This window comes from Musa acuminata, chromosome BXJ2-8, assembly GCF_036884655.1.
Source record: "Musa acuminata AAA Group cultivar baxijiao chromosome BXJ2-8, Cavendish_Baxijiao_AAA, whole genome shotgun sequence".
NCBI classification, from domain to species: Eukaryota; Viridiplantae; Streptophyta; class Magnoliopsida; order Zingiberales; family Musaceae; genus Musa; species Musa acuminata.
The window spans coordinates 7,995,204-8,056,151 of record NC_088345.1 but is presented as its reverse complement, the minus strand read 5'-3'; the positions used below and the strand labels follow the sequence as shown (position 1 = coordinate 8,056,151).

Genomic DNA, 60,948 nt, shown 5'->3' with positions numbered 1-60,948 from the left:
CAAGCTGCATTAGTAGCGGTATAGATGAAGACGGAAATCTCCAAGAACTAAAACAACAAGATATCCCGATAACCATGTTAGTCAACCCAATCGCTACCTCTTCGACAAGAAACGACTCCTCAAAAGCAATTTAATGAAGATTAGGTATGTAATGCAACGATCGCATCAGGACAAGAATATAAGAGAATGATTGCGTCGAACCTGGGTGAGAAAATAGGAAGGTCGGCGAGGCTACACTTTCTCCGAAACTCGACGCCATCCGGCAGGGGTTGCAAGGTCCGCTGCATAGGACCTCTCGCTCCTCTTCGTTGCTCTCTGGACATCGGAGAGCGATAGGGCTTTTATAGTGTGAGCCGACCTTAACGGGTTTGAGCCAAACGTGAGTCCAACTCAAACTCGCTCGTTGAGCCCATTCATTGGCGATCGTTAAAGGACGAATCATATTAATCCCATTCCAAGTATATCTCTGAATTGCCCATAACAATTTTCCTGCATGTACACAATATAAATCCGTAGGATATTAAAAACATCAAATTAAATATCTAAACCATAAATATTTACGTGGATCTCTACAACACATTCGTATTATTCTGTATTGGAATACTTTGATTTCGTCACACATCATAATTATAAGATAATTTAAATATCTTTTTTTCATATTTATAATATATTTAACTGTAAAGTAAGATGTATTTAAAATATATTATCATAACCCGAGCATGATAGTTTAACTAGTCTATCAACTTCGTTTGATCTAAATCACTGACCAAAATACTTAAGTTGAAGTTGATAATAATACACTCATCGGACCAAGTCAATCTTAATATTGTTCAATTTCGATATGGGACTAATTAGGGGTATTACACATATCTTGATTGCATATTAATTCCTCATGTTTTATAATTTATGAAAGAAATATTAAAAATCCTAAAACAAAAAATTATTGTGTTACGATAATTAGATTCAATTTATCGATTTACATAAAGATCAAGATCGGATATATTTTCGACATAATGTTTAAGTCAATTATCATGATTTTATGATTGATCTAATTTGAAAGATAATATGAAGATGAACGAAGTATTCTTGGAAGATAAATACTTTCCTCTCAACTTAAGATGAACATACGCTATGAAAAGGGAGAAGTTTGTATAGCGTCTCCAATTCCCGTTGTTGCCATTCACTTCTCCTTCTTAAAAACACTGAAAGTGTTTCAGACAGTCATCCGCGATCCCTCACTTTCTCATAGTTATTTGAAGTTGGAAGTATTCACAAATGCTAAGATCACATCCCCAAAACCCTGGAGATTGATTAACAATTGCTGAATGGAAGGGATATCGAAACTGTTCTGCATGTGAGGAGCTATAGGAGTGTTAGTAATTTAGATCCCAACCTGGAGTTGGAACAGTGATCGAGGACGCTTTTTGGAGTGTAATGGCAATGAAGAATTATCATCAGCAAGCAAGAGAGCAAAAGGAAGCATTTGGCTTCAGCTTGAAACCAGCAAACATAGTGGTCCTTCGTTTCATGATAAATCTATGTATATATATTTTGGTGTCAGGGGGATGAACACACAATGGACAGCAGTGCTTCAATGAATATACATATCTAACGATGTGTGGGAAGGAGAACCCTATTCCCCACTAGCACAGCAGCTTTATTCTTCGACGTTTGCAAGTGCTCCCACCGGAGTGGACATGAGTCATAAAGGTCAACAGTTTCCATAGGATCCACCATGCAGATGAGGGAGGAGGAAAGAGAGGAAAAAGGAGAGGAAGGGAAGAAGAGGCCAAGAGAAGGGAAGACGAGAAGGTGGAAAAGAAGGCACCGTGCACATGGGTGGTTGGTCCAAGCTAAAGGAGGATCGGCAACTTTGTCCCTCCTCTCCTTTCCACGCCCCCCTTCTACTTTCTTGGTGCCTTCTGATCTCCTCCCTCCATATCACGTCTCCAAAGCGAAGCCCCCCTCCCCCCATAAAGCAGATGCATTACATGCTTTCTCTCCTGTAACACTTTCACTTGAACCTTTCAGGAGGCAGAAACACCTTCACCTTGCAATTTGAGTGTTATTTAGCAGCCGATGACAGTGAAACCATCCACATTGTAGTTGGATGAGATCCTTTCTCTACCTTGAGGTTAAGAACCAAGTGGAGGATGACTGGGTTAATCTCATCATGAAGCTCCTTTTCCATCGGTGTTGAATAGCAGTCTGCTGTTTGACACGGCGACGGAGATGAGGCTCGTTGTCTCTTCTTCCTGCTTTTCCATCGCCGGCAGACGAGGCCATGTAAGGTGTGGCTTCTGTGTCTCTCTCGAGACAGCAGCGACACAGAGTCTCGTTCCGATTGGGCGATACTGCGGGCCCCTCACCCGTGGACCCCACAGCCCAGGTTACCTTATTTCCTTCGTCGAGCATCGATAGCGAATCGCGACCGTCCATTGAACCAAAATTGGAAAATCGAACGGCTTATTCTCTTCGCTCGTTGTGCCCAGTTATAGAGGACCTAAAACGTTAAAAAGGTTGTAAGTAGTGGCATATCTGTGGTTTTTGGCTATTTATCGTGCTCTCTCTCTCTCTCTCTCTCTCTCTACGTGCCGCCACTGTGAGGGAGCAAATGGGGTGCACGGCGTCGAGGCTGGAGAACGAGGACTGCGTGCGCCGCTGCAAGGAGCGCCGCCGCCTCATGAAGGAGGCTGTTCACTCCCGCCACCACCTCGCCTCCGCCCACTCCGATTACCTCTGCTCCCTCCGCCTCACCGGCTCCGCCCTCACCCGCTTCGCCCTCGGCGAGCCCCTCGCCGTCTCCGAGCAAACCCCTCCCATCCTCCTCCGCTCCTCTTTCTCTGCCTCCGCCGCCTCCTCCTTCCCCCCGTCCAAGCCCCAGCCCCCTCCCGCTCCATCTCCCCCGGCACCGCGTCCCCGACGCCGCCCCCGCCGCCACCACGACTTCTCCCCTTCCCCTTCTCGATCCGTCGTGTCCTCCTCCACCTCCTTCCGCAAGCCCTCTACCTCCGCCGCGTCCGACGCCGGCCACCCTGGGTTCCCTCCACGGAACTCGACGTACGCCACCACCCCTTCCCAGTCCTCCTCCGCCTGGGACTGGACGAAATGCTGCCCGCCTTCGCCACCCAATTCCGAGTTTTTCGAACGCAGGAAAACCGAGCTCGAGGAGAAGAATCGTCTCCGGCACCATCTCCCCCCGGAAGAAGAAGTGGACGAGTCGGATGAGGAGCATGTAGCGCCAGCGGAAGAAGGACGAGGAGGAAGAGAAGAGGTCTATTGCCGCGAATGGGGCGAGCACTGTACCAGCCCCACCAGCTCTTCCACCCGATCCGATGGCGAGCCGCAGCGGGAGGAGGGACGAGAAGACGAAAGGGACACAGTATCGACATCAGAGAGCACGGCCACCAGATCAGAATACGCCCCAAGTCAGGCAGCGCCGTCCGAGATCGCGTCGTCTGCGGCGGCGGAGCTGAAGACGCGGCTGCGGCCGAGGTCGGAGGCGGGATCATCGTCCGCCAGGTGGAAAGCCGGCGTCCAGGAGACTACCTCGTCTTTCGCCGCCGCTGCCGAGCTGCCGATGGTGGTGCGCCACCACAACCTGGCGGAGATTGCGGCCGCGATCGAGGAGTACTTCGTCAAGGCCGCCGATGCCGGCAGCGCCGTCTCGGATCTCCTCGAGATTGGCCGGGCCCAGTTTGACGGTAGCTTCCGGCAGCTCAAGAGTAAGTGGAGGAACGCCCATGTTTCGTTAGGGCTTATGGCGGCCATTACGATTCGTCCTGCGTTGCAGTCAGGTTAAGGCTTCAAACTGATTATTAGCTTGGTTGTATTCAAATTTCAGAGACGGTGTACCACTCGAACAGTGTGCTGAGCGCTCTGTCGTCGAGCTGGACGTCGAAGCCGCCATTGGCAATTCGGTACCGCTTGGATACAGCAGCTTTAGAGGAGTCAGGCGGAGGGAAGAGCCATTTATCCACTTTGGAGCGGCTCTTGGCTTGGGAGAAGAAGCTCTACGAGGAGGTGAAGGTATATTTAGGGGGAAACCTTTTTAGCTTGCTTTTGCTGTTATTTGTTGTCACCGTAATGTCTTATGGAATCATCGTAGAAATTTATATACACATCTGAATTTCCACTAGAAATTTACATAGAAATGGATGAATACTGGAATGAGTTTGGATGAAAAATTTTCGTTTTGGTGTTATTTGTTGTCACCATAATGTCTTATGGAATCATCGTAGAAATTTATATATACATCTGAATTGCCACTAGAAATTTACATAGAAATGGATGGATGCATACTGGAATGAGTTTGGATGAAAATTTTCGTTTTGGATTGAGATATTAATATCGAGTGCTTAAAAGGAAAATTTTGGAGCCCTTGCTACATGAAACAATTTGTAGTCACTTTACTCTTGATCTTTGTCTGATTCTTAAATGTGGGGGCTTTCATCTTTTTCCCTATGGGGTATACTGACTTGGTGACGATGAACTCTCTACAGAGTGACAGTAAACTCTTTATCGTTGTCTGTTTTCAAGTTATAGTAAAGCAAATTTGTTCCTTGAGATCATTAATCGGATATGTGTAAATTTTAGCACTTTGGTTCGATTGTTTCCCATGTATTTTATTTCATTTTGTTTAAAGATACCACTGACAAGTGTTGTATTTTTCTCTGACTTCCTTAAAAGATGGTTACTATCTCGATGATAGTTATACCTGGAGCAGGCTCATAGCAAGCCGGTCAACTACTGATACATGAGCAACTATGGTGCTGTTTAGAAACTCCTATAGGCTATTGCCACCATTTGGTCGAATGAAACATAGTTGAACAATTAGCACGGTTCAGATTGTAGAAACTCATAGGCCACGGGCACCATTTGGTTGAGGCCTTGGAAGTAACCCTCTGAAGCATTTGAGCTGACAGGCTACCAATTTATTGTCTGACGTTGTGTCACGGACAAACTTCTAAACAAGGTGTTTGATGTAATGCTTATGTATGTCCGTGTCTTTTGGCATGTTCATGCCTTGTACAGAATGTAAAGGGGCGGCCGAAGGCTTAATAGTCCCATTTTAGTTGGGTTGGTGGCCTCTTTAGGCTTGTAAATAAAGGTTGTGTCATGTGGACACGCTCGAGATCTTTTCGGTCTGTAATGGACCATTTTACCCTTTGTTGTGCCACTGTTCAGAGCTTGTAAAGTCTGTTTGTAATTTGCTTTGTCTATGAAGTGTTTTTCGGACATGTTTGCTTGTGGATCCCGTTTGAGGCGTTCTCTTTAACCCGTTCTCTCTTTTGTTGGTCCTAAGGGACAATGGGAGGCTTCGGGGAGGCTGACCTTTGCGGACGGACGCGCAAGGGTGCCGCACGACTTAGGCAAAACCAGCTAAGTCCGTGTCATATGGTATCAGAGCGGGACAAGCACTCATAGAAACACTTGACATGCAAACGTGGGGGACCTAGCGGGGCTGCGTTGAGGGCAGTCAGCACATGCGCGACCGTTTGAGGGAAAACGGGCATGGAGATGTAGGGAAAAGAGTCGCTCAGAGGAGCGGGCATCTGAGATTGGCATTCAGAGGAATGGCCAACCCTTCGCGCAAGAGGCACCACGAGAACAGGCAAGCTTGGAAGAATCTGGAGCGCACAAAGGTTGGGATGGCTGAGTTTGAGCTACGGCTCAACGTTGACAACTTTACTTGATGGTGCTCAAGGCAAGCGAGGCGCTTGGCAAAAGGACGAGACCATGCAAAGTGGAATGAGTTGCTCAGCGACCGAAAGAGTTGTGCAAAGCTCACAGAGGTGAGGGGAATTGCTAACTCGAAAAATTCGGTACTCATGCATGGGCTTGTATGCGGACGATGGATTGTTCGTGGCCATCCCAAGGCGACCGAGACTCGGCGCCATGGAGCATTGAAACTTTCTCTTCGGCATGCGAAGGATACGTCCGGAGGAGGCTGAAGTGTGCAACGAGTTCAGCATGTTGCTAGGCCTTGAGGGGTGCAGTGGTGGCTGTATTGACGTGGAGGCGCAATCTAGCAAGTGCGTTTGCAGGAGGCAGAACAATGCACAGTTTATTCTGCAGATCGGAGTAGTCCAAGGGGATGGTGGTCTCCGAAACGAAGAGAGATGTTGCTCCAATGGGACAGTTATCCAGGAGGGATAAGTCTCGGCTCTCCAGAGGGAGAATCATGTGAGATGGACTTCACATGTTGAGGAGGAGTACCTCACAAACAACAACTCCACGAAGCTCAATGGACCGAGCAAGCAGCGAGGAGTTGTCACATGATCTCGCTCGAGAGAATGCATGGGTGGATGCATTGCGAGATCAAGTGGGGGAGCGACCTGAAGCAACTTAAATGAAGGCACACTTGGAGTCGATGTGGAGATCGGACTCAAGGGAGGGCTGACCTGTGGAATGGTGGGCACGAGGGCCACCATCGACTCAATGCGAAAACGAGGAGCGGAGCAACTTGGGCGTAACTTGGTGAAGTACCCAAGCCGCATGAAGGGAGCCAGCAGAGAAGTTGGAACATGGAGCAGAAGCACAGTGCTTTCCTTAGACAGAGGTCAAAGACATGAACTCTTGCAGAGGCAAGAGTAGGATCATGTTGTTCCATGGGTCCTTCATTCTGTCGGAGCGGACTCATCTTGCATGGTGCCAAAGACGAAGGGAGCTTCTAGGCACATGCACCTTATCTCGGAGGAGCATTTGATGGAGGAACTAAGGCGACTCAATTTGCGGAGGCGAAGTTGGGTTCAGAAGGCCTTAGCACGGGGCAAGAGGACGCAGAGGCAGGTACTCTTGAAGAATATGCCACAGTGTTGCCATTCGAGTTGCTATGAAGGAAGCGGTGTGCAGCGGAGATTGTGCTGGTAGGGGCAGAGGCCCAGGATCCAGGCAATGGTGCATAATTTACAGCGAAGTCGGTGGACTTCGGGAGCTTCTAGGCGACGGACTGTCCTAGAGCGGTGCTTCATCTAGGTGTGACCCAAGAGTGGGTGGATGAAGGTCGATTGCCAAAGGAGCGAACAAAATCGAAGGTGGAGGAGACCCTGCGATGTATTGGCAGAGGCCACACATGGAGGGTTCACAATTCGAGTTTATTCCACAAGGATCAGAATGCAATGGAGATGTCACCAGGAGGCGACATGGTGCAGCGGATCGTGGTGGAACAGTTCGTGGCAATGCGACACACACGACACAGTCCCGGGAGGGACTAGATCATATGGAGGTATGATCGGGAGCTACTGGGAGCTCCGCTTTGGTGAACCACACGACGGCAAGAAGGGCTATGGATTCAAGGAGTGAAGGCCATGGTACCGCAGAGGCGGGTCTTCCGGGCGTGCACCGAATTTTGCATCGGATGAAAACCTTGGTCATCAGCATATGGGGGCTGGGTTCCACCAAGGGAAAAGTTCGAATGCAAGTACCAGTGAGTCCCATGAGAGGGACTTGATCATGCAGAGGTATGATCGAAGCAGCTGGAGAGTTGGACTGCTCCAGAGCTCATATTCGCTTAAGGGAGCCTGACAAGTCAGAGGACAAGGTCGAGTAAGCGAACGTTGCTACCAAGGAAGCTAAGGAGAACAGAATCGGTGCAAACCCTACAATGTGATGGCAGAGGCCATGCATGGGAGTTGCAGTCTGTCTTTCCATCGACCAAACAGACTGCTTGGAGAACACAGAGGTGTTGAAGCAGGAGGTCGAAAGGGGCGAGGAAGCGACGACAAGTCCTGAGGGACTTAGCTACCCAAAATCAAGCAATCAGTGAGAATGGAGGTGGACTCAGAGGAGTGTCACGAAGGCATATCTACTGATTGTGAAGAAAAGGGATGTAGATGCGAGGCGACGGATAGTAGGGCCATGGGCATGGCAGCGCCATGGTACCGCAGAGGCGGGACTTCCGTCAAAGTCATTGATCCCTTGCTCTCACGGAGGGAGAGCGCTTGGTCGTGAAAGGGGCCGAGGAGGTGGAGCATGCAGAGGCAATCTCCAAGTACCGAGACAAGGCTGAAGGGCAGAGGCCAAGAAACTTCGTAAGACCGGTGTCAACAAGTTTCTCATCAAGATAGCCGTAAGTGAAGGACTTCGGGTCATGCAAGAGTGCACGACCAAGGAACGAAGCAGGCAGTACGTGGTGCTGTACCTTTGCTACTCAGTGGAGTAGGCGGCAGGGTTGATGGAGAAGACGGTACAATCTTAGAGGCGACCTCATCTATCAGAGAATTACTCCAAGTTGGGGTGAAAACTTCCTGCATTCCAGAAGTTCAATGGCATTGAGAAGGTGAATCACAGTAGCTAACTCAACGCAAGGAGTGCAAACACTTCAAGTGCTTCAGAAGTGTGAGCAAAGAGCAGGCGAAGGCCAGTAACCAGCTCGATGCATGAAGTACAACCTCGAGGAGGCGGGCGAAGTCAAGTAACCTTTGCCTTCTCAACTCTTAAGAGAATGGGCGAAACCGAGTACCCTAGTTCTCTTATCTATCCAGCAGAGGAGCTCTGCACAAGTTCAAAGACCCTTCGAAGATAATGGAAGACAATAGTTGTCAAATCCTCACCAACGGTGATCAGTGCTACTGAGAGTAGATTGTCCGCTTCATTTCCCAACGAAATGCCAATCGAAAGCGGAAGTGATGCGAACCTACTTGGATGTGACAACTAACTGAAAGAAGAGTCAATGAGCAGATTTTGTGGAGGAAGGACCCAAAACTTCAGAAGTTTGCGAGGCGATGCTCGTTAAAGCTCCAATAAGCATCCACCCAGTTCAAGCAGCATGTGGAAATTTTGAGAAACTGGCGCAGTAAGAATGGTCTTTTCCTTCATTTGGTGGATCCGCAGGAATCAACGAGGATCAACACAACTCAGCCAACCCCACACCAGAGTCAGAGTCATTGGCGAGTTGAAGCAGCATGGCGGATCAAAGGTTCGACTACTCAAAAACAGCAGCGGAGAGCAGCTGGGAGCCAGGAGGCGCATTGCAGCTGGAGCAGAAGATTGAAGACTTAGCAAAGGCGAAGAGTTGCAGTGTTCACAAAGGCTTCGACGAGGACGTCGAAGGGATAAGTGGGGGAGAATGTCACGGACAAACTTCTAAACAAGGTGTTTGATGTAATGCTTATGTATGTCCGTGTCTTTTGGCATGTTCATGCCTTGTACAGAATGTAAAGGGGCGGCCGAAGGCTTAATAGTCCCATTTTAGTTGGGTTGGTGGCCTCTTTAGGCTTGTAAATAAAGGTTGTGTCATGTGGACACGCTCGAGATCTTTTCGGTCTGTAATGGACCATTTTACCCTTTGTTGTGCCACTGTTCAGAGCTTGTAAAGTCTGTTTGTAATTTGCTTTGTCTATGAAGTGTTTTTCGGACATGTTTGCTTGTGGATCCCGTTTGAGGCGTTCTCTTTAACCCGTTCTCTCTTTTGTTGGTCCTAAGGGACAATGGGAGGCTTCGGGGAGGCTGACCTTTGCGGACGGACGCGCAAGGGTGCCGCACGACTTAGGCAAAACCAGCTAAGTCCGTGTCAGTTGGTCAGTCAGTAGGAAGATTGAGTACTACTACAAGTAGATTCTTAAAGATGCTGATAGAGGTGGGAAGAAAGAGAGAAGTGCTTGTCCCATGGTAGTTAACAGGGGACTGTCACTTGCAAAGAACCAAGGTCATGTTAATTGTATCTTATTGTTTATTTCTAGATGGTGTTGGCTTGATTCAAGCTAATGGGATCACTAGATTGGACTTTAGGGAAACTCATGTTTATTTCTCGATCATAGTACCAAGCTCATAATGCACGTGATATCATACGTGGAGGCAGTTGTGCAATTTGTGGTCCTTTAGCATTTTCTTTTGATCATCTAGTACCATGTAACGTGACAAACAACCGTGTTACTGTTCAGTTCTTCAGTTATTCAACACAGTGGTCGGTCAGAAGGAATCTTTCAGATGAATCAATGTACCTTCAGTATTGGTAGCAAACTAGGTCCAAACAGATTCAATTTCCTCCATTTGACCGATCAATCTTTTATCCTTATTGCGCAAGTGATTTAATTAGATATATTTGAGGTAGAAATAAGAAATTGTAAGCAAGTCTGGAAAAAAAAACCTAATGGTGAACGCCTAGGGATCACAAACACATTGCCTTTATTGATCTCTGCAAGTGAACAGAGCATCTGCTTACGGCAAGGGTCCACGTAATGTGGCAAGTGTATCACTTAGATTAAGCCATTCAAAGGTCTCTGAATTAGAAGTACCTTAAGCGTGTGCTATCTATATAATTTTTGTCATCAAGATGGTTACTTTTATTATCATCAATGGTTATCTCTGTTGTTTCACTGTACAGGCTAGAGAGGGTGTAAAGATTGAGCATGAGAAGAAACTGTCGACACTGCAGAGCCAGGAATATAGTGGAAAGGAGGATGCAAAACTCGACAAGACCAAGGCTTCCATTAAGAAATTGCAATCGCTGATCATAGTGACATCTCAAGCTGTCACAACCACATCTTCTGCCATAACCAAAGTCCGTGATGATGAACTTGCACCACAACTTGTTCAGATTTGCTATGCGTGAGTGTTTCTCCTCTGATCAAAATCTTAGTTTTTTTACTTTCAGAGCATCCATGATTTTGTTGAAGGCACTGCTAAGACTTGCTTCTAGCTTCAATTATAAGCTAAACTAAAGCATCTATTTAACTGTCTAAACCATAGTGTAATGTTCAAACATCTTATAGGCTTTTGAACATGTGGAGACAAATGAATTGGTTTCATGATGTCCAAAACCATGTTGTGCAACAAGTCCGGGGCCTTGTGAATCGTGCCTCTTCTGGCGAATCAACCTCTGACTTGCATCGGCTGGCAACCCGTGATCTTGAAGCTGCTGTCTCAGCATGGCATTCAAGCTTCAATCGCCTCATCAAATACTATCGTGACTATGTCCGTTCCCTATACAGCTGGCTTAATCTTACGCTCCTCCAAATCAGCAGCGACACCCCCCAGAAAGACCATTCTTCACACATTGTGATTGAACTCACAGCCTTCTGTGATGAGTGGAAGCACGCTCTAGATCAACTGCCTAACACTGTGGCATCCGAGTCTGTCAAAAGTTTCATGAATGTCATCCATGTCATCTACACAAAGCAGGCAGAGGAACTGAAGATCAAGAAACGGGCTGAGGATTACTCAAAAGAGCTTGAGAAGAAGTCTAGAGCACTAAGAAGAATTGAGAAAAGATACTACCAGTCCTCGATGGTCGGCATGGTGCTTCCAGGAGGTGGACATGACAATGATGGACAAGTATTCGACACACGTGACCCACTGGCAGAGAAGAAATCAGAGATCACAGCTTGTCGGATAAAGGTAGAAGATGAGATGATGAGGCATGCTAAGGCAGTTGAGGTCACCCGATCGATGACCCTTAACAACATACAGACAGGCCTGCCTGGTGTGTTTCAGGCATTGACCGGCTTTTCAGCCATGTTTGTGGAAGCTATGGAAGGTGTTTGCTGTCGAGGTGTGTCTGTTTAATAGAATATCTTTCATACTTTTCGGCTATTTTCTTATTGATATGATCAAGCCATAAGGGGAAATATATAGTTATAAGCAGGAAGAGATAATCTCCCATCCTTTTAGGTGTGTCAGGTTGGATAAGTTGATGTAAATATATCATTTTTGAAACATATCCTTTTCCCTTTCTGGAATGTGGGAGGGGGTGTCTTTGTAAGGCAAAATTTGGTTGGTTGGTTGGTCTGTGCTTTAATAAAGATCAATTCATCTTCTCTGTTGTGTTTTATCTATGGTTTCTCTAATTGCCTACTGAACTGGTTTGAAACAGGAGTATCTGTGTTGATCTTTTTGGCAGAGAAGTGTTATGCTCCATGGAACCATGTGGATTGGCTGTAAACAAGCTTCAATTGCACGATTATTCTGTCTAATTTCTTCCGACAAAATGAGTTGTGGTATTGTGATAATTTGTTCCATGAATCTAAAGATTTCCCACTTCAACCAGCAACATCAATGAGCTTGTATGATACACAAGGTTGATGGTGTTCTACCAGATGATGTTGGGCAGAAGGCTGCTACCAAACGATGCAATGATGGCGACTCGAATCAATTAGGTGTTGCAGAAAACATCAAAAAGCTACGTATCATCGAGAGGGATTCTTAATGGGCAGAGGTGTCGTGAGTTCATGCGGCAGTGTGTGGGGGTGTGACCACCCTCATCACTGCCGCTGCCGTATGAACAATGATGCCTCGTGTTGGTGAGCTTTTTCTTGGGTCCCTTGCTCGACACGTCCAAATCTTTCATGTTGCCTGAGAGAATCTGGAGAAGAAGATGGTCAACTACTAGTCGTCGCTTTTGTCGAGTGGATGGAGGCACCATATCGATTGCTTCCATTGCTCTCTGTTGAGACGTCTGCTCCGTATAAAATAATTCCTTTTCTATTCCGGATAAGAAATGAAAGAGAAAAGAAAACGAACTCAATGGCGGAAGACGAGATATTATATTGTGATGCGACTTCTCCTTTGTAACCTAAGGGATGAGAGTTTAAGTGGGTCCCACAGGTGGGCCACGTTTGGTTTCCCGAGCGCATTAGGTGGGCCCCAGGAGACCTGGAGAAACTTCCGCATGGTAGTGAAGTGGGTCTCGGTATGGCGGTCGGCGAATCATGTGTGCGCAGATGAGGTCGACCGCATATGAGGAAAACGGGTCGGATATTATCAACGAATTGGAATCCGGATTCGTATCAGGATCCGGGTCCGGATCCGATCGATTCGTGTGTGAGTCGGGCAAGCAATAAACGGGTACGAAAATTATTCTTGTGGATATCATTACGCCTCTTGGCGAGCGAGCGAGCGAGCGAGCGTGCACGGCTCGCGTTGGTCGCAATCGGCCGGCGTAATCTGGAGGGAGTGAGGGAGGATGGGGCGGCTGCGGTGGGCGGAGGAGGGATGCGGGCGGTGGGAGCTGGACATGGAAGCGCCGGTGACCATGGAGGGCACCGCCCGCGCGGTACCCGGCGACCCCCTCCCTCTCGGTCTCTCCCGCGGCCGGCGCATCACCCGCCCCAAGCAGCTCGACTTCATGCACCGGTTTATGTCCTCCCCGCTCGTCCCCTCCTTCGCCGGCGATCCCGCCAACGGCGGGCAGGGCCTCCTCCTCCACCACGCCCACACCCTTCATCTCACCGAAAATTGGTATCATTTTTCCTTCCCCTTGTTTCTTCTCCTTTCTCTTCTCCCAATACATGCCGCCTTTAACCCAATCAAGAATTAATCTTTATGGATTATTCGTGTCTTGTTTGTGGTGAAAACTTACCAATTTCCGTCAATTGAGCTGTCCACTATACAAGATTAAGGCAATGTGCATCTGGTTTTTGTGCAATCTGTTCAATCTTTTGATGACCGACACACCCTGAATGCTTGTTATTTGGATGACTAGCAGCAGTACGCCTCTCTGATTATTTTGAAGGGGTTTGGTTTTGTAGCTCTTAATCTATGCAAAACAAGAGATTTTGCAGGTTAGAGTTTGTGATATTTAATTCATCTTAGTATACTGAGGCATACGTGGAATAGCTGAACTCATAAATCTAGATAATATGCTTCCCAAGGATAAGATACTGTTGCAAATCTTCACTATTAGGAGTATGTGAAGGCTGTGAGGCCGATCTTTTAGATTTATAATCTAATCTATGTGGTGGCTTTTGGAAGAGTGTCACTGACATTGAATTTTGAAGTTGGATGTTTCTTTTAATTATCTATTGTAACAACCTGTCATATGTTCTGTATGCCTTTTCCGGAAATCCAATTACGTGTATAATGCAAGTATGTTGGACTTCCTAGTTTTTCATTTCTGTATTTTGTGGTAATAAATATATTTTTATTATTATGTTGTTTTGTGAAACATTCAAGGTTTGAAGTTTTGCTTCTTGTTATAGGCTTTAGCTGCTTTCATAACTTCAGGAAAAGAGAGAGAAAAACTTGTAGCACATGAAAGCACACATCATAAAGAAAGAATATATTTCAATATTAGTTGCTTATCTATCTAAAGAAAAATATCTTTATGCATTGCTTTATAAAACATGCATGCACAAGCTTTTTGAATGAAATTAAGTATGCTAGCATTTGTTTGTATCTTTCAGGATCCATTGGTCTGGACTTGTAGAACTTTTTATAATGTTATCTTGGTTGTAGTAAGATTTTGTCGCTGTCTTCTATAATCTTTTTTTTAACATTTTAAGATAAGTTTTTGATTGGTTGAGAATTTTGATGTGTGTTTGTACGATAAATCTAGTTGCAGATTCGTCAACATATTTATGGTGATTTTCTTCTAATCAGGGAGTATAGCTTTTCAGGTCTACTACCATCCTGGAGCAGTTAGATGTGCAGAAAATTTCACTCCTCTTTAAAGAATTTGCATCAAATCATGGCAAGGAGATCTCATGGCCAAAGATCATCTTCAAGCATTTACTTGACATATTCTCATGGGGCCTTGGTACTGAATTCCTGTTCACACAGAATTCTTCTTTTCTTGTTGAAATGTACAATGTCAAGAAAGGAAATCGAGGGAAAGCAATTTTTCAGCAAAAGGCAAGTCATATGTATTTGCTCATACTTTTAAACTTTGGTTTATCTTTTGCACTTGCAGTTCATTTACTATATTTTTTATTGTTTAATATCACATGTAATAACCTATCCCATTAATCTTGTTACTTCAAGATGCAAACTTAGTAGGATATAACTTCTCATCTACATGTCTCTTATGGATGCAGCTTCCACATCACAACCTAACACTTGAGACAGCTTGGCCTGGACTTTTTGTTGATAATAATGGAACATACTGGGATGTACCATTATCATTAGCAGTTGACCTTGCTTCCATTTCCTCAAGTTCTGGTTTGAGCTATCATTTATGTTTACAGCATAATAGCGGGAAACCAAAACACTTTGGTGGTGATCAAACTACTCAAGTACCTCCTTCTCTGTTGCCTGGTTTATGTGCAAGAGCTGCTGCTTCAATCAAAGAGAATTGGAGCATTTGGAGAAAAAAAGAAGGCAAGTTAAGGATGGTTCAGCCTTATGATGTGTTCCTTTCAGATCCCCATATAACTGCATCAGGGGTTCTTGGTAAGCTTACAATGTTATCAATGCATCTTCTTATTTAAGAAAAGTGGAAGTGCTCGAGCATTTTCAATTAACTTCCATATTGGGTAGAGCATCATGCATTGGGTATATCATTTTTTATGAAATTGAGAGAGAGCACTAATGACAATAGGGTAGTGTCCATTTATCTCTCTTGAGAAATAGTTATGATATGTGGCAAGTTTCTATAATGGAAATAGTTAGGAAACACGCATTGGTCAATTTTTAAAGATTTTTCATATGACTATACAAGTTCCTGTTTTCAGATAGATTTCCCTATTCTCTTGAAGAGAAAATGTTACAAAGCAGATGTGATGTGCTTGTCTAATAGCATTACTACACATTTTTGAAACACATATGGGATTGTTATAGTGAAAGAAAAAATTTGAGAGACATTGAGGAAGCTCTTCCAATGATTTGTGTTTTTGTGCAAAGGCTGCTAACCTGTACTTAAGTCAGCAAGAAGTGATGGTTCATTTGAGGTTACCGCAGGTCAAGAAAGCTCTTTCTTGTATGTTGGAGTTGTGCCATTGGCATATAAGTTATTATTTCCTATTTATGCTTTTACATATGCAGCTTTCCACTCCAGCTTAAGATAATAAGTACTACTTCATATGCTTGTCCTCTAACTAGGCAAGACAACCTATACGTCCTGTGCAGCATCTAGATGCACACTGGTTCCATTAGGGTAGGTTCTCTCCTATTTGAAGTTCCATTATTGTTGGGTTTTGTGCACATGTCTCTCAGGAAATGGCATAGGGTATGATGTGCCCCCGAATGTGGCAAATGGAGCAGCATTAGAGAATGGCTTATAGCCATCATGCTGCAGATATTAGCATTCTTTGATGAACAAAAAAATGCATCTACACAGAGGTATACAGTTTTATGATTTGTTTGTACCGATCATTTTATGGCACATAACGCATGACTTGCAGCTGTACTGATGATGCCTAATTTATGGTTTAGTGTATGTTGGCAAGTTAGTTAATCTAGTAAGACATAAGTTGTCTGTCAAGATTGGCAGCTCATTAGCTAAGAGAAATTTAAACACTGTCACTTAGAACGTAGATAATCACTCTAACTTTTGAGTATTTTTGCATTATTGAATTTTCATGGTTTATATATGTTAATTTTATATCAATAAGTTATGGGCTAATGTTTGCCTTAAACTGTGCATATTACTGCATTAAGTTGATTGGTACTATTTGGAACTGGTAGTGTATAGGTATTAGTCTGATCATGATTTGATTAGGCCTTCCTTTACTGTTCATTTTGAAAAACCTAGTATGATTTCACCTTGGAAGGATCAGGAAGCCATTGAGGCTGTTTTGGGGAACAGAACATATCTGCTTTTCTCAGTTTGTTCTCTCAACTGCCAACCAGATAATCTGCTAAATGCAATATCTTAAGTCAACTGCATATTTTACATTTTGTTATGGCAGGGGCAGTGGCCAGTGCATCATTGGGAGATTGCTCGGCACGGCTCCCTATTGAAGATGGGTTGGAGAGATGCAAGGCCTTCAGGCTGTACGCCCAAAAAAACAATTTGGCAGCCTTCGCAGATCTCTTTGCATCTGTATCTTGTACGGCCCAGCATGGAAATTTTCAAAGGCTTTTTCTTGATCTCACAAGGTTCAATGCCCGACTAGATTTCCCCTCAGGTTCTGCATTTCTAACCGGGGTTGCACATTTATCACGAGATTTATATAATTCTCGACAACTGAATTTAGAGGCAATTCGTGCTGTTTGTCCAGAGCTGACAGTATCTCTGCAACAACAGGTGACTATTTTTTCTTTAAGTTATATAGAGTTATCTCATGCGTATCCATTGTAGATGCGGTCACAGAAACATGCATGTTACATTAACCTTCTGATATTTTGGCCAACCTATGAAGTCACTTGAAAAGTGCATTTCTTGGTACCACTTTAAAATCTTCTTTGCAGATCACCCTAAATGTTCATTTGGATTGACTTCTAGACTTCTACCGAATAAAACTGTGTGAGATTATAAACAAAATGTGATAAGTATTTAATAGGGGGATTGAAACGTGGAAAAATCCAAAACCAGTGTTGTTGCTTTCATTTTCTACTATTTTTAACAAGTGTTATAAATAAATGGTTGTTATTGGTGCATCTCACTAACTCAGCATTGCTTGCAGATAACAGATACAGTGAGGTGAAGCATTTATCTATTGGAGGCTTTAGAATGTATATACATAAAATAACAAATTGATTTCTACCTTATTATGCTTGGTTGGGAAAGTGGGTGGGCAAGGTGTCCAGTCCTTATGACTAATTAGAAAATGCTGATGATCAGAGATGATTTGAAGTCGTCATTGCTGAGAACTGAAGGAAAGATGAGTAGTATAACTGAATAAAGCTTAGGAGATGTTGCAAAGTGAGAAGTGTATTCTTATAGTCGAATACTGCAAATAATATGGGACTCTGAATTAGCAAAGCAAAGGCATTCATTTGTGGAAATCAGTTGTGAATCTTGTTTGACTTTTTTGCGTTCCTAGTGTTCTAGCTCTCTCATTTCAGACTAAGGTTTCAAATAGCAGCCAAACTAATACATACTGATCAGTATGTATTGAGCCAACTGAATAGCATTTCCGGACCATATGGGATCTGTTGATACTCTTTTTTTCTTTCTTATTAATGCCAGATGGTACCGGTTATTATACTAGTATTCTGCTGGTTCAACAAGATATTGAAACCAGTAATGGACAAGGATTTTAAGCCTTGATTCACACTATAATATCTTTCTTTCTTCTAATGCTATTATTAATTAATTTTTCAGGAAAAGACTGTCTTTTTCTAATCCAGCATTCATTCCCACATTCTGGTTGGTGTATGATACATAGGCCTAGCAGATTGGCAGAATATAAACTCTAGTGCTCTTTTTAAGGCATGGTCAACTATCACTCGGAGATGACAAAACTTTTGATTTCTTGGAACAGTTGGTTATCTTAAACATTTTCGAAAGCTTTTCTTTATGGTGAACTTTTAATCCAACATTTGGTTTGGACTCCTTTGCAGATTGCTGGGCCCTTCAGCTTTCGAGTTGATTCCAGAATTTTGTTTGACCCAAAAGACAGATACCACATTGCTCGCCTAGATGAGTCCATATTTGCAATTGACTGGGCTTTGAAGGTTCTTGGTTCAGCCAAGGCAACGGCTTGGTACTCCCCAAAACATCGAGAGGCCATGGTGGAGCTTCGGTTCTTCGAGAGCTAAGGAAAATGCATAGTTCTTCCTCGGTGTTTACCTAATCTGTTCCAGAATAGTAATCTCACTGAAATTACAGACCTCAACATTTTAGCACTTGTCCTCCTTGTTTTCCTTTTCTCCCTGATCTAGCAGTTCCGTTGCTCACTCTTATGTTTACTATCCTTTGTGTATCAATGTATGACCAGTTAAAGAGACTGCAATTTAATCTGAGTGTCAAATTGTTTACCACACTGAATTAGACTTTTGGCTATTTTGTGGACTATTTTATTTCCTTTTTTTGCTTCATGATTTATATCAAGAAGAAGATTGCTTCTTTTGGCTGCCTGAATTTAAATTCTGCTGCTCTCTTGTTTCAAGGTTCTCTTGATGTACATCAAGAGGAAGATTACTTCTTTTAGCTGACTGTTGACTATTTTTTTCTCATTTCTTCATCAAAATGTGAAGATTCATAGGGGGGTTAACAGAAGCTCTTTGTTCTTGTACATCTGAAGCAGAGCCTTTTGAGATCCTTCTATGGATTCCTCTCGCTAGTAAAATTTTAACTATCGAGTCGACTTCTTGATATAGAAGGAAGATCATGGTCTGCAGTACCGAACTATACCGCCCAGTACGGGCGGTACGGACTGGTCCGACAGGTTATCGGTACGCGGACCGTCTGTTACCGGTCCGAGTGCACTATAGTACTGTAGCAGAGCTACAGTATTCGGTACACCTGAGTGTACCGCTCGGTATATCGTATCATACCGGTACCGAGTCTAGGTCGAAACACCGGTACAATACGGTATTGCGAACCTTTGCAAACCTTGAGTAAGATTGTGTATATTAATCAGAAGTTTTAATGCATTGGATTTATTATCATGACCATTTTTACAGAGAATAAAAAAAATACAGTGTCACATCATGTTAATACAAGTATTGCAATTTGTTCTTATCCAAGCTTATCATATTGGCTTTGATTTATTATTTTGTGTATCACATGCACTCCATAGTAGAGTTTATTAGGTTCGGATATACATAGATGTCATGCATCTGCACCAATTCCAGTGAGCGTGATCGCAATTAATATGGTGGCTTTCTCAACCCAAAACCATTCACGATCGTAAAGCTACAGTGCTGAAGGCCCACTGAAAACCGAGTCCCAAACTTACACTTTCATCATCTTCTTTCAGATCAAACAGCAGTGAGAACAGTTCCCATCGCCACACCAACACAGTCAAATCAATACGTAAGAGCTTCAACTGCCCATCTCTTTGAAGTCTCTCTTGCACTTGGTAATGGTTCACCATGGGTTCCTTTCCATGTTTTCCATCACCCGACATATCGCGTCCGTTCAAAGAAGAAGATGACAGCTCGGGAAAGCCATATGCGTACAGCGACAGAATCCATGACGATGGCCCCTGCGAGGGAGACTTGAGGAGGGATTAGGTTTTCGCTGTTGCAATCTCTATGGATCGAGGCCATTTGAATCGTCTCCGGTTTGTCTCCTGTGACAAATCGGAGTGTCATTTTCGCTGTTGCCATCTCTATGGAGTGTCATTATTGATAAATCGGTGCAATAATCTTGTTATAATAATAATAATATATAGATATTTTTAGAGTATGTGATCCTATTTAATTGGGTAGGATATATTATAGACTGATCTTATCTAATTGCATAGGATATAATAAGATTATCAATCAATAAAAAAGAAATTAAATTATAATAAGATTTCTTATGAGATAATTTTGACGAGAGAAATTCTTCTAATTATTTATCTTAGATCCTCTACTTTCGTCTATAATTAGATAAGAGATTATTCTTTTATCTCTTTTTAAGTCACGTGAATCAGTATTTAAAATATTATAAATATTTTCTCATCCCTTTTATTATTAATCCATCGCTTATAGCGATTTTACAAAGGATGAAAAAGAGAGAAGCACAATGACTTTGTAAATCAAATAAAGATTTTCTATATGGTATCGAAATGTATGCATTGTAAATTTTATCTATTGTTATTTGATTTTAATTTTTTTAATATTAATATATATATATATATAATAATAATGATATATTATGATTTTTATGCTTACAATGTCTACTAGTACGAAGATTTTATTATTCTTTTAGACCTAATTATTAGTTTCACTAGTGCCATATTATAAGATATATGCTAAGCAAATTTATATATATAATCTTTACTATGACATAATAAAATCTTTATCGATTAAGCTATATAACATCTTCAAAAAATTTTATAGCACAAAGTTTCAAACTATGATATCTCGAACCCATAACTGAGTTAGGTCAACGATCTAACCAAGTAACTGAGGTTGCTTATTTCAAGATTAAGTCTCCCAATATTTCTAGGTTTTAGCTAATGATTTATATGAACTATAAAAATCAATTCAAGAGAAATATAAAAGAGAACTTTTGTTTGTATGCATAAATTACTGCCAGAAAAAAAAAAAAAAAAAACCAAATTGATTAAGTGCCAATTGTTCTCTTTGTTGTAGAAGATTCTATATAAATTGACTTGAGTATCTATCATTAGAACACTTTTTCTATCTGCATAAAGACTAACAAACATGGAAAAAAAAAATCATAATGAAACCATCCATGATCTTTTTAAGGATTATCAAACTAAATGGTAATTCTGATTGTAAATTCTACATCAAGTTTTGAAGATTAACATTGATGATTGATTTAACATATTAATGAAGCACATCTCAAGGTTGGTAAGAGGGTTCTGTCATCAGACTCTCTTCAATCCCTCTCCCTCTCCTTACTAATAAAAGATTATTTAGTTTGTATTATAAGGACATATATTGTTTGAGTCATGTGGTAATGCACTGTAATCCAACCATGCACATTATGCATGCAATCTCAGAACCTTACACTTGACATGACTGTTAATTCCCTATTGGTAGCTAAGATTTGATGGACAATATCTTCAACAAACATTTTAAATATTTCTTGCATCCATGGTTTGTTTTTTATTTGTCTTTCCTTTCACATTTGTGCATCTAACTAAATATATCACAAAGAAGAGGACAGGGTGTGATCATGTGATGCCTTGAATTATTTGATGATGGTAGGTAGGGATGAAGTAAAATAGATTAATCTCATATTATTAATATCGAGGACTTTGATCATTTGACTTAAGATTCATATGGTATTAAAACTGATGTATAATGTTTATGATTATCAACCGCACAGAAGAACTCAGAATCTAATTAATTTGATCATTTTGATCCGATAGTACGTTTGTTATCGAGGAATCGAGTTATTTAGCATATGATTTATAAAAATAATATCAAGAAGGTACAAAATAAAGGGTATTTGGAAGCTTGAGTTCTAACTCTCATGACATCCATATCAAATGGATTCACTAAATCCAAACAATCAAACTATAGATTGAATCTTCCTATGCACTCAAATTCATCAAGATAAAATAAGAATTCCAAGGACGGCCGGTGTCGCGAGTTGGCTTCTTCACATGGATTTGGACGCAGGGCGTCGTTTAGGTGCGCGTTGACTGCGAAGAAGAGGAGGTGAAACACGTGGAACACGTGGGCACCAGAACCAACCAAATCATGATGTCTCTCGTCTTTACTTGCTTTGACAGCCTTATAAGATTTACGAGTCCAATGTGTTGTACTTTCGAACCCATTAGGTGAGGATCATAAAGCGCGATTTGAAGCATTCTGCAATCGAGGCATCCACGCGTCCCATTTGGGCCCCACGAACCTATCGTACAACTACATATCTCTATTATTGGCTCCAAAAGTGGAAACCCAATCTGCATGTGATTTAGGAACGTCTAATGCATGTAATTTAGGAACATCTCATCTAAATCTCTCGTATCATTAGCATTATTCTCGTTACTTAAGGGTATTTTATCTTTTAAAAATATTTATTATTAGGTTTACCAGCGATATCTATATTTAAATTTTATACCGAGTACTCTTTTTTATTGAAAATATCTCTTTGTTACTAGCTTAGCTTAAGACCATCGGTACAATCACTAACATGGTCATCGTTTCCTATAAGACCTCTCACTCCTCCACGACTTTCAACATTATCGTCACTACCGTGCCTTTCACTTTGCATAAAAGGCCTTGACACTTTTGTGCAGCACTCTTTACTTATCGTCTTCGTTCTTTGCTTCCATCATAAGGTGGCACTGTCTCTATGTAACATCATTCGTCCACTGTCTCTTCCACCCATTACGAGGTCTCGTGCCTCTAAGAAGGTAGGTAACAAAGAATATAAACAAGGAAGAAAAGAGACAAAAACGAAAGATGAAAAAGGAGGAGACTGAGAGGGGAAGCGAGTGATGAGAATGGATGGATGGCATCGTCTATAGGATGAAATCAACCTCGATGTATTAATAACGAAGGATGACACATAAGAGATGAAAATTTATTTTCATCACTTTTGATATAAAAATATCCCGATATAAAAATCAATTAGGGAGGCATCATCAGCTTAAAACCTAATATAAATACTTTTTTTAAATATACAGTAGGTATTTTTTTTTATCAATTTATATATCTATATCAATGCGTTATCTCTCCATTTCGTATATAAATCAATATTTAACTCAAAAATTTATACTACAATTCCTCAATTTTGGATTATCCATAACCATAATTAATAATAACGCCAACCATTCGAACATCTTCCAGTAACTGCTTGACACGTGGGGCATTCGAACCCACGTGATTCACATTCCACTTCCATCCAAACCTTCCCCTTTCCGTAACCCATATATATATATATATATATATATATGTCAGTCGCTTGCCTTCTTGCCTTCTCCGTCCTCCTCGTCGCACCTCCCGCATTCCGGACCCGATCCCGACCGCTGCCGCTTCCCCGAAGACGGCGTCGCCCCTTGCGGTTCCTCGCCGTCGCTTCGAAAGGTGCGTGTGAATCTGAGCCGAACGTTTCACATGGAAACCCTTTTTTGTTCTTTAATGGCGCGCCTCATATATTTTTCCGTTTCTTTTCTGCTTATTTTTCTTCTTTTTCCGTTGATCGGAGGATGATGCAGTACTTGGTCTTATTGCCTGTTTCTGCCACCTCAGCTCGGCTCGTATGCGTCGCCCGTGACTTTGGCACGTGCACGTAGCATTTTCGATTAAAATTTCAATCTAAATTATATAAAATTTTACACATAAATAAAAATAAATTTTCCATCAATCCATCCACACATCCCATTCTGCATCAATTAAAAGGAAAAAAAAAGTGGGGGTCAATTTGACATGGTTAAGTGGGTCGCATTTACTCCATTTAATCCTTTCATAACTCGAATTGATTCGAGTCAAGTCAAATTAATTCGGCCAATTTCATCCCAAATCAGACATCGGCGCAGATTGTGCCACGTAGGGGCGACAACAGGGCGGTGTGGGAATCTTAAAGCTACCTCCAAATTAAGTGTGATTCTTGATTTCCATGTAGTGCATGCACTATCTTCAATGGAGATGTATCAAAATCGATCAGAAATGTAAATTATTAATAGAACCTACCGAGTTATATTTCTTGACCATTTTGTTTGAATTTTCCTGATATTGAAAACAAAAAAATAAAAGCTTGAAGTGGGCAGTCTTTTGCCCTTTTCCTATAAGCAATCAGCATAAGATAGATTTGATCATTTGAAACATATATTGGGTCTTTTTCTCACCATTTGACCTCTTTGAGAATTGTGGTTACCTAATCATATCTTTAAGATAGTATCAGACAGAGCATGTTCTGAGTTGGATTGCTGCTATGACTCTTGTAGCTATCCTTTTCATGTCCGGCACAATAGAAGATGATAAAATTGGATCTATATGGCACATACATTTAGGAATACCTTAGAATTGGATCTTTTTATCACATACATTTAGGTCAGGTTAGGAATAGCTTAATGAGAATTAGGAGAGATATAGATTTTAGAACAGGTATCTAAATGGAGTTTAATAAGTTGGTAGTCAAATTTGGTAGGCTCTATTCATTGTCATTATTCCTATCCACATGTGGAATTGAACACCAGATTGAAGGGATTAATCCAAACGCACTAAATTCCAAAGAGAAGACAAGTTTTGCAGGAATTGAAGCCTTGAGTTGATATAATTCAGGTCTGGTACATTATAACTACAACTAGAAGCATAGTACTTCTGTCATATATGAATAATAATAATAATGCAATCCATTTGTTTATCCTCAACTTGCACTCACAAAGTGGCTCATCTAGTTGACTGATTCCCTTGTGATCCTTTGACTTAATTAGTCATCATTACAGAAAACCCCATTATGGATGATATGGATAAATGACAAGAATAGTATTCTTTATTAAGAAAAGAGATCAGTATTTTTCTTTTGATAGAATAGAAGAGGTGGCCATCATCTAACCAATGGCTTCCATTGATGAGTGAAAGGTTCACTTCAGAGAGGTGGAGAGGGAGATCCATCGATTGGACTTCCTGTGCTTTCATTACCAAGTTGTGTGTGCTTGAGATGATGGCATGTTGGTATGAGATATTATTATTGATTTCAGTCATAATTCTTCATGTTGAGCATGATCCCATGTGTTAAAGTTTAGGATACCATATAACAATAAATATAATGAGGTTTTACATATGTCTCCTTTCAAAGTTTTAAAATAGTATATATATATATATATATATATATATATATATATATATATATTCAAGTTTTTTCAAATTAAATATGTATCCCTTCAAATATTTAAGCCAGTTACATATGTTACCTTCGTTATCATTCATCCAATAAACCATATTACTAACCATGGTTACTAAAGGGTCTAAAAAAAATTAATATTTTAAAAATCTAAAATGTTTGTGATCTCTTTTATTCAATTTGTGATTTCTTATTTTCTAAACTTAAATGATAGGAAAAAAATCGATGACATTCAAATGAGCTCGAACTCGAATACATGGTTAGAGTCCACGTGCACAAGAACGATGAGGTGGCCGATGAGAAAGTTGGAATATAACTCAAACACACACTTAGTGGTTAACCTATATGAAAATCGAGGTTGAATGAGTTTTCAAATTCAATCTCTTTGTGATGATGTAAGTTAGACTCGATAAGAATAGAGTAAATTTAGTAAAAAATAATTAATCTTGCTTAACATACTTAATAGCTTTTTATAATGAGTTAGTTAATAGGGGAAATAATTATGCAAAATGTTCCTAAACAAAGCATTCCTTTTGGATTGATGCGACCTGATTATTGATCAAGTTTTGTCTCTTATCATCAATTGACAAAGAAGATTTCTCCTATCACAAAATATAAAAGAATATATGTATATAATTTCTAAATAAATATTAATATCTACGGGAGTTTGAACTTTATTAAGTTAATGGTCAACCAACGATATTTGACTATAATTATATATCCTTTAAATTTTTATCAATGTAACATTATATATGCAAAATTAAGATTTATATAGGTTTCCCTAATCATACTAATTTCATTATTTAGTTTACTCTAACACAATACTTACTTTATGTCTTACTGTTATCGTAATTAATCCTACATGTTTTTCTCAACATACTTCCTCAACTTACCAAATATTATAGAATTAAAATTTCGAATCCACTTACCAAATATTAAAGAATTCAAATCTCATCTGAAAATCCTTATCTATAATTTGTTTTTAAAAAATATTAGCTAATTTAGCTTGAAAAGGAAAAAAAAAAATTACTTAATGTTATTTGCAAATGTCACGTGCTTATCATTGCCCCCTCCCAATAATTGAGAACAGTTACGGCTGCTCCCACCATAGTCGTGGTTGGGCCCACCTCACCCCTCTCCTCTTATCTCGTTACGGACAGCCTTGACACCCTGCCCGATTCGTGTATCCTAATCCTTTTACCGGATGTACTAATTACGAGGGGAGATGATAGGAAGCATGACAGCAACACAGGTCGACATTGCTCTTCTTGTCCTTGATACCTTCCGTGAGACAGGAGACTGGTGCAACCTGGAGAATCCAACTCCACTCTTGTGTCGGATCGACAGGGCAAGGAAGAGCCTCTTCTACGTCCCCTGTTAATTCCATCCTCCGGAGGACGCAGCGTCCATGGTGAAGGAAGGACGAGAAGGGGCAGCGCCAGTGCTGGGGAAGTACGAGCTTGGGAGGACGCTGGGCGAGGGCAACTTCGGCAAGGTGAAGCACGCCAGGCACGTGGAGACCGGGGAAACCTTCGCCGTCAAGATCCTCGACCGCAAGCGCATCCTTTCCCTGAAGGTCGACGACCAGGTCAGATGACCTTCTTCTTCTTCTTCTTCTTCTTCTTCTTCTTCTTCTTCCTTCCTTCCGTGAAGTCTTCCTATCTGGTAGTAACCATGCAAGAGATGCCACAGATCAAGCGGGAGATTGCCACCTTGAAGCTGCTGAAGCATCCCAACGTCGTCCGCTTACATGAGGTCTCTCTCTCTCTCTCTCTCTTTCTCTCTTTCTCTCTTTTCTGCTTCGATGTTTTATTGATGAGCGAGAAAAAAAAATTAATTCAGAGAAAGTGTCAATAGTTGTCTTTGGGATTGGAGTAAAAAAGAAAGTAATCATCGTCCTCGGCCTCGATTGGGGCGCGACCTCATAATGGACTCTCCCGCCAGCTGCCTCATCCACCGGGAGCCGAACGGCGCTGCTGCACCACGGCCGAGTGGGCCCCGCGTCAATAGTTGTCGGGGCCGTGCATCGAACTGACGGCTTTGAGACGTGGTCCTCATCATGATGGCTACGGCGCACCGACCCATCAGGGCCGTCCAACGAACGAACCCCTTACCCGAAATGTTCTGGTGGGGCCCCGACCCCTGCGTGAGTCGATTCGTGGCCCCCTCCGCCACGAGCCCTGTCGCGTCCCAGACTCGCTCGTGAAGCCGTTGAGCGGTGTGTTGTTGGATCGAATGGTTTCAGTAGCTGTGTTGAGCACCATCTGTGGTGTCTCTGATACCACTAGTGGTGTTCCCTGAGCCACAACACCTACCCGTCAATCTAATAATCGTAATCTCATGCGGTGTCGAAGCACACAGGATTGGTTTTTCTTAGTTGTCTGTAGCCTGATAGGTTGCTGAGTGAAGGATTGGTTGTTCATAGTTGGGTCCTCGGTTTGCTACAGTTTACTCTGCTTGACATGCATCTTGAAAGGGTGATTTCATGGTTTAACTTGTGACGATTGTGTGGTGTGACAGGTATCAGCAAGCAAAACCAAGATTTACATGGTCCTGGAGTTCGTTAATGGTGGCGAGTTGTTCGACAAAATTGTAAGGGACATGGACTGCTACAATGTGTTTGATGAATTGCTTCTGTGTCGATTCTTAGTTGTCTAGCTTGTCATAGCATATGGCTTCTGGAATTTTATTCTTTCTTCCTTTGTCATCTGTGTTGAAGTTGAAGGGAAAGCTTTCAGAGGAAGAAGGAAGGAGGCTTTTCCAGCAGTTGATTGATGCTGTCAGCTACTGCCATGATAAGGGTGTTTACCACAGGGATTTGAAGGTAATTAGTCCAACCACACCAGATAGTTCAAAGAAAATACTTGGCCTATGTGGTCACCTCGGTGTGATTTCCATTACAGCCAGAAAATGTGCTTGTAGATGCAAAAGGAGACATAAAGATTTCAGATTTTGGCCTCAGTGCTTTACCTCAGCATCTTGGGGTAAGTCATTCGTGTTCTTCACTGAAACATTCCCAGTAATCATGTTGCTTGGCTAACTTCTGCACTGTATTATAACCAGAATGATGGTTTGTTGCACACAACATGTGGAAGCCCAAACTACATTGCTCCTGAGGTCTATTGTGTCACTCTTTCTACAGGTTTACTAAATAATGCATCTTCCTGGTAATGCTCGGCTTGATAAGTTCTTTTGACAATGCTGCCAGGTCCTCTCCAATCGAGGTTACGATGGCTCGAGGTCAGATATCTGGTCTTGTGGTGTCATCCTCTATGTCATCCTCACTGGCTTTCTCCCTTTCGATGACCGGAATCTCGCTGTTCTTTATCAGAAGGTATGTGAAAATTCAGAAGGATGAGATGATGTTTTTTCTCAGCTACTGGCCAGTGGTTTATTTTGATCTTTTCCCTTGCTTGGTTTAGATCTCGAAGGGAGAAACCGAGATCCCCAAGTGGCTCTCTCCTGGTGCTCAAAACATTTTGAAAAGAATTCTTGATCCAAATCCTATAATGCGAATAAATATGGCGGGAATCAAAGCAGATGACTGGTTCAAGCAAGATTATGCACCTATTGTTCCAAATGATGATGACGACGACAAAGATGTAGATAGTCTTTATGCTTCTCTTTGCATTAAAGAGGTGACCTTGAACTTCTAATGGCACATGCTTTTTGTGCCAATTAGTACAGTTTTCGTATGATCTTGATAAAGTTTTGATTACTTGACTTTGATGGCATTGGTTGCTGAAGGGAAACAGAACCTTATTTTTTCTGCAGCATAATGTGCCAGATGAAGATAGAACTTCATCTAGTCATATCAATGCATTTCAGCTGATTGGAATGTCTTCATCACTTGACCTTTCTGGATTCTTTGAGAACGAGGTAAAAGATGTCAAACTGCTTCCTCAATCAGTTTTTCATGTCTTCTCCTTGATCTCCAAATTGCTCTCTCTACATGTTTGCAGACAGGCTAATTAGCTGTTATGAAGTATATTAAGTTTCATGTTGAAGCATTGCCGGTGCATGATAACCAAGACAAGACTTGTCATGTGCAGGATGTATCCGAAAGGAAAATTAGGTTCACATCGAACCATGCGCCAAAACATCTGTTCAACAAGATTGAGGACATTGCTACAGAAATGGGGCTTCAGGCTCACAGGGGACCTGGCAAAGTCGGTACACTAACATCTTCGAAAGACCGTTTGATGACCAAATGATACTTTGGAAATCACAACTCTTCTTTTTATTATTGTTTGGCAGTTGAAAGTTACCCAGAAGCACGACCCAAAGAGCCCCGGGAGCACTGGCTCACTCTCTGTTGCTGCAGAGGTACTCTTCCTTTCACTGAATGAGGGGATTAGTAGTCTAATGCATGAGATTAAGGTGTCATGGTGTATGAGGTGTGCAGGTGTTTGAGCTGAGTCCATCTTTGTATGTTGTGGAACTGAGGAAGTCACAAGGTGATTCTTCATTGTACAGAAAGGTAGTACAAGTGGTTTCCTCTCCCTCCTCATTCTTCATTGTACAGAAAGCTTTTGGTTTCCAACTGCTAGAAGTTTATGGACCTATGTATTGCAGATGTGTGCAAAGCTATCAGAGAATTTGGGTGACTGTTAGGGACAACAGCAGCTTTAGGAGGCCAAGATGTCAGCAGCCATGAAGAGGAGGTGCCTCCTGCTGTGTTGTAACCCAATGAGGCTTTGTAGCATTAGGTGCAGGAATGTATGCTTGGAATAACTGAAAAAGTGTAGATAAGAAAGCATCCTTGGAGGATGTTGTGATGGGCTTGTGTTGGATACGGTGAGTATGATTTTCTTTTTTCCCTCTCTCTTCTTTTTAGCATTAATTGTTATCCTCCGCAAAGAGGGGAAGAGTTCGCATAAAAAATTGTTTGTATTATGCTCCTCGGTAGCGAGGAGATTCATTCATATATGTGACGACCAAAGCAACAGTTAAGTGTGCTAAGTGATTGATATCTCTCTTATATGAGCTAATTACATATAATCTTCAAAACATCCAGATCCCTAGATTTAAAAAATTTATATTATAATTTTTATAGTTATAAAAATGAAACATGTAGGTCTATTTACTCTGACATCGTTGGTTTTACCGACGGAAACACGAAAACGATGAACAAAGAGATAATTTTAACGTCGTTGGGGGCCGCAAATGATTGTTGTAGATGAGGAGGAGCTTGGCGAAGACAAGTGAGATAAAAAGAGAGGAGGAAGAGGGTGATGCAAATATCGATGCTTTTCATCTTCATCAATGCCGAGGTAAATGCAAAGCGACGAAAGGACAATGGTCTACTGCGAGCTAAACACAACCTTCCTTTGTTTGGCCTGTGATACGTCCGTCCACAACGCCAACTTCATCATGGCTCGCCACATCCGCTAGGTCACCTATGCCCCTTGCCACTCCCTCGACACTTGCTACCGCATCTCTTGTGCAAGTTCGTAGCGGGTTCACCCCCTTTGTGCTTCTTATGACCCCGATCTTGTTGCCTCTCCTTTGCACTCTATTGTCTCATCGTCCTCTAGCTCTTGCCTCTCCACTTCTGAGTCCACTACATCAACTCGGGTAAAGAAGCTCGTAGATCCTTGGTGGACAATCATAAAATGATGGCGTGGGATGGTTGAGTAGAGGGTGGAGGCTAGAACCGAATGATGGGTTTGCAGAGTAAAGTTGATGCAATTATCAAGTGACACTGATGCAAATGCAAAGCGACACCGCTCTTCATCGCCTTCTTCCCCCTTTTCTTTTGTCTCAACTCTTATCGTCGCTCTCCCTCCTCATTCACAACAGCCACCCATGGCCTCTAACGATGCTGTTGTTCGTCACCACCAAAAACGTAATTAAAATATTGAAATGATCTTTTTAGGATAAATTGATCTTTATGTTTCATTTTCGTAACCATACATATTCTAATATAAATATTTTAGGTCTATAGATCAAGATACTAAACTAGTCCACTAGAAGAGATAATATGCAATTAGCCACTCTTATATTAGCATGAAAATTGATTATCGATTTGGACTCCATTGGACTTTATTCACTTCAAAAAGGTTGTTGGAGTAAGATCTTGGAGGAGATTGATGTTTCTTTGGGACAACTGCCTCGCTTCATAATCTAGCTTGACGTGATCGCGTAACACTCAAATCAGTTGAAGGTAAAGACGATCGATTGGGTTCCCTATCGAGTTTTCATCAGCCTTTGCCACATCACCTTATTAGAGAATAGAGATGATATTAACGACCGAGGGATATTTTTGTTGCCGTCGAGTAGAATTGATGACTTACAGAGCATCCGATCTAATGCCCACATTTTGCCATAGCTCTCACTCAGCTTACTTGGCATTGCAAACTCGGAAGGGATGGCATCCAACAGCTTTTAACACAAAACCACAAGGAAAGAACATATATAATTAAAAATGATCATCTGGAATCAATATTTAATAATGTAACGTCTGTGAAGTCGAAAAAATAGAACAACGAAAAAAATCTTTGCAAATGAAAAGCTCATGTTTAAGTAGGCCAGTAACTATTATGGCACCTTCCATTAACAGAATAACAGTGACACATATTCAATACAAGGAACAACAATACACAGATACCATATGACCACTGAGCTTGACAACCGACGTAGATTAACAAAAAGCAAGGTAGAGAAAGTAGTTACCTGAATAAACATGCTCCAATACAATTATAGGGCAGAATGAAATCTGCACTTTATAACATACAGCAAAAAGATGTAATCTGCACCTTCGGCTGGTATCCAAGACAGCATCATCCTATATGGAACATATTGCAAACTCTAGTTTACTTGGCAAGCTGCCACCTGTTTTTTGTCAACAAGGGAAATCAGAAATCAGATCCGAGATGCAAGGAAGATGACATTTCCATATTGCAAACTCTAGTTTACTTGGCAAGCTGCCACTTTTTTTCGTCAACAAGGGAAATCAGAAATCAGATCCGAGATGCAAGGAAGATGACATTTCCATATTGCAAACTCTAGTTTACTTGGCAAGCTGCCACTTTTTTTTCTCAACAAGGGAAATCAGAAATCAGATCCGAGATGCAAGGAAGATGACATTATATCGATGTGCATCTAAGTGCACTGTTTAAAGCACCCATGCACATTGATGTAGACTGCAGCTGCATCACCATGAGCAACTTATCCACACCATCCTCCTGTATCTTTATCATCCCATCAAATAACTAATTCCCAAGCAAACCACATAACTGCTTATTACTATCTGCCAATTTACATGATCAAGCAGAGCAGCAGGTACTTCGGTAATATCATCCTTAATGGTAAACATGTAATACTGGTCGAAGGCATCCCTCATACTTCAAAGTCTTTGACCGTTACTAAATGATCTATGCTCATCGGGATAAACATTCCCTTGACCTTAATTCACAGAATGTAACCTGTAAGGAACAAAGGAATCCCTAATTCTCCGAGGGCACTACAACTGTTTTAGCAGAAACATCTATACCATTATATTTGTCTGCTATGGGAACACATCAAGATTTAGTACCAGCACCGGTGCCTGTATTCTTATCTGCATCTGGCAGATGGAAAGATAATGGCTTCCAACCTGATGAGTGAGGCGTAATCCACTTCTTCACATTAATTATCACATGCAATATCTGAAGAATTTCACCCAAAACAAGATGATTCAAACATGAATTTCTCAAAATTATTGCTGCTTGATACCTGTAAAGAAGTGACAAATAAATATCATAGATGACAAGACCAGAAAAACAAATCAGAATTTTCAAATGGTTACCTGGACTGAGATCTCATGATTAAAGTGCGCCCAGCAGTTGAGGAGAGAAACTTTAAGGCTGCATCCCATGTTGTTTTTGGATGCCTAGCATTGATATCCATAGGATTGACACATCTCCACAACCCATGATGTTTTTCTACATACAATGGCAAGTTACCTCCTAGCTTGTGCATCACAACAAGTTGATGCTCAAGGGCATAGTTCAAGGCCATCTTAATGTCAAAATTCTGAATATTCATCTCGCCATAGCGAATGCAGTCAGCTATATTTGTTTCATTTGGAACCATTTTGTCAGCTTTTAAGATGTGCAATGCACGTAAAATATTCTTGACTGCAATGTGTGGCACCAGGCTTCCTGGATTACCCTGCAGTCCATCTTTAGACATATTGCTGTCCATGGCATTTGTAACTATAGGCCCGTGCATATGTTCCTGATACATTGTTTGTGACTTCTGCAGGCCATTATGCTCAGGAACAGAAATATTTGGCATAGAGTTTTTCTTAGAATATGAACCGTTATTTTGACCACCACTAGGATCATCTGAAATACTAACCTTACTGATTTCAGGTAGACTTACCGGAGGAACTGATGGGAAGGTTGGCCCAGTAGTCCAGGTTTGTGGTGAAGTAAACGGTGGACCACTAGGTCCATTTGGAATTGCATAAAAATCATGGTTCTGAGAATTTGATGAAGACAAATTCCCAGGTTGAAAATTAGGGTGTGGAGGCAGTAGATCGCTCGGCCTTAATGGCAGAGGCCTGTGTGGTTTGTGATTGTTATAAAAGTCTTTTCCATCTTTCATGGGGGAATCTGAATGAGGTGGTGCATAATCTACCATAGGCCCATTTGGAGACTGCGACTGATTCCCTTGCAAGAACTCATGGGAAGATTCATTAAAAACCATTGTTTCAGGTTGGCGAAAATAGGTAGCTTCACAAGGTGGTTTTTGAGGCGATGACTGAGGGAAAAAATTTGAAGTATGGTTCAAGTGGGAGTTGTCATGGGCTTTCATACTCGGTATCATTGACGTAGACATTTGATCAGGATTTTTCATACAGTTGTTAAACTGCAGAACATTAGTATCAGTTAGAAAACCATGACTTACAGGAGGAGGCTGCTTGAATTCACTGCTTGATATCGTAGTAGCTGTAGCATTGTTTGTTTGACTTGGATTTGGACATCTCTTGTGCTTCCCTTTGTACCGGTTATCGTATTTTCCATTACTACAAGTCTTTTGATTACCCAAATGCGCAGATGCAGAAGAACCAGTGGATTGAGTCAACTGCACATTATCTGTAGTACTGCCATTAAATGTCTCTTTACTTGGTGAAGTGCCACCTGCTGATTTGTTGACGTAAGGTGACTCATGCATCGGCTTTCCTCCAGCCACAAGGTCCTTCCAGTTCCAGACACTCTTAGCAGCAGCAACAAGGGCTTGTGATACATTAGGAGGCTGTGCAAGAAGAATGTTGTATCTCCTTAATCTAAGTTGATGAAGGGCGTTTGAGAAGTCACGATCACCAGATATTAATAAGTAGTTGGCAGGTGCAGGATTATCAACTGCCCAAAATAGCATATCGACCAAAATCTTCTTATCACTAGCATCTTTAATACCTGCATAACATTTACCTAAACAAATTATAAACAAATCTACATAAAATTAGATAGAAGATGGTAAGACATTCAAAAATTAAAAGAAACCATCTCTAAGCAAACAACTACACAGTATACTAATAATTTAAAACATCAACTACTTAGCACTTTATATTCTGCGTGTTCTTGAACCAAAATGGCAAGCTTTCACTTAATTTTGGCTTAAATAATTGAACCTCAGTACCCACATTTGATTTGCACAATTCATCATGACAGACCAAACAAAACAGTAGCATAATTGCAACTATATGACACCATCAAACCTCAAAAATTAGCTTCAAATAGAATTAGAGGCACCAAAAAAAGTCTATCTTAGAACAAACCCTTCAGAGACCCACTATGGTTGGCAATCAACCTTATGCAATTACAATTCAAACTGCAAGCTTATTCAAATTATCATAGACCAAAACATGCAGCCGATATCGGACGGCATAAGAATTTCCAATAACCATTATTGTCAACATAATGACTAGTTATGGCAAAGAAATTTAAAAACAAAAGGAATTACTTCTAAATGATCGTTTATCACTCTTCACCCCTCCTTACACATACGGAATGGTTGTTGAGTATCATACTCTACCCAAATTCCCGAACTCTTTTACCATAAATGTGCACAAATTCCATATACTAACGCAGCATGATTTCCTTTTACTAAATTCTAGAAATTATGGATACAGAGGAGCTCAACTGTAATTTTTTAACCTTGGGTAAGCATATAGGCTGGAGGGACATATCTCTTTTTCTTTTTCTCATCAAGCATATCTCGATAGGGCCACATGTAAGCACGAGTAAATCTTTACAATCATGAATGGAGTAGAGATCATTACTGGCAAAAATAAGATGTTTTGGAAATCCACACGCACATGTTGTATATAAACTCAAAAAGAAGATGCTAGATATTGTATGACAAACACAAACAGCTTAAGTAAACATATGGTCTGGGATGATTATCAGTCAAAAAATACTTGTTTGCAATAAACAAGGACCATAAAAATAACTTCCTTGAGCCATAATTTAAAACAAAAATTCCATCTAAACATGGGTTTGTTTCATAGACCCGATCTTTGCCAAAAAAAAAAGCTAAGCTGCCGATTATATCCACAAGAAAAAGAATTTAAACTATTTATCAGCTACTCTAAATGTTGCACAAGCTAAATAGAGCACTTCATGTACTTGGAAGAAGCAAAAGGTCGGATCCAAGATATTTTTAAGTCTCCTAAGTATATCCTGCAAGATTCAAGCACCTCTACACACAAAAGCATACCGGAAAATGCGCGCCAACAGAACAAGCACGAAGAAAATGCCCGACAAGCCGACGCCATTCGGAGAACAAGCATATATGCAAAGCAATGACGGACACACCGATCACTAAAATTATTCGAACGAGAAATGGATGCCCTAACCAAATTGCGCCCGAGAAACAGAGAATCTGACGAGAAAAGGAAGCAAGAAACAAGAATCATCCACAATCGGAGAACGGCGGGATCGGGATTCGCGATCGGATCTTTTACCGGAGGGAACGTGGTTAAGGGCGATGCCAGTGCTGGAGAGCGCCTGCAGCACGGTCGGCGTTATATTGTTCGCGTCGCCGAAGGCGGAGATGGACACGGGGCCACGGTAACCCACTGCTGCCAGGGCAGAGCTTATGTTCTGGGCGATCAAGTGCGGATCACAAACCCTGGGAACCTGGCAGTTCTCGATGTCCCACCACACCGACGTCTTCGCCGCCGCGTACTCCCCGTCCGCCATCCCCGCCCCCTACCGCCTATCTCGCCTTCTTTATCGCCCGATCACCGGCGCGGCGTTGGAACTAGGAGCCCAAGGGCGGCGGGGGTCAGCGGATTCCCATTGCGAAGGCATGGAAGAAGAGGATCGCTCTCTCACTCTCTCGATCTCCAAAACAGAGACATATATTTAACTTGGCCGGTCTTTCCTCTCTGGTCAAAAGTCGATCGAAAAGGTGTTAATTTATATATCGTATTGACTCATCGTCAACTCTAAACAATTTAACTCTGATTAGCTGTTTCTTTAATGTATAAAACAGCTTTACGCCCAATATTATCGTATATTCAACGGGTCCCACAACAATCGACTCGTATCTGCGTCACGTTGTCGTCGGTTTGCTGCCGGCTGGAGTTGAAGATGGAGCGATCCGTGCATGTGCAAGAAGGAAGAGTATTATTCCACGGGAGAAAAAGGAGTGGGGACGAATAAAACAGGAAACTATGTCCTACACGCACGAACAGCAACCCGTGTCGTACCCCTGCTCAGCATAAAATGCGGAGACCATCATCTTTGTTCCTCCGTACACTGTGGAATTAATACGGACGGTTCAGATCATCTGATGCGTTCTGTGGGTCAATCTTCGGGTGCGAAAAGGGTGCCGGTACACGGAAATGGAGATATGAATAATTCTCTTAATGTTTTTACATATCTGACCCTTTCAAGGTTTGGAAATAGTATATTTACCCTTGTGTGTATATATATGTGTGTCCAAATATTAACATACATTAGAAAAATATAATCTAAAGCTAAAAAAAATATAAAATACGTAAAATGTAGCAAAATTCACAAAGGAGAAATATAGTGTAGTTTTTCCAAATATAAAAAAATCCCAAAGGAAAAAAGATACAAAATTCAGAATATGTTCCACCCACCTACACCTAAATCATAAACTCTAAAACAACTTAAATGTTCATACTTTATATATAACCTTCAAATTCTGAATCTCATTTTTAATTTTTTTTTCATATATATTTTTAATTTTTTGTCTTGTCTATATCATTATCATCTCCAAAACTAGTGATTGTCAATGCATCATCAATCTCTATAAATTGAATATGTCAATTAATTTAGTCAAAGATATTAAATTTCATCATTGTCATTTATATTCATAAATGTTTGGAAAAATAATATTATCGACAAGACATGCTCAATTGGCATCCTTACACGTATTTTGACTTTTCTACCCTCGGAAACCTTTTGAAGTGAAAATAAATAAATAAATAAATATCATCTATCCATATTCCCTATTAGTATTATTATTATTATTTATAGATTTTTGATTTGTTTATGTGTAAAATAGTTTGGAACCCACTTTTTCTTCTTTTCATTCTTCATTCTCTGCCTCTCCATCAGCTTCTCTCTCATCAACGTCACTGAGTCCATGTCGTGACGTGATGCCGACACTCTCCTCGTCCCTCCCTATACAGAAACCTTTTTATCGAGAAAAGAAATAAAGCATCATATCACTACCAATAAATATGTCCTCCTTCTCCTCCTTATCATTATTGTTATTATTTCCCCTTTGTCCTCCGTTAGCACTTACTGCTCGTCTGCAAGCGTAGTGGTACAAAGTTGCGCGTTGATGACGGAGGTAAAGTTTGAAGGAGTCGTGCAATCTTGACGTGGAAACCACCAATTGAGGTCACATCCTTTTTTTTTGTCCCTCGTTACAGCTTTCAGCACCGACGGCTTCGAGAGCTGTGCTTTTGTTGACATTTCCTCCCCCCCCCCCCCCACTTTGGTTAGTGGCGGCAATTGAGGGGAGCTATTTCTCCATTGTAATTTTTCATGGGATTTATCAACCCAAGTCATACAAAATACATGATGTCCAAGAAAAGAACAAGTAATATTTTTTTCTAGAGACAATATATCATACATGGATTCATCGAACAACTTGTGTTGGTGGTGGAAGTCTGATGATGCATTGGATCGTACTTTTCTTACTTTGCTAAAAAGCATAAAAGAGAACACGGACTCACTTTAATCTTCGGCCACATCCAAAAAGATTCCCAACACCCCTGATGAACACATATTTGGCTGCATCAAGCACGGTTCCTTAACGAGGATGGCAGACATTACAAAGCGTCTCTGAGAGGCCTCACTCGGATCTACCCATCATCCAAGATGCTTCCATCTTTCCATGTCAAAGATTTGTGCTGTCACGAATGAGCTGAAAGATCCATGCAATATGAACTTGACCATAATTTTCTGATTTCCATGTTTGAGTCTATCTTGAAATCATGTCCAGACCTTTCATGTTGGCACTCACTTGAAGAAAAGAGAAGAAGAAAGCATGAAACACCCAATCCTAAGAACTCACAACATACATGAAGCATGGATGAGGTTTTATCCACAAACTGTTCTCTTTCCTTCCCCATCCAGCCCATCATCTGTAAAGTAGCACAATAATTGAAGAGTTAGCAATAAGATGTTGATGATGCAATGTAAGATGAGTCTTGACAAGTGTAGCAAGAGACACACTACTTTAATTAAAATTATTCACTATTTGTTCAACACATTCGATGGCTGCAGCCTCTTAAATAAGCATGAAAAGGTTAAAGGAGGGCTCGTTCACCTTAGGGGAGGGGTTCTTGTGAGTCTCCGAGTCGAGACAGATGAAGGTAAGCATCGGTTCCTGCAAAAAAGGTTGCGAAATGAAAACCCCGTCAGTGAAAGCATGCCATATACTGTATTAGAAGCGGTTAATCTTTAGGATGTATCATTTCCTTTCTCCCAAAAGGCCACTGTCAAATGCTAAGAAACTCACAGTGATTATTAACAAGGAATTTGTAAAATCTGTAGCAGCCTTCTTTTCTGTGTAGGTACCTCAGTGTAACTCAAAACACAACTTATCTCTTGACCCAGGCCAAACACAGATCCTACATCCAAAGGTGTTGAACCTAGAAAAGGAGCCACGGAAACTAAACTTGTGACATCATTTAACTTCTAATTCACAAAAAAAATAAATTGCTACAAGAAGTCAAATGTCGATAAGGTGCTGGTACAACTGGTCATCCGAGGTCCATTAATCAAAAGCTTATTAAGACAGACAAGCTAATTCGGACCTGCTTAGTTGACTAGGCCAGTATGAATTTGACACAAAATTATGCTCATACGTGGATTTTTCAATCTCTATGACCAGAAGAAGTAAAGTGATACGAACAAAGAAGAACTGCAGTGATGCCACTGAATACTCAAATTAAGCAACTGATCAAACACTAGATAGCTGTTAATCACACAACGAAAAGCAGTCCTACGTGGTAAATGTGCCAGTGTTGAAGTAGCACGGGAACCTGTAAATATGCCAGAGTCCTACCAGATACAAGGTTGGGGTATCTAGCACATTATTGTCATAAATTGTTTTCTATATAACACTAGATCTGATCTGACATATATTTCTGTCACAGAGTTTGATGGTTTTGCATGAACTGTCATGTACTTTTGGAGCATATATTCCCATGCCCCCCAAAAAAATCTGAATAGGAGCATGGGTATACCCATGTCGGAGTCCAAACAGCTCAAAATGAACTTGATATCAAGTGTCAAGCTAAACATAGACTTGGACTTACCATATCCTTCCATAGAGATTATTTGCAAATCACCACCAAAATATCGAGCATAGAGACGACTAATTGGAAGCCCATAACCGTAACCAGCCATAGTTACTCCATTCGAGACTCCACAATAGTCTTCATCTAGTGGATTTTTTGCGGTACTATAGACATAAGTGAAAATCTTTGCAAGGCCACTTCTTGGTATACCACCCCCTTCATCCGATATCTGCAAAAATCAATGACAGATCAATATCCATATTATCGCAGTGGTCAAGAAACCCATTAATTTTAGCTGGGAAAATCCAACAGCTACTTTGGTTAATGGTTTGTGAAAACTGGAATATGTAGCCATAGAAAATTATACATACAGAAGAGAATCAAAAGTGCAACAACAATGAGGAAGGTGTAAACAAGAAATCGAACAAGAGGGGAGACATGCAAACTGATAATAAAAAGTATTAAATTTCATAATAGAGATTTATTTCCAAGATTTTGGAAAGAGACTTTGCACAAATAAGGCACATGGTTATATTTCATTTCAAAATGAGATTCAGTTTGGAGGTTCACCACAGGTCATCACAACAGTTTTACATGTTTTTTAATCATTATATAGTCAAATAAACACCAGAACATAGTAAAAGTTTCTTGCATTATTCCTCATTGCTCTTTGAAATTCTCTGGTGGGAGAGCAACTTGGTACCTCCGGAAGCAGTGAGCTAGAATTTATGAAGATGTATTTTCTGGAGGAACACTGCCTATTTTCATTTTCTGATGGTTTACAACAGTTGGCAAAAAGGAACGTAACTAATCATGCAATATAACTTGGCTTGATTTTACTTCATACCTTCTTTTGTTATGTCAGTAACGATCAATGTTTTTAAAAGCGTTAGGCACCAAGGTCCCAAAATGTTGGAGGCACTAGGCACCTACTTGAGTAAAGCGAAGTGCTCCAGAATATTAAAATATAAAAAATATATGGAGGAAGGCGAGGGAAGGAGAGGGCAGTGAACGAAGCGGTGGACAAAGGTGGCGTCAGTGGAGGAAGCTGCAGACAAACGCAACGGCAGAGGAGGATGCTGCAGACGAAGGCGGCAACAACAAAGGAGGAAGCCATGGACGAAGGTGTCGTCCATAGCTACGAATGAAGGGAGCGACGGTAGACATAGGGTTCAAAGATAAACCGTGTTGGGGGGGTTGTGTTAGGGCAAATTAGTTGATTTGATTGAACCAACTTGCTTGTTCAATTGATCCAGGCATGAACCTAGACCCATCTTCACTTGGGCACTCGCCCGAAACAATCGGACGATGCTTCATCGAAACACCTCGCCTGAAGGTTTTACGAGACGCTCGGGCCTCACCTCGCCTTGCCCAGTGCCTAGGCGAGCGCTTGAGCACCTTTTGAAAACACTGGTTAGGACATTAGATCATGAGGTTTTACGACATTTTTTAACACATTTGAAAGGACAAAAAAGTATACCCAAGAAGACTTGACTAAGCCATCAATAATAATGATAAACATTTTGTGAGAAAATAAATATGTAGTTGTAGCAGTTTGAGGTAAATTTGGATCTCAATTTCTATGTTTTAAAATAACTAAGCATAAGCAAATCTTCTGCATTATATTCAAATACTGCAGCTTTCAAAGACTATGGATGAACTTAAATGATACAGGAGTATAGAGGAAGTTAACATGGAGTAACTAAGTCATAAATAATTGATAAATTTGTTCTACTAGTCTCTTTCTCAAGCCACCAGTTGCTTGATTACCAGGTATGAATAGGTAACTAACAGAAACTGCAAACAAAAGTGACCATTGGAGGCATACCTTTATTGTAACATCCTCTATCCCGTCAGCAACAATAATTCTAACAGGAGGGGCATCCTTGTCAGAATCCATGAAACGCTCTTGTACTGCACGCAGAGAGTTCTTCACCAACTCAAAGAGCATAAGATGCAAATGTGATGGAACGTACCTGGTTTAGAAAAAGTAGTAAAAAAGAATCAGATAAATTCATGGTGTGATGGAAAGTTAGCACACAAAATGCGAAAAGTACATGAATAAAATTTCAAATTCATAAGGTAGAACAACATTTAGAATTCGTTATTGTGAAAATTAGAATAACTCATGTAGCAACTTCTGCAGCTTTTGCTTGTATGGCAGATATAGCAGGACAAATTCCAAAACCTATTCAAGTTTAGCCTGTAGGGAATATATAGCAGGAAGGTACAGCAGTTTATCAAAAGATACAGCCTAATTATGAGTTTGCTAACTTACATACTACAGTTATATAAAAGCAAGAACACAGAAATGAAACATTGACTATAATGCTTACAAAATCAATGGCTACAAGTTATGGCAATCAATGACCATAATGAATGTACAAGTAACACTTACGGAAAGGTGAAATTTGGATCGCCATATATGTCAACCTCAGGAGCACTCCCGTACTCCCGGAAACATATACTGCGGGCATCGTCGCTAGCAGTTCGGGCCACTTGCATTGGAGAAAGTTTAGTGTTTATTTGACCAACACATCCTGGTTCTGGATCAGGATCGTGCAAAGCTACATGCTGCCCTGAATTTTACACAAATCAAAGATTTCCTTATGGTTGGATAAAGAATACAGGAAAATCATGCATGGATCTGTTTCCATGTAAACTATACAGCAAAATGGAATAAAAAGCACGTGTGGCATTAAGCAATTGGCAACAGGATTGATGCTGACCTATAAGCATACGAATCCCAATTCTTGACATGTAAAAACGGTCGAGAAATTGATGAATCTCTTCAAGTTCTTTTGGCACGAGCTTGCGATTCATGTCTCTCTTTAGCTGCTGTACACCTAAAGCCATTGCTGGTACCACGTTGTTATGCCTCAACTTGATCATCTTGATCAACTGAGTGAAAGATAATTCATCATGTGGGTCTTTGATTTTTGGAAAGGATCGAAGATCACGAAAAGAATCTAGATACCAATCTCTGACCTTAAAAGGACAATGGAGATATCAGCCTCAACAAAGATCTTAGATTTTCATGTTAATATGACAAGCATACACTGCTGGTAATGGGATTTGCAATTTATGTAAAGAAAGAAAAGGAAGCCGAGAAAGAAAGCAAAGAAAGTATCAACAATTCATTAGCAACCGCAAGCATTTTATAAAAATACGGCGCTAGAGACCCAAAACTACTTAAGAGAAAGCAGTAAATTGCTCATCAGACCACAGGAAATATCTGCTATCACCCATTTTTAGCCGTGTCTAACTAGGCGTACAAAAAACAATTGTGCCGTCATGTCCCTGACCTTCCACTGAGAACTTTGTCCAAAATAATGCAGAAGTCTCATTATACAAAAAAGCAAAGAATACTGCTTTTAGTAATGCACCACATAACCATGTCTGATGCGTCAAGAACCAAAACCTTCATCTTTAAATACCACTAAGTGTGGGAGAAGAAGAAATGGAACACACACCCCGCATCTAACTCATATTTAACTACCAAAAGCATATGAAAGAAAGCAAATCCAAGCAAGTGATTACAAAGGGAAAAACGAACTTCACAACCAGATACTGTGAAGAATCAAAAGGAGAATCTTTTCAACCAATAGTCTTAATGCCACATTAATCTCAACTCTCAACCAACTTCAAAGTTGTCCTAAATCGATCTACAGAGTTCGCTTAAATCGCTGCAGAAGCCGAGCCAAATCGATGCAACGATTTCTTCCGATATGCAAATCTGGAACTTCTTTTACAGAGAGAACGAAGATGCCATCCTTGGATATTTCATGCCCAATAATCAAGTTATGACTACGCAAACGGCATAATCCAGAGGTACCCTACGTTTATTATTTCTCAAGATATCAAACCCCAAGAAATCCCAAACACCTGTGATCAGAATACCAAAACAAACCTCAGATTGGAAGATCACGTGTGACTAAAAATCGATTTAGTGCAATCTTGCAATTCAAAATGCCATTTTCCCTTTTATCCTGGACAAAAGAAAAGGGTAGATTCCTGACACCTAATAGCCTCAAAATTTCATCAAAGATCCTAACTGCACCAGCCAAAGGTAAGACAATATTCAAAATCAAGAACCGTAAACGCATCTATCACTAAAATTCGCATGGAAAACCAAACGGCGCACAAGAAAAGCAAGGATCCAAATCCACAAACCCGTCCAAGTGAATAATGAGCACCTTCAAGACGGCCGGTTTGCCGGACAAGCCAAGGGGCAGGGACTCCAGCTCAATGGCCCTCCTGGCGATGCGTGCGGAGAGCTCCTTGTGGAGGAACTGGGCGGAGAGGAGGAGGTTCATCGGGGTGGGGCGGGCGCCGAACTCCATCATGTAGCGGAGGCTCACCCCGTTGCGCTTCATGGCTCCCCAGCGCCGCACCTCCTCGGCCAGCGCCTTGGGGACGGACTCCGCCGCCTTCTTCGCCGCCATACGGCCGAGACGCTCAGGATCGAGGCAACAACGAGGAGGCGGGAGGCGGAGGAGGTCCCCAAAACGCAGGCATCGGGGAGGGAGGAGGGGGGAAGAACAACGAAGAAGGTAACGAGGGTCGCGTCCTTTTAAGTAATTTTGACCAGCTTTTAATTTTGACCCTTTGGTCTTTTCGATATTGGCATTATACTGACGTGGATTGCCGTAAGGATAGCGTCGGAAGGGTTTCGACGCAGGCGCCGTCTACATGCGTCGAGATTGGTGGGAATCGTGATCCTTTCTTTTCCTGATGCTGAGTCACCAATATCGTCGTGGATTTCTAATATATTCTTTTTACGTTTTTGTGTGTGTGTGTGTATATATATATATATATATATATATATATATATATATATATATATATATATATATAATTTTCACGAATCTTTATTGCTCATGCTTTTTTTTTTGTCATCTATATGATATAATATTCATACATAATTCATTTTAAGTGTCACTTAAATGCATCAATCCTAAATAAATAGCCTATCATACATGACTAAAATATAAGGGATGTATATGACACATTGAAATTCTCGTTATAGAGGCATTTTAAGTAAGTTCATATTACTCGGTCAAAAGGTTTATAGTAAGTGGCTGTCGATTCTCAAGCCAACATGAACATATCGAGAAAATTGGATTGGAATGGATCCAAGTTGGTCCAAATCTGATGTAAAAAATATAAAAAAAGGAAATTATATATCTCCCTACAAAGCCACTACTTTTTGAATTCATCCACTGACTATGATAAGTTAATTATTAGTTAAAATGAATGAATTTTTAAACTCTAATTCTAACATATGTATGAGAGTTATCGCAACATTAAAATTAATACATAGTATTATTATTATTATTGTATATGTATATATAATGCTCTCATTTGTGGATAAAAGTTAGTGATTTAAGGTATTTAATTCAACAATTGATACATATTATTAGCCTTGAATAACCAAATAAGGAATAATTTACTTATTATTATTTAAAAATAAAACCAATATGAAATTAATTTTTCATATATTATTAAAAATTCTCTCTCATATCCTTAGAGAGAATTGTTTAAGTTTAGAGGATTGTATAAGTTTGGCTTGCATGTGGGAACAATCAAACATTTGTTTTGGCTATCTTAGGTGACTCTTTTAATTTTAAATTTTTATTTTAAATAAATATATTATATATATATATATATATTATTATTTAGATCACTCATGCTATATTAAAAATTTAAATTCTATTGATCTATTTTGAAGTCATTAAGAAATGTTTGCAAGATAATATCATGATAAATTTATCTTCAACATTTTAATATCGGGTTAATTATATATTACACTTGTACCTACTTGTCTTTAGCATATCGATCTTTATATTTTTAAAATTATAATGAGACCTCTATCCTTATGAAAATAAAATATTTAATCTTATTTCTTTTTATGTTATCGATTCTATATATGAAAAATACCGCAGAGTTGATCACTAAGTATATACAGTGTTTTCCGTTAATAAAATCGATAATATAGGAAAAATGAGATTAAATATTTTACTTTCATAAGTATAAGGATTTCAATATAATTTTTTAAAACATAAGAATTAAAATATTAGTGAGATATCTTCTTAGGGAAAACGTTTGAGTTTTCCTATCTTTTGGTGTGTTCTTAGATCCTAACATTTGAATTCTCATTTCGTAGTAGACATATACTAATCAAAATCCCAACCCTATAATTTGACCCAATTGAGGGCAATGAAGTCTTTTCGTACCGCCCAAGCAAAGGAGCAATAGACAATACGGCACCTCGTGAACCGCCACGTGTCGGTCATCCTTCCGGCTACTAGAGGCCCAAATTTGGATTTGCCGCGCGGTTTTGGTTCGGCCGGGCCAAGGAGGCTCCGAACCCGAACCATAGCTCCGGAAGGTGACGTATTTATATGCGTCCGAACCAGGGGATGCTCGCTTCAACCACTTCCCCTGTCTGCGAGTAGGAATCGATGATCCCGAGCTCGTGCTTTTGAAGAGGAAAAGAGAGATTTTGATCGCTCCGCTTGAAAGATCGAGTTTGAATCCTTGTTATTGCTAAAAGATCTCATCGTCTTTCGCGGTCTGTTATTCGATGTAGCTTCCGGGACCGGAGTAGACGCTTCTGGTGCCGAGGCGCTGATGTGTGGGTTTCTTCCTGGGTCCCCTGACAAGGACGTGGATGAGATGGGTAAGAAGGGGAAGTGGTAGTGAAAGGTCGAGCTTTTCTAAGGATTTACTCTCGATATTTCGGAAGAAGCACTAAGTTCGTAGATCGACTTGAGGCTTTGGAGGTGAGGTTTCGATCGGAAGGAGTGAAATAGTCTGCAAAGTTTTAGTTTTACGCGGGTTTTGGGAGAGAAAAGTGCGGCTTTGGAGGTGCTGTTTCGGCGAGTTGCGGTTTGGGTTGATGCCATTGAGGTAAGGAAACGCTCTCCTTGTAATTTTTGTATTAGAGATATGGCGGACATGACGTTGCAGCTTGTAAGGACTCGCTATCGATTGATCTCGATTCCCCTGTTGTTGAGATGCTACTGGCCATGATTCTAGCAAAGTCCAGAAAAAAAATAGTTTAGTATTTGGTTCACTGTGAGTATACGGAATTGTTCTTTTGTGTCATTTCGGATGTAGATGCAGACCACCGTTTTCGCTTTGAACTCCGCCAGGGGCCCAAAGCCGGACGTTGGCGTTTTGAATTCGAAGCAGGTTAGGGTAAACTGTAGCCATTTGTTGCCTAAATCATAGTGCGACCTATGGTTTACAGAGGGAGATCGAGATTCTGCCCAAACGTGACTTCTTTCGGACCCAGTCCTTCGCAAGTTAGGTCGGGAATGTGCTGATGTCTACCACGGACACGGTAGAGGCTTCGGCATCGTCTTCATCAGCTGTAGAGTTCGACCCGCTTCTCAAGGACCTGGAAGAGAAAAGGTTGAGCTTCAAGAGGAACGTAGTTTCGTTGGCAACTGAGCTGAAAGATGTCCGGCGTCGGTTGGTCTTGCAGGAGCAGTTGTTCGCGAGAGAGACCCTCACGAGAAAGGTAGGTTTTTTATCTTCTTGATGCTATGAGTGTAATCGTACGACGCTGTGGTTTTCTTGCAATCCGAAAGAAAATGAAGTGTTTTGTTGTCCCTGACAGGCAACAGAGAAGAAGGCGAAGAGCATGGAGGAAGACATAGGCCGGTTACAGATATGCCTACGAGAGAAGGATGAAAAGCTGAAGGCATCTACTTCTGCTAGTGTGGAGGTGCAATGCTTGGGAATTTCCTTGATGTTTTGCTTTTAATTCTAGTCTCGAAATGTTATTGTGAAAGTTTCGTTCCTGCTTTCCTTTGGTTATTGGATGCTGATATTTTTCTGATTAGTTGGATCTATTTCTGTAAGGAAGGACCATATGTGATGTCGGGTTTTAGAGTCAAAAGGATTGTTAATTATTTGCTGGTTGCTTAGAAATTTTCTTCTATTTGAACAAAAGAAATATTATTTCTTAGGGCTGACGAATTGAGATAAGTCTTTGTGTATTTCTTGCCAAATAACTTAGATTTTGGTACACACTGTCAATTTATCATTTCAGTTAGGTACACAATTTATGAAGACAATTTGCTTATGTAAGTATAAATTTCCTGAGCTTTCTGATAATAAATATGTATAATGCCTTTCTTCTTTGCTAAATATTTGCATATATAGGGCTTTGGGCTTCGAGTTTAGAAATTGTTTGATTAAGGCTGTGAGAGCTTATGAGTTTGGAAACCAGATTCTAGCAACTGATAATAATTTTACAGTTGGAGGTGATACCACTTATGTCATGCAATTGAATACACATGTTTGGATTAAACAATTTAGCCTTGGTGTTATTTAGTGCATGGACTCTGATTTGGTATTAAAGTTTGAACCTAAGGTACTAGAACTTAGACAATTAAGGGTATCTTTGGCTGTGTTCTCGAATACATGTTGTCTTTTGGAAAATGAAAAAAAAAATTATACTTGTTTGGATAACAATTTTCTGTTTTGTCTGAAAACCATTCTTAAAATATTCTTAAAACACCATGCTACAGGTTTTATTGGGTAGATGAACCTAGGAATTTGTGAATTTGATAAGCTAACCAATCCAAAATGAGTTTTCATACCCAACATTTTGGACATTTTTTGATTGGTGATCAGGGTTGTACATGTTGATTGGTATAACAATATGGAATTAAGACACATGCATGATTTTAATGGATCTAAAGTGAGGATTGATCACTAAAACTTTAAGTCGGATGTGGATCAGGATTTTGGTTATTGAGCTTGTAAAAATGCTTATTCTCACCAATTCAATATTGTTATTATAATGTGGTTATCATGATATGCACATGTATGATGTATGTAATACATGATATTGATATAGTTGATACACTATATGAAGTTCTTATGGTGCGTAAGGCTACAAATAAATCCTACCATGCGTGTAAATACGTGGATGAGTCTAAGATGGTTGGGAAGTGTATAGCATTCTATTAATTGTGTCAGCCCATCCCAGCAAACAAATGCAACTTCTTGGTAATGGAAAAGAGAGGATGAGTTCTTTTGTGGTTTGAAGAAGTACAAGGGGCTTATCTGCTCAGTTTGAATTAATTACCATTCTCAGTTGCACATCAGAAATGATTATCTTTGCTCTCCCATGTACTCTGTCTTCTCCATTCTCTCCTCAATATCTCCATCGCTGTATCTAGCCGTTTTTGGCTTTTTGCTGCCATGCTCAGAGCCAGGTGTATTCTCTATCGTAATGTCTTCTCTGCTCACTTGGTCTTTGTGTTCATCTCCTTATTTACTTGATCCTTCAGATCAATATTTGTTTGTTATCTCTTTTTCTTTGACATTTGTGCCTTTCATCCTTACAGCTCTCCTCATTAAGCATCAATGATGAACACTGCTTCTGTATGGGAGAGATCAGTTGTGGTGGTGGGAGAGCATACCCTCAAATGCTTAGCAGTATTTTATAATTCTGGTGATCAATCTCTTTCTTATTTTTGAGCAAGCCCAGTTTTCCTCTTCCAATTTTCACTTCTTGCCAAGATATTACATTTTCTTTTGTTGGTCCAAGAACTTTGTTAAATCAAATCTGGATTTTGTTTGAGGAGAGTCTTGAAATCCATTATTGGCACACAATGCTACATCAAAATTTGTACTATTCAATTTTGGCCTTCAGTGAATTTGACATCTATAATAACCATGATTTCTAAAGTTGGCTTGGACATTTCTATAACTATGATTTCTGTCAACTTCATGAGTTGGCATTTAATGGGGGTCACCATTGTGTAAGATGATCTGCAATTTGAACCCTATCTTTGAATTGGTGTCTTCCCGTTGTGCCTTCTACAGCATGGAGGCTATGCATCTTCACTTTGCAAGTTTGAAGCTTGGGGAATGAAGGGTAGTTCATTCATGCACATTAGAAAGTTTTTGCCTGGCATTGATCCTTCATCACTATGACTGTGGAGAACTTAGCATTATTGCATGAAGAATTAATCAGGTTTAGGTTGGTGCTTTACGACCTTCATCATCTTACTCAAGTTTAAGACATTGCTTGTCTCATGCATCAGCCTGCTCTGTGCAATTTTTTTTTTTTGGGAAATCCTCTAATATTGTTTCTTTGCATGCAGTACATGAAAGATCTGGATGACTTGAGATCTGAACTATCAATTACTCAAGCCACCGCAGAGGCCAGTGCTGCATCAGCTCAATCCCAGTTTTTGGACTTGTTGAGAGAACTAGATGAGAAAGATAGTTTATTAGCTGAGCATGAAACCAGAGTAAATAAACTAGGGGAACAAATAGACCTTCTGCAGAATGATCTTCAAGCAAGAGAGCTCTCTCAAAGGCGGCTTAAGGATGAAGTACTGCGAATGGAGCAAGAGATAATGCATGCAGTTAATGTAGCTGGATCTAAAAAGGATTGTGAGCTCAGGAAGATTTTGGCAGAAGTTTCCCCAAAGAACTTTGAGAACATCAATAAGCATCTGAGTGCAAAGGATGAAGAGATCGCCAAGTTGAGGGATGAGATCAGGATCTTGTCAGCACACTGGAAACAACAAACCAAGGAACTGGAAGCCCAGGTTAGTCTTAGTGAGTTGACTGCAAATTCTTGTTTGCTGTAGGTTTTTTAGGACAGAATTCGATATGTTTGCTTATTTGGTATTTTTCATGGGTGCAGCTAGAGAAACATCGTATGACTAATGAGGAGCTGAATGATAGGATAATCAAACTTGAACTCTGTCTACAAGAAGCACAGAACCAAATGCAGACACTTCAGAAGGTTTTTTTTTTTCCCCAATGTTGAAAATTCTCCATCATTTTGTTTGTTTCCTCTTTTATGTACTTGGTATATATCTAATTGGAGTTTAAGCAAACTACTATTCAGCTATCAGATTAACTTGCCTCAATTCATTGGCTGATTACATATGTTTTTTCCCACTGTTTTCACTTGCAGCAGAGTGTTATTGATCGTAGTGGATGTTACTTAATGTCTTTATATTTTACATTCACACATGTGTAGTTTGAGATTGAATGGCTGATATGTAATCCTCTTAGCTAACTGCAAAAGAAATGGAAAGATCAACACTGGTTGCCACATCTAAATATATATCCTTAAGCATAATAAAAAAAAAATTGTATTCAGTGGAATTCTTGCTTATCTGTGCTTCAAGGATTTGTTGTTTCTTATGGTAAAATGCTCTTTTCAATCAACTTAACCTTGTACATGTAAAACCCGCAATTGTAGTTCCCCATGCCATTATTTGATTTCTTCTCAAGTATAATTTAGCTGTCTACTACTCACGAGTGAAAGTCACAGCATTTCAAATGTCCCATTTATATGAATTGGGATTCATGAAAGCCAAAGATATATATTTATTTTGTATGTTGCAAATTTATTATGCTATAATTAGCTATAATATGCTGAACCTGCCACATAGAGAAATTTGAAGAATGAACAATCAATATGAGCTTTTAAAGCTAGCCCATAATAACTAATTGTTTGAATTGTGTAATCTCCAATTACTGGCATTGGTAACCCACCCAAAGCTAAGCAGTGTTGGTTGAGATCCTCCAGAGAGAGAGAGAGAGATATCTCCTATGTTACCTGTACCATGTGGAGGTATCGAAGTAGTTTCATTCGAAAAACCAAACTGTCTTACGTAAGGTTGCCAAGGCTCAATTCGCAACTCTGATCATCATACATTCTAACCTTCAGACTATTAAACAGATTCTTAGCAACTTGTGGATTTGATTTTCCATTTATATTTTTCCTTTTCCCGTTAGATTATATAGCCTTTTCAACTCTTGTTCCATTTTATTTGTATTGTAACATAGGGCTTTCTCTCATTTAACAGATGGGAAAGAAAAGAGACAAGGCAATAAGAGAATTAAGAGATGAATTGGTTATGAAGCAACCAAACTCTGCATGTTGCGGCATTGAGCTGAGCTTTTGGGAGAATCCAGGATTCAGGATTGTTGCTTCCATGGGCATGTTGATCCTGGTCGCTTTTGTAAGCCGATAGATCATATCAAACTTTTTTTTTGCTCCTTGTAGATAGTGTTGGAAATTTGTTTTGGGAAGAGATCTTTTATGTAGGGTATATTACAAGAAACAATCTCATGGACTTAATGCTCACCATTTTGATATCAAAATTTTTCTTATTTTTGTAGCTACCCTCATCTGACCATGATTCAGATGGTTAGAACAATATCTTTTCTGACTCCATGTAAAGGGTGTTTGAAACTTTGTTTTGAGAAGAGATCTTTTCTGTTGGGTATAGTTACAAGGAATGGTAAATACTAATGGACTTGGTGAGCTCCATTTGATGTCAAAGTCTCTCTACTTTTTGTAGCTCAGAGAACTACCCTTGTCACATTATCATCCAAAGATGCACTCTACATTTTGTAGCTCAGAGAACTACCCTTGTCACACTATCATCCAAAGATGCATCTGACCATGATTCAGATGGTTAGAACTAGAACTTCTTTTTGGCTCCATTTTAAGAGTGTTGGGATTTTGTTCTGAGAAGAGATCTTTTGTGTAGGGTATATTGCAATGAATGATAAATACTCAATGATTCGATGATCATCATTTTGTTATCAAAGTTTCTATTCTATTTTTAGCTCAGAGGACCATCCTTAGTTAAAACTATGATTTAAAGTGTATCTGACTTAATTCTTATCCTTTCAGCATATACAATATGACTTAATTCTAAGGATTAAAATATCGTATCGTAATGATGTTTCGAGCTTGGCTCGATATGATACGATATTATGTACCGAGCGATACGTCAGAGCCGAACGGTATATCTAATTTAGGTGTAAAATCTTCCAAAAATATCTGAAAATAAAAAAAAATTATGATAAGATTTTTAAGTTAGAAATAAATATAGTAATAGTATAAGGTTAATAAAATCAATGTAAATTAGGTAAGAATAGTATCACATATCTTTTTTGGGATTTGAGAAATAGTCTTGTGTAAGGTTTGTATTTTAGTTCATTACGAAGTATCTTTATGTAAATATTGAAATATCTATAGAAAAAATCATTTGAATTGTTAGACTATTTTTCTACAATATAAATTATAAAATTTAAATAAATTAAATAATCACATCTGTAGATACACATGATTGCTAATTCTACCACCAAAACGAACGATGAGTCTCCACTAGTGGTGGATCGGGGTCCTCGATCATATACATATGCATATCAATATGATATGTTTGTTGGACCCAATCATGAAATTGATCCCATGACATAGTGTATTGATACACCATGTGCCATTGATGCATCAATGTAGTGATAATTATAAGCTGATCGTCATGAATCACATTTGTTCGAGGTAGCTCCTGAGGCATATATTGGTGAATGTCAGATCTTCTACTTTTGCTACTGATTTACTACTCTGTATCATACTATTGCTTAGAGAAGGATGACCAACTATCACCATACTATTGTTGCCCGTATGATTCTCCATAATACGATGATTGTGAATACGATGAGTTTCTTTCTGTGTCTACATCATGTAGGCTCTATCGTATCTGCTCAAATTCATCCACTACCTTCCCTTTCCACTTTTTCTTCCGCGCATAAACTTGACTAGTACCTTGTTGAGTTTTATGATCTGAATCTTGGGTGGCATATGTAAAATATTGCTCCTCGATCTATGCACCACCCTCAAATTGTGTAGACGAGACCAACGATTAGCCGGTATCATCGCCATCATCCGTCGAGGCATTGCTGTCCGTGTTGCTATCATGTCTTTGGACCGAGCAAGTTGCTGATTGTGATTGTGAAGGTGTCTCATCGCTCGACTCGATTCTTTCCAATGATGCGACTGATGCTACTACCTTCCCCTTTGCCTTTGCATGCTAGGTGGACGATTGTGATTGTTAGGTGTCTGTAGTTCCTCTAGCAGCTTGACTCGATATTGTTTGACTCCTATCACGTTGTGATCGAGGGGGATTTTCCACCTGTTGGGGTTGTGCTTCTTCTTCTTCTATTTCCTTAATGATAAAACATGAAGGACGCTGAGGGTCTCCTGCATCATCAAGTAGAGGATCCTTTTGGTTTTCTACTGCTTTAACCCAATCTAACATCACTCTGAATTTTTATTATAAAATTGGAGGTCGATGAGGTTAATATATGGTTCCTCTGGCTCCTTATCTAGCTCAGCACATTGCAATCTTAGCCGCATGTTATAATGGACATATACTAGTTTCTCTAACCGTTTGTAGGAGAGTTTGTTGCAGACCTTCGTATGAATCAATGCAAACGTTGACCAATTATGTTCGCAACCACTAGATGTTGTCGTATGTGAAAGTACACGAACGACAACTTTGCTTAAATATGGTGTATCCCCTCCAAATTGTAACCACCACTCAACTGCAAAAAGATATAAATAAGATTTTATTAGCATAATAAATAATTAATATTAAATATAATTATTAATTAATATTTATTACTTTTACTCACTAGGATCTATAGTGTAACGACACGATATAGCTACAACATCAGAAAATGAATCAATTATTTTTTAAAATAATCAACCCTCCATAAGAGCATCGGCTGCATGAGTAGTGTTTCGCAAGAGTCGACATATAATATTTCGTAGTACCATTAGTAAATCATTTTGCGTTCCGAGAGCATACCGATATTGAATTGTCGGGTTTAGATAATACGCTGCAAGACAGTTTGTTAGTATGATTTTTTATTATCTAAAAAATAATAAATTAAATTATTCTGAATATGAATTTACCTGCATTATGGATATCTTGAACCATATGAACTTCGGTCTGATAATCAATGATCCATACATATTGGTCGACCTTAAAATCATCTTTCAATATTTTCCTAACCTCTTCTCTTACTGAAATCAGCATATATTTAAGATACGATATCTATGGATGCTTGTTCATATCGACCTTATAGAAAACAATATAAAGTAGTTCCACACTTTTTATGATTTCTGTCGTGGTCTCCCAAAATCTAGAGGAAAGAATAGACTTTTCTATCTTCTTTCCATCGCTCAATCTCGAATATCTAGAATCATACCACTCTTGTGAGGTGACCATTTCCTTCAAGCTATGCTTTTTTTTACTGTAGTGACTTTAATGCAATAAAATTGGTAGCAAACCGAGTGATTCCAAGTCGAAGGATTTCTCTGTTTATATACTTTTGCATTAAAGCAGGGACCTAATGATGATTATATGTAAACTTTGTAATTGATTGTGCTCGAGCTACATAATTCTTGACCGCGTCTAGCTCACCAATATCCTTCAGCATTATATCTATGTAATGAGCTGCATATGAAGTCTAAAATAAAGTTTTTCTTTTTTTTTCCATCAATTGCAAACCGACCTTCTTGAAATTCGCTCCATTGTTAGTTATTATTTGGACAACATACTATGGTCTGATCTCCTCTATTACAGTATCCATCAAGCTTTCAATGTAGTTTGCATCTTGAATCTTTTTAAAACATTAGCTAACTTATGAAACACCACTTTTCTGTTGCAATAAATAAGAAAGTTGATGATACTAATTCTTGTTGGTCTTGTCCAACTGTCACACATCAATGTCACCCCATATTCATCTCATTGCTTCTTGAAGAATTCGATCCAATCCTTCAGTTTTGCTACCTTCTCATTTAAGTACATGCTAGTCATAGGTGCCCAGCAAGCCAATCACACGAGTGATGACACGTGTGACTTGATACAAAATCTTTTTGCTTGTTTTGGTATATATTACTTTATAACTATTGCATATATGCATAAATATATTGTGATGTCCTTGGATTTGTGCAATGGGAATCGGATCGTGATGAGATCACGATAATGAGATCGATTCACCTTTAAACACAGATCCTAAACAATCCCGGTCACAGTTACTCGAGAGGGATATTGTGATAACTGGACAAACTGGTGTGCTGTATACTCGTCCATATGATGGATGCAGCTAGTCGCATAGCTGCTCATGTAGGGACATTAGGGATACAGTATAGGTGCTCATTGGAGAATGAGTTCACTGATTGATCCGCTTACGGAATGCTGGATGGTTGATGATGCCTTATTGTCAGACAGCGATTCCGTAGTCCTAGTGGTGTATCTGGTCCTTAGACTTGAGACACCAAGGATGTCCTATATGAGTTCTCCACTCTTTGATACCAGACTTATAGGTTTGGCTGTCCCAGATCTAGTATAGCTGGTCATTGGGAGTGGTAGTCGACCTTAAGAGGGCTATTGAGTGTCGATAGAGGATCATCCACTCTCGGCGTCATGAGAGGAATATCCCTCGTGTTCTTGCTTAGACAAATCCCTGGCCAGGGTCATTCGGGTTGAGAGAGAAAGAGTTCTCCGTGAGAATCCGATTAGAGCAAGACTCGAGTAGAAACCATATGAGTCTGACAACACCATGCTCGATATATGGTCTCTGGGATATTAGATGGATGAGGGACTATAGGTACACGGTAACTGAGGACAGACATATCTAATGGATTAGATTCCCCTGTATCGTTTGGGGACTACGGCGTAGTGGCCTAGTACATCCGTAGTCGATGAGTCGAATGAATTATTACAGAGATAATAATTCACTGAGTTAGAAGGAGTTCTGATAGGTATGACTCACGGCCAACTCGATATTGGGCCTAGAGGGTCACACACATATGGTAGGCATTACGATGAGTAGAGGTTCGAATATGAGATATCTGACGGAGTCCTTGTCTTATTGGATATTCAATAAACCCTTAAATTATTGGATCTTATAGACGAGATCCAATAAGAGCTCATGAGAGATTATTGGATAGAGATCCACTAATCTAAAAGGCTTGGGTTATTGGATGCAGATCCAACACCCACTAGGGGAGGATCCATTAGGGTTTGATAGGGGACTTCTATAAATAGGAGGGATTCAGAGCCCTCATAGGCTACAGCCTTTGCTTGCCTCTCCTATTCTCCTCCCCCTCTCCACCTCAAAGCAGGCCTGGCTGGAGTTTTGAGGAGCGTCGTCACAGTCCTATTGTGTGGATCACCACTAGAGAGGAGGACGCTTGACCTCCTTCACCCTCTCCTAAAAATCTACAAGGAAACAAGGATATACGATCTCCCTAGGTAACATAATATACTCTATACGCAGTTTTAAGTTTCGTGGATTTTGCGCCCTAATCTTCGCACGACGACGAACATCTCTTTGGGAATTGGGGATTTTATTTTTTTGTTCTTCCGCTGCGCATATGATGTCGCCTCCAAGATTTCCCAACAGTGGTATCAGAGCCAGGTTATTCGTGCGATGGATTGGTTTTAAACTACGTGTGTTGTGTTTTGAAGAAATTTTTTACATCAAAATCGTTGACGCAAAAGCGAGAAAGGGCAGCAATAGTTGCTGCCCTCGATCTGCGTACGTGCAGCGCAGCCGCAGGCAGGTAGCAAAGGGGTTGTGTCTGCAGTAGCCGGCCGGCGGCGTGCTTGCAGTAGCCGGCCGGCGGCGTGCTTGCAGCAGGCTTGCGTCCGGCGGGGCTGGCAGCCCGCGGGCAAAGACGCCTGTGGCCGCTTCTCCCGTGGGGTGAGGCGCCGCTGCTCCCGCAAGGGCGCCCACCTGCAGGGGCAGCACCGCCTGCGGGCGTTGCCCCACCGGCAGAACCGCCTGCGAAGGCGGCAACGCCCACCTGCAGCGGCAGCGTCGCCAGCGGGCGTGCGCCTGCATGTCACGGACAAACTTCGAAACAGGGTGTTTGATGTAATGCTTATGTATGTCCGTGTCGTTTGGCATGTTCATGCCTTGTACAGCAGGTAGAGGGGCGGCCGAAGGCTTAATAGTCCCATTTTAGTTGGGTTGGTGGCCTCTTTAGGCTTGTAAATAAAGGTTGTGTCATGTGGACACGTTCGAGAGCTTTTCGGTCTGTAATGGACCATTTTACCCTTTGTTGTGCCACTGTTCAGAGCTTGTAAAGTCTGTTTGTAATTTGCATTGTCTATGAAGTGTTTTTCGGAGATGTTTGCTTATGGATCCCGATTGAGGCGTTCTCTCTAGCCCGTTCTCTCTTTTGTTGGTCCTAAGGGACAATGGGAGTCTACGGGGAGGCTGATCTTTGCGGACGGACACGCAAGGGTGCCGCACGACTTAGGCAAAACCAGCTAAGTCCGTGTCATGCAAGCGAGGGCAGCGCCCTCGCCCCGTCGTACAGGCCGCCGCCAGTAAGGTGGCGACGGCGGCGGCAGCAGGGGAATAGGGCATTAGGGCATTCTTGGGCAAAAAAATAGTTTTACCCCTGTGATTTTCTCCAAATTATGAAAATACCCCTATGAATTCAGAAATTTCTTATATGTCCCTGATTTCATAAAATATTAATTAATTAAAAGGTTTAGTTGATTATTATTTTTATCATTATCTAGTAGTCCTACATGATGATGATTATTTATATATGTGATGTATGATGTATGGACGGATGATCATGGACCGTGTGATGTGTGTACTTGTGATTATTATTATTGGGGTCTGCAAGCCTCCATTATATTTCTCGTTTATTGTCGGGCCTGCGTGCCCATGATTAAATTGTAATCACATGAGGAGGCGTAGCGGGAGAGTGGATGCGATAGCGGAACCCACGAGATGGACGATCGCGATGCATGAAGATGCATCGAGATGTTGACGGAACCGACGAGGACGAGATGGATGATCACAGGGCATGGAGATGCACCGTTGCACACATAGATCTTGATGTGAGTGATTATGCCTACTGGCTTGAGCCTAATCACATTAGGTTGTGGTCCATGATCAGCTGGTGTGATTGCTTATACACATACTATATATATATATATATATATATATATATATATATATATATATATATATATATATATATATATATATATATATATATATATGCGATTGGTCGGCAACAGTTGCCTACCTTTTAGACTTAGTGTGATTGGTCGAGTCCCTCGAGGTTGCACTAAGACGCTGATTGGATCCGGATCCCCATTAGAAGTCTGCCGGAGACTTCCGTTTCACGTGCTGAGGGTGTTGCGTGACTCGTTAGTAAAATAGTGGGAGCATATTAAGATAGAAGTTCATATCTTGATAGTTTATTTCTTGCAAAATCTGCATGTTATTCATTTATGTTGCATCTTTATTTTTAGAAAATATCGTTTTCAAATCCCTTACGTGGCATACTTGATGTCAACTGCCTCATTGGTCCAAATTATATGGATTGGCTTCATAACTTGAGAATTGTTCTCACAGCGGAGAAAATCATGCACATCCTTGATACAGTTATGCCTATGCCCGAAGAAGGAGGAAGAGAGGATGAGATCGCTCGCTACGTGAAGTACATTAATAACTCCACTCTTGCTCAGTGCTATATGTTGGGCTCTATGACTCCTGAGTTGTTAGGAAATCTTGGGGGCAACATCATATGTGCAGTGGAAGAACAAGAAAACAAAATCCCGGATTCCCAAAGAGATGTTCGACGTCGTGCGAAGATTGGTGCGCGAAACTCAAAAACTACGTATAGAGTAGATTGTGTTACCTAGGGAGATCATATATCCCTGTTTCCTTGTAGATTCTTAGGAGAGGGTGAAGAAGGTCAAGCGTCCTCCTCTATAGCGGTGATCCACACAGCAGGGTTACGACGACGCTCCTCAAAACTCCAGACCTGCTCTGAGGTGGAGAGGGAGAGGAGAATAGGAAAGGCAAGCAAAGGCTCTAGCCTATAAGGCTCTGAATCCCTCCTATTTATAGAGGTCCCCTGTCAAACCCTAATGGGTCCTCCCCTAGTGGGTATTGGATCTGCATCCAATAAGACAAGGGCTCCGTCGGATATCTCATATCCGAACCTCTACTCATCGCAATGCCTACCATTTGTGTGTGACTCTCTAGGCCCAATATCGAGCTGGCCATGAGTCATACATGTCAGAACTCCTTCTAACTCAGTGAATTATTATCTTTGTAATAATTCACTCGACTCATCGACTACGGACGTACTAGGCCACTACGCCGTAGTCCCCAGACGATACAGAGGAATCCAATCCATTGGACCTGTTTGTCCTCAGTTACCGTATACCTATAGTCCCTTATCCATCTAATATCCCAAAGACCGTATATCGAGCATGGTGTTGTCAGACCCATACGGTTTCTACTCGAGTCTCGCTTTAATCGGATTCTCCCGAAGAACTCTTTCTCTCTCAACCCGAATGACCCTGGCCAGGGATTTGTCTGAGCAAGAACACATGGGATATTCCTCTCATGACGCCGAGAGTGGATGATCCTTTATCGACACTCAATAGCCCTCGTAAGGTCGACTACCACTCCCAATGACTAGTTGTACTAGATCTGGGACATCTTTGGTGTTTCAAGTCTAAGGACCAGATATACCACTAGGACTACGGAATTGTTGTCTGACAATAAGGCATCATCAACCATCCAGCATTCCGTAAGCGGATCAATCAGTGAACTCATTCTCCAATGAGCACATGTACTGTATCCCTAGTGTCCGTACACGAGCAACTATGAGACCAACTGCATTCATCACATGGACGGGTATACAGCACACCAGTCTGTCCGATTATCACGATGTCCATCTCGAGTAACCTATGACCGGGATTATTTAGGATATGTGTTTAAAGGTGAATCGATCTCATTATCGTAATCTCATCACGATCCGATTCTCATTGCACAAATCCAAGGACATCACAATATATATATATATATATATATATATATATATATATATATATATATATATATACATATACATTTATGCAATAGTTATAAAGTGATATACGCCAAAATATAATAAGCAAAAAGATTCTGTATCAAGTCATACGTGCCATCACTCACGTGATTGGCTTGCTGGGCACCTATGACTAGCATGAGTTACAGAGATAACATGAAAAGATGGATGCCAGATCTATTCTCTTACATGTCCACAAATGATTTGAGGAATATGGAAGGACTCAGCGATATAAGATATCCGAGAGCCTCTTCCGCGCTAAGATGACTGAGGGGACACCGGTTCAGAACCATGTCCTAAAGACGATTGAGTGGATAGAGATACTCACAGGTCTATGAATGGTCCTAGAGGATAACTTGTGTGTGGACATTGTGCTTCAGTCCCTACCAAATTCCTTTTCACAGTTCATAATGAATTTTAATA

At 40.6% G+C, this 60,948-nt stretch overlaps 6 protein-coding genes across 15 annotated transcripts; 4 read left to right on the top strand and 2 right to left on the bottom strand.

Moving 5' to 3' along the window:
- The first annotated feature begins 2,053 nt into the window (after positions 1-2,053).
- Positions 2,054-11,761, top strand: LOC135619028 (protein ROLLING AND ERECT LEAF 2-like). The gene is made up of 4 exons (XM_065120593.1): positions 2,054-3,725; positions 3,845-4,029; positions 10,328-10,551; positions 10,716-11,761. The coding sequence occupies exons 1-4, from the start codon at positions 2,615-2,617 to the stop codon at positions 11,506-11,508; spliced, it is 2,313 nt and encodes a 770-aa protein (XP_064976665.1). The 5' UTR covers positions 2,054-2,614; the 3' UTR covers positions 11,509-11,761.
- Positions 11,762-12,808: 1,047 nt separating this feature from the next.
- Positions 12,809-18,582, top strand: LOC135619027 (protein TRIGALACTOSYLDIACYLGLYCEROL 4, chloroplastic-like). Of its 2 annotated transcripts, none has more exons than XM_065120592.1 (5): positions 12,809-13,179; positions 14,337-14,571; positions 14,904-15,108; positions 16,566-16,903; positions 18,163-18,582. In XM_065120592.1, the coding sequence occupies exons 1-5, from the start codon at positions 12,905-12,907 to the stop codon at positions 18,358-18,360; spliced, it is 1,251 nt and encodes a 416-aa protein (XP_064976664.1). In that variant the 5' UTR covers positions 12,809-12,904; the 3' UTR covers positions 18,361-18,582. The 2 variants fall into 2 exon arrangements, with proteins under 2 accessions (XP_064976664.1, XP_064976663.1); XM_065120591.1 differs by having other exon boundaries at positions 12,810-13,179; positions 14,754-15,108.
- A 4,562-nt stretch (positions 18,583-23,144) lies between these two features.
- Positions 23,145-29,947, top strand: LOC103993303 (CBL-interacting protein kinase 1). Of its 5 annotated transcripts, none has more exons than XM_009413316.3 (14): positions 23,145-23,259; positions 26,366-26,606; positions 26,711-26,773; positions 27,539-27,610; positions 27,738-27,842; positions 27,922-28,002; positions 28,082-28,135; positions 28,227-28,352; positions 28,441-28,656; positions 28,793-28,897; positions 29,071-29,187; positions 29,276-29,344; positions 29,424-29,498; positions 29,594-29,947. In XM_009413316.3, exons 2-14 carry the CDS (start codon positions 26,427-26,429, stop codon positions 29,630-29,632), a joined length of 1,302 nt encoding a protein of 433 aa, XP_009411591.2. In that variant the 5' UTR covers positions 23,145-23,259; positions 26,366-26,426; the 3' UTR covers positions 29,633-29,947. The 5 variants fall into 5 exon arrangements, with proteins under 5 accessions (XP_009411591.2, XP_009411590.2, XP_009411592.2 ...); XM_009413315.3 differs by having other exon boundaries at positions 23,150-23,259; positions 26,314-26,606; XM_009413317.3 differs by lacking the exon at positions 23,145-23,259 and adding an exon at positions 25,954-26,270.
- Positions 29,948-31,536: 1,589 nt separating this feature from the next.
- On the bottom strand, positions 31,537-36,392 carry LOC135619026 (uncharacterized). Of its 2 annotated transcripts, none has more exons than XM_065120587.1 (3): positions 35,973-36,392; positions 32,808-34,437; positions 31,537-32,734 (listed from the first exon to the last, which is right to left on the bottom strand). In XM_065120587.1, the coding sequence occupies exons 1-3, from the start codon at positions 36,208-36,210 to the stop codon at positions 32,542-32,544; spliced, it is 2,061 nt and encodes a 686-aa protein (XP_064976659.1). In that variant the 5' UTR covers positions 36,211-36,392; the 3' UTR covers positions 31,537-32,541. The 2 variants fall into 2 exon arrangements, with proteins under 2 accessions (XP_064976659.1, XP_064976660.1); XM_065120588.1 differs by having other exon boundaries at positions 32,808-34,422; positions 35,973-36,391.
- A 1,681-nt stretch (positions 36,393-38,073) lies between these two features.
- On the bottom strand, positions 38,074-44,384 carry LOC135619025 (pyruvate dehydrogenase (acetyl-transferring) kinase, mitochondrial-like). 4 transcript variants are annotated; one of them, XM_065120586.1, is made up of 8 exons: positions 43,994-44,384; positions 42,527-42,785; positions 42,196-42,376; positions 41,626-41,773; positions 39,816-40,026; positions 39,073-39,146; positions 38,822-38,881; positions 38,074-38,636 (listed from the first exon to the last, which is right to left on the bottom strand). In XM_065120586.1, exons 1-8 carry the CDS (start codon positions 44,240-44,242, stop codon positions 38,406-38,408), a joined length of 1,413 nt encoding a protein of 470 aa, XP_064976658.1. In that variant the 5' UTR covers positions 44,243-44,384; the 3' UTR covers positions 38,074-38,405. The 4 variants fall into 4 exon arrangements, 3 of the variants coding, with proteins under 3 accessions (XP_064976658.1, XP_064976656.1, XP_064976657.1); XM_065120584.1 differs by having other exon boundaries at positions 42,527-42,698; positions 43,994-44,375; XR_010489272.1 differs by having other exon boundaries at positions 38,557-38,636; positions 39,014-39,146; positions 43,994-44,373.
- A 1,863-nt stretch (positions 44,385-46,247) lies between these two features.
- LOC135619024 (nuclear envelope-associated protein 2-like) lies at positions 46,248-52,134 on the top strand. The gene is made up of 6 exons (XM_065120583.1): positions 46,248-46,709; positions 47,053-47,325; positions 47,425-47,532; positions 49,928-50,380; positions 50,479-50,580; positions 51,656-52,134. The coding sequence occupies exons 2-6, from the start codon at positions 47,128-47,130 to the stop codon at positions 51,821-51,823; spliced, it is 1,029 nt and encodes a 342-aa protein (XP_064976655.1). The 5' UTR covers positions 46,248-46,709; positions 47,053-47,127; the 3' UTR covers positions 51,824-52,134.
- Positions 52,135-60,948: the final 8,814 nt, after the last annotated feature.

Coding starts and splice junctions, on each gene's coding strand:
- LOC135619028 (XM_065120593.1), top strand. CDS start 2,615: ATGGGGTGCACGGCGTCGAGGCTGGAGAACGAGGACTGCGTGCGCCGC. Junction 3,726..3,844: donor TAGCTTCCGGCAGCTCAAGA/GTAAGTGGAGGA, acceptor TTCAAATTTCAG/AGACGGTGTACCACTCGAAC. Junction 4,030..10,327: donor AGCTCTACGAGGAGGTGAAG/GTATATTTAGGG, acceptor TTCACTGTACAG/GCTAGAGAGGGTGTAAAGAT.
- LOC135619027 (XM_065120591.1), top strand. CDS start 12,905: ATGGGGCGGCTGCGGTGGGCGGAGGAGGGATGCGGGCGGTGGGAGCTG. Junction 14,572..14,753: donor AAGCAATTTTTCAGCAAAAG/GCAAGTCATATG, acceptor TTATGGATGCAG/CTTCCACATCACAACCTAAC. Junction 15,109..16,565: donor AACTGCATCAGGGGTTCTTG/GTAAGCTTACAA, acceptor TTGTTATGGCAG/GGGCAGTGGCCAGTGCATCA.
- LOC103993303 (XM_009413316.3), top strand. CDS start 26,427: ATGGTGAAGGAAGGACGAGAAGGGGCAGCGCCAGTGCTGGGGAAGTAC. Junction 29,345..29,423: donor CACTCTCTGTTGCTGCAGAG/GTACTCTTCCTT, acceptor TGAGGTGTGCAG/GTGTTTGAGCTGAGTCCATC. Junction 29,499..29,593: donor ATTCTTCATTGTACAGAAAG/GTAGTACAAGTG, acceptor TATGTATTGCAG/ATGTGTGCAAAGCTATCAGA.
- LOC135619026 (XM_065120587.1), bottom strand. CDS start 36,210: ATGGCGGACGGGGAGTACGCGGCGGCGAAGACGTCGGTGTGGTGGGAC. Junction 34,438..35,972: donor CCTTAACCACGTTCCCTCCG/GTAAAAGATCCG, acceptor TAATTTGTTTAG/GTAAATGTTATGCAGGTATT. Junction 32,735..32,807: donor ATCATGAGATCTCAGTCCAG/GTAACCATTTGA, acceptor ACTTCTTTACAG/GTATCAAGCAGCAATAATTT.
- LOC135619025 (XM_065120586.1), bottom strand. CDS start 44,242: ATGGCGGCGAAGAAGGCGGCGGAGTCCGTCCCCAAGGCGCTGGCCGAG. Junction 40,027..41,625: donor TAGAGGATGTTACAATAAAG/GTATGCCTCCAA, acceptor TGATTTTTGCAG/ATATCGGATGAAGGGGGTGG. Junction 38,637..38,821: donor ACAAGAACCCCTCCCCTAAG/GTGAACGAGCCC, acceptor GCTACTTTACAG/ATGATGGGCTGGATGGGGAA.
- LOC135619024 (XM_065120583.1), top strand. CDS start 47,128: ATGTCTACCACGGACACGGTAGAGGCTTCGGCATCGTCTTCATCAGCT. Junction 47,326..47,424: donor GAGAGACCCTCACGAGAAAG/GTAGGTTTTTTA, acceptor TGTCCCTGACAG/GCAACAGAGAAGAAGGCGAA. Junction 50,381..50,478: donor CCAAGGAACTGGAAGCCCAG/GTTAGTCTTAGT, acceptor TCATGGGTGCAG/CTAGAGAAACATCGTATGAC.